Here is a 72,089-nt window from a genome sequence, read left to right as displayed (position 1 = left end):
GAACTTTATATATAAGTAATATATGTGTGTACATATGTATATGCTCTATATGTGTGCATATATAATACATAAGTGTGTGTGTATATATATACATATATCATTTAAATTTTTTTTTATTTTCCCCCAATTGCCCCTTTTCCAGGAGACTCAACATTACTACTAATGGTTTTGACAACCACAATTGTAGAAAGGGATATGTGATACAGAACCTCCACTGTATTTATTTTTGCAAGAAATATTCACTTAACACAAAGAATTTGAGAGCTGAGGTCTTAACAGAATAATCATCTACACAAATAACCAGTTTTTATTCAAAGTCTAAATAATTAAATGCAAAGAATTAAGTTTATTTACCAGAGTAAGTAAATGTGAAAGTTTCAGGCTTAGCTTATACTAATTTAATTATTAAATCTACAACATATAAGTTAAAGTTATTATGAGAAAAACATCTAATATAGAGAAATATATCTAACATACATTCCTAAGTAGTAATTATATTCTTGACAATTAAGACTTAATTAGTTTCCAACATTTTACAAACATACATCAGACATATATACATAAATATCCCTTAAGAATTATTCTGTAATTTTGATGAAACTTTCCTAATTTTAAATTAGGACTAATATTTATAATATAACTTATTTATATGACTACATATTAATTTATAAAATAAAAATAATCAAATTTCTCTACTTCAAAAGGCTAAAATTACTTCATATAGCTAAAATCCCTCAATATAACCCAAAAAATTCAAAAACCTTGTAGTTTGTCTAAATCAGTATCAGTGACAACCTTTCTGAAAGATGTCCTATGCCTATCTCCCAAAGATGTATCTGAACTTAAACAAAGGTTATTTACTAATCCTAGAATACTTCATTTCAAACCAAACCAAACTGAATTGCCAGATCACCATAGGATGCATTAACTTCTAGCTCCATCTGCTGGAGTCACAAAATATTCCAAAATCTGACATAAAATACTATGAAACAAATGATCTACAATTTTATCATATAGACCAAACACTTCATGAATTTAAAACAGAAAATTAATCAGAGTTCAGCCATATTCAATAATTTCTAAAATGACAAATCTAAGTTAAAATCAGTATTGCAGTGGAATTGAGGATCTAACGCTATTGTCAAAAAGTGAGTTATAGAATAAAAAAATTCTACCAAGAAAGCAGAAGCCTTAGAGAAAGACAAGTTTGCTTTTGAACAGTAAGTATTGTGTGAACCTCAGAATTAGAACAGCTTCCGTCTATTAGAAGAAAAACAAAAATTAAAAAACAACTTTAGCAATGAGTTGTGAAACTTTTTACCTTAATATAACTTTTTTCTTGTAACAAAAAAGCAATACATGTCCATTGCAGAAATATTATACAATACAAGCACCAAAAAAATGTTTATATCCTGTAATTAATCCTACCACCCAGGGAAAAACATGTTTTTCAACATCTTTCTCTATCAACAAATACTCTTCTACATCATCATCTATAATGGCCAAGAAAGCACTCCACTGTTAGGATTTACCAAAATTCAATTAAGCAAATTTCTTACTTTGACACTTAGATTGTTTCATTTTTAAAATTTTTATAAACAATGCCTCCATTAATATCCAGTAACTACGGTGATGCATACTATGACAAATGACTATTAAGACCAATTAATTAGAAACTACTAGTAACATTTAACTAATAACGGTATATTAAACTTTATGAAGGACTGACTTTGATTTAATATCTATACATAAGTAGATGTAATACTTATTTTTAAGTTTAATTGCTTATAATCTAGAAGTCTTTTTTTAATCTTCTGTGGGACTTGAAAATGGCTAAATTAAAGATGGATTTTGCATAGTTCCTTCATGATATCCACAATAGCATATTGTCTATTCCTGTTGAAAAATCAAAATAAAACACCCATACCTTGAAAAGACTAGTCAGGTTCATGGTGGTTATCTTTTAACAGACCTAAATGTCAACTAGGCAATCATGTTATAAACGTGTGTCTCTGTCTCTTTCATAAATAAGTATGAACGGCTTAGCAAAAATTGGCCCCCAGTGGGGGATACCTCAAAAAACTGAAGAATTATTTCCTGACTTTATTTAAGGCTACAACTTAACTCCATCATTCTCCTACCTTCCAAAGATTTATTCCTGTTTATTTTTTAACTTTAATCTCACATTACATAAAATTACCATTTAAATAAGGAAGTAATTCAATGCATTTAGTGCATTCACAAATCATGCTACCACTACCACCATCTCACCCCAAACATGTCTATCACCCCGAAAGGAAAACCCATTAAGCATTTGTATCAGTTTTTCAATTTATGGAACTGAAAAGTTTCGTATTTTTCTGCTAAGTTTTTAACAAGATACAAAGAAAGTGAATACAAATAGATGCTTTCTTTTTCTGTCCATTTTTTACCCTTTTTCAATTTTAACAATAAAAGTGACAATACAAATTTTAGCTACCATTTTGTCATCTCTGCTCTCTTTGTACCATCCTATAACTATAGTTGCCGGCATGTCATACCCACACTAAGTGAATGATGGGACACACCTCACAACATCCAGCTGACAAGCAAAAAAGACCCTGGGCTAAAACTGCCAATGACCAGATTACCACTCTGCCCCATTCTAGCTCCAATATCATTTTTGTATATCACATTTTCCAAGCTATTTTAATCATTTTCCCCTTGTAGACAGAGATACATCTTGCTACACGATACAGATTTAAAACTAAGGGTAATATTTTATTTATTTATGTTATTAAATTCTGGCCCACAGAAGTGAAGTGGCATTCTGACGTAATGTGGTTAACATGTAATATCTCAAACCCAAGTGGCCCAAATCCAGACACTATATTTAATTCAAACTAAATATTTTTATACATACTAAAGCATTATCAACACGTACAGTGGCCTAATCCATATGATTTACACATTAAAGGCACAAGTGATCAAAACCATCCATACTGACAATTTTACAGGATAAGCCATTACATTTGTTTTCAAATTAAGTTCCTTTTTACCAAGGTATTCCTAATGACACAATAAATAACTTTTATTCACTCAACGATGAATCTTTTTTGGACAATTTCAGTGTGGAAGTACTGGAGCAGTGATCCGTGGGAGATTAAGAGAATTTCAGACATATTCTGAGACCTCAAAGAATTTGGCATAAATTCACAAAAGCTTAACACAAAAAGACAAGTAACAACTTAAGAAAATCTCGTTAAGTGTTACAAGATGGTAAATGATTGACAAATGAATATGGATGATATAACTGCACTGGGGTAAAGGAAATCATCAGACTTTTCAGGGACTGCTTTTGGAGACCCAACACATCACTGCGGCCCACCAGTCAGAGCAAAGGCTTATGGAGGTCAGCTGGTCAACTGAGTGTTAGCTCAGGTCTCACATGTGTCACAGTGGGTCTGCAAACCAGGTCTGTGGTCATATCCCCAGTGCCAGAATGCATAAGGAATAGATATACTTCACAGCTAACAGAACCCCTACTCTGGTCCCCTGACCTGTGTAGTAAGGGCTATTACAATGGGAAACGCCAAGTGGAAGCCCCCAGAATTGCCTCTAACTAGGAAAACAGTAAACCAAAAGTCATGCCACATCCCCAAAGGAAATGCAGAGATTAATGCCACCATCAAGGGTTTGAAAGACGCAGAAGTAGTGACTCCCACATCCCCAAAACAGACAGACCTTAGGACAATGACAGTGGATTACTGTAAGCCTCACTAGGTGGTGGCTCCCACTGTAGCTGCTGTTCCAGATGTGGTTTCACTGCTTAAGTAAATTAACACATACCGTGGTACCTGGTGTATGACTCCTGATGTGACAGAGGCCTCTGTCTCCATCTCTGTCCATAAGACCCACCAGAGGAAGTTTACTTTCAGCTGCAAGGCCAGCAAAGCACCCTCACTGTCTTACCTCAGGGACACCCCAACTCCTCAGCCCTGTTACAATTTAATTTGCAGGAATTTTGATCGCCTTTCCCTTCCACCAAATGTCACAGTGGCCCATACTAATGATGACACTGTGCCGACTGGATGTAGTGAGCGAGAAGTAGCAAGTACTCTAGACTTATTGGTAAGACATTTTCATGTCAGAAGGTGGAGAATACATTCAAAAATAATTCAGGGGCCTTCTATGTCAGTGAAATTTCTAGGGGTCTAGTGGTGTGTGGACGTGGGGATCTCTGTTCTCAGGCGAAGGATGAGTTGTTGAATCTGGCTCTTCCTACAACCAAGAAAGGCACAAAGTCCATGGGCTTCTTGGGATTTTGAAGGTAATATATGCCCCCTATTCCTCCTCTGGGTGTGTTACTGCAACTCACTTACCAAGTGACGCCCAGAGCTGCCAGTTTACAGTGGGTTCCAGAACAAGAGAAGGTTCTGCAACAAGTATAGGCCGCTGTACAAGTTGCTCTGTTATGTAGGCCATCTGATCCGCAAACCCAGCGATGCCTGAAGTGTCCACGGCAGGCAGGAATGCTGCGTGGAGCCTTTGGCAGGCGCTATAGATGGATCACAGCATAGGCCCGTAGGACTTTAGAGCAAAGCCCTACAGCACTACAGCCCCTCTGGGATATACCTGAAGGACAGCCCTGCACAGATAACCATTCTCGTTTAAGTAACACTTCTAATTTAATTTAATTAACACAGTAAATCTTGGCCTGTTACTGGGCCTTAGAAGAGACTGAACACTTGACCATGAGCCACCAAGTTACCATGTGACTGGAGCTGCCCATGATGAACAGGGTGTTTGCTGTCTGACCCACCGACCTGTAACATCAGACATGCAACAGCAATACTCCATCATCAAACAGAAGCGGTATACATAAGATCAGGCCCAAGCAGGCCCTGAAGGTACAAGTAAGTTACGTGAACAAGTGGCCCAAATGCCCATGGTCTCCACTCCTGCTCTACTACTTCTCTTCCCCAACTAGCGCCTAGGGCCTCATAGGGAGTTCCCTACAATCAGCTGACAGAGGGAAGAAAAGACTCAGGCCTGGTTTACAGATGGTTCTGCACGACACCACCCAGAGTGGACAGCTGCAGCACCAGAGCCCTCTGAGACAGCAGTGAAGGGAAATCCTCCCGATGCCCCTGTTTGTTCACTTTGCTTGGGAGGAGAAATGACCAGACACGTAATTATAAATTCATGGGTTGTGTCCAGTGATCTGGCTAGAAGGTCAGCAAGAAACATGACTAGAAAACTGGTAACAAGGAAATTGAAATTTGGGGCAGAGGTAGTACAGACAGTGCTCTCTGAATGGGGAAAAAAACATGAAGATATTCATGTCCCATGTGACTGCTCATCAAAAGGGGACCCTGGCAAAGGAGGAGTTTAATAATCAAGTGGATGGGACTCCCTGTTCTGCAGATACCAGTCAGCCTCTTTCCCCGCCACCCGTCATGATCCAATGGGCTCAGAAGCAAAGTGGCCACGATGGCAGGGTAGAGATTAGGCACGGGCTCAGCAGTGTGCACGTCTACTCATCACACTCACCTGGCTATGGCTACCAACTGCATGCCTAATCACCAGCAGCAAAAACCAACACTGAGACCTCAATATGGCACCATACCCAGGGGAGATTAGCCAGCTACCAGGTGGTGGGTTCACTGAAATGGGCCACTCCCATCATGGAGAGGGCAGCAATTTGTCCTTATTGGAACAGACACTTACTCTGGGTACAGATATGCCTTGAACTTCGCGCAAAGCTGCTGCCAAAACTACTATCTGTGGACTTTCAGAATGCCTTGCCCACCATCATCACAGCAGTGCTTCTGATCTAGGAAATACTTCACAGCAGAAGAACAACAATGGGCCCATGCCCTCGGAATTCACTGGTCATGCATGTTTCCCACAATCCTGAAGCAGCTGGTTCGACAGAATGGTGGAATGTCCTTCTGAAGACTGTTACGGTGCCCGCTAGGTGGCCATACCTCGCAGGGCTGAAGAAAGGTACTCTAGGAGGTTGTATTCGCCCTGAATCTGTATTCAATATATGCTGGTACTTCTCCCATCGCCGGGGTTCACAGGTAGAATCGAGGAGTAGAATCGGAAGTGGTAGCACTCACCATTATCCATAATGACCCACTAGCAAACTTTCTGTCTCCTGTTCCTGTAACCTTAGGAACCAGTGCTGCTAGACTAGAGTTCTAGCTCCAAAGGGAGGAACGTTTCCACCAGGAGACACAACAATGATTCCACTGAAATGGAAGTTCAGACTACTGTCCAGCACTTTGCGGTCCTCATGCCTCTCAATCAACCAGCAAGGAAGGGAGTTCTGACCCCCAGGGGGAACCTGGACGCCTCCTCCACAATAGAAGTGAGGAAGAGCGTGTCTAGAACACAGAACATGCCTCAGGGCATGTCTTAGTATTACCATAATTTGGCCCCATTAATGATTTTTTAAAAGCCAAGAAGCAAGTATGTCTAAGGTTGACAAATCTTCAACCCCAAGACAATCTAAGGGACTAATAATAAGCACTCCCTTGAATGTCATCGACAAGGTTAAAGAAAGCTATGAATTTAGAAGAGAAAGATGAATTTAAAAGATTTACGAAATTCACTACATGCAGCAAAGGATACAGACCTACCAAAGATTTAGCAGAAACAAAGCCAGGGGTCATAAAACCCTCAAGGAAAATTTCCAGGGCTTACATCCCAGGCCTCCTGAAACCTATTCCTAAGGGTACATTTAGAAGCAGTGACATCATTTAGAAGGTTCTTCCTCTAGTTCCCCAACTTTCAGATGATGTGGTTTATTGGAGTTCAAAATTATTGTCTATCACATATTCATTCAATAGGTTTATTAGGCAATCACTATGTGGGAATTATTGTTCTAAGCCCTAATTTATAAACAAAATATTTGAGCTTACACACCTTACATTATAATGAGAAAGACTACCAATAAAACAAATACATTTACTTCCAGAGTTAAGGCCTCCAAATATATGGCATGTCATGTGTTAGTAGCTCTTACTTACAGTCCATAAACAGAATAAAAGAAATAGCCTTGATTTAGAGTATGTGAAGGTCACTAAGTATAGCATGCAATTTCTACTCAGTAAAACTGGAAACAAAGGCCAGTTCACCTGTCATACTGGTTAGCCCAGCTTGAGACCACCTGCACTGCTGGTAAGAACACATGGAGCCCAATCCTGAAAAATGTATGTGCTATAGTACCTATAGCTTTACAGAAAGCTAGGGCCAAGGGGAACCATGCCAAACAGTCTTCCTCAAACATTTTAGACAATACATATAAAAACCATTTTCTAAATTATATATTATCCAAGTATTTTTAATAACAAAAAACATGTCATCTAAAAAAAACTCACCAAAACATTCATAGCCATTACTTTCCAGGCTGCCTCCTGCCTTTCATAATAATAGCTGACTTTTCAGTAGAGGATTTATGTTTTGTATCAATTTCAGTTTGCTTATTCAGTTTTTTTCAATTGCTAAGCAAAAAAATGGAGTAATTTCTTTTTATTCAGTTAATAATTAGTCCTAATTTTACTGAATTCATTTGGTCTTCAGAGCACCATGACTCCATTTGTTTCTACTTTCAAGCATGACAGAAACCACAAAGGCCAGATTCAAATATATGATTAAACTAAAATGTTAAAATTTTTCATGTTAAAAAACAGTTTAAGCAGTATTAAAGGACAAATGGGAGGAAAATGTTTGCAATTAACCTCTGAGAGACAACTAATTACTTAAAAAAAAACTGCAAGTGTAAAAAGGAATGAAATCTTGCCATTTGCAACAACATGGATAGAGTGAGAGTATAATGCAGGAGAAATAAGTCAGTCAGAGAAAGACAAATACCCTATGATTTCACTCATATGGGGAATTTAAGAAACAAAACAAATGAGCAAACGGACAAAAGAGGGGGGGGCAAGCCAGGAAACAGACTCTTCACTATAGAGAACAAACCAATGGTTACCAGAGGGGAGGGAGTCGTTGGGGGATGAATGAAATAGGTGATAGCGATTAAGGAGAGCACTTGGGATGAGCACGGGGCAGTGTATGGAGTGCTGAAGGACTGCACTTACACCTGAAGCTAATATTACACTGTATGTTAACTAACAGGAATTAAAATTTTAATTAAAAAAAAAAGGAGGGGAAAACACTGTAAAAATGGGCAAAGGAAACATAGGTAGGCAATTTACTAAAAAATAACTATGAATGACCTCTGAGTATGTTTTGTAAATGTCTATCCTTACTAGTAATTAAAGAAATGTACATTTAAGAGGGGAAATGTTTCATACTTCTGACCTGGAACTTTTTTTTTTTTCAAGATTTATTGCAGGGGGTGGGGGGTGGGCAGAGAGAGAGAATTCAAGTAGACTGCACTGAGCATGGAACCTGATGCAGGACTCAATCTCATGACCCTGAGCAGAAACCATGAGTTGGACACTTAACCAACTGTGACACCCAAGCACTCCTTGAATTGGCAGGTTTTAAGTACCACCCACAGTTGATGAAGATACATTCTGGGAAGAGGAGCCCCTCAGTGAAAGTGAAACCACTAGTGGAATTCACACAGCTTTTCGGAATCAGGAAACATCTTCTCAAAACTTTTAAAGTGTGCTTACCTAGAAAGTGAATTGCAGAAATTTATCCTAAGGACAAATATTTGTAAAGATGTACACTGGAGCTCTTTTAGTTAAAAAAAATTGGGAACAATCCATGCTTATAACAGCTCCAGGCACTACTATAAATTGCACAGAAAAGTAGTTAATGGCATGGAAACCTCCCACTTACATGTTGATTTAGGAAAACATAAATCATCAGTGAGTCCGTGAAGGTTGCCATCTGGTTATGTATTCACAGGAAGACACCTTACTGAAGATTACAGACCACAGTATTCACAATAGCTCTGTGGGTTGTAGGATTGTGGGTAACATTAACTTTCTTCACCATATATTGTTTTCCAAATATTCTCCAGCAAACGAAGCATTTTTTTTAAACACAAAGGAGTGAGAGAAATGGTAGTTGTCTGTATAAATTCCAGACGAATTAGACAGTTATGCACAAAAAAAGTCACCTTTAGAAAATGAGGGGGAAAAAGAGAGTATTTGTCACACATCAGGAAGGGAAAGGATCTTCTAAACACAAAACAATTAGAGAAACCAAAGGAAGAAAAAAGACTGGACCCTGGACAATATACAAATGTTAAAAATTCTGTCAATAAAAAGCAAGTAAAGTTAAAAAGAAAAATAACTAGAACATATTTACAAAAATCTAATAAAAAGCTGATGTGCTTTCCATATAAAGATATCACAATTCAAAACAAATAAAAGGGGGAAGGACAATGAAACATATAAAAAAGATCTATGTATTAGATCTTGTAATATATTTTATAAATTAAAATTAAAATGTCATACACCTCACTAAAAATTTCCAGGAAATGGCAGAGTCAAGATTGGAATGCAGGTCTAATTGGCCTCCAAGCAATATACCATGTTGCCCACAGTAAGTAAGTCACTTTTTTAACCACATTAATTTTAAAGTTTGTACTTGACAAAAGAGTTTTTCCCCCTTCAATTATACATTCTTAAATAACAAAAGTAACAGAAAATAAATTAAGTAGAAAACTATGGCTAGTATTCTTAGGTCTTAAATGGAGGCTGAGTTCTTTTGACATATCCAGATAAACCAAAATTCTCTTGCTAAATATTTAAATGAGAACTTACCAAATCATTAAGTATAAAGACTGCTTCTTGATTAAGTAAAACAGAAAAGCCTTTCACAACTAAGAATAGGAATAGTAAGTAAAAATCTGGTTTTCTGATTTTATGAAGGACTCATGGTTTATTGGAGGAAGATGCAAATTATGAAGGAAATTAAGAAAAGGCAAATCTAAAAATACAGTGCAGTAAAAAATGAAAACATTCATTGTGATATTAAGCAATATATACTAACCATGAATCAGGGAGCCATTTAGCCATTGGATATAGTAGTTCTGAGGAAAAGAAAGCAGGATTTCATTGCTGATTATTGAAAAGGGTAAAAGCAAAACAGCCCCAGCTGAAACTGCCAGAGTGAACGTGCTCAAAAACAACCTGGAAGAGAAGAGATCATTGCCACCAGCAATTGAAAAAAGCAAGGAATACGGTAGGAATTTAAAAAGGATAAAAACTCTTAAATCTTTTAATCCAAAAAGTTACATAAGATTTTCATTAAATATGTGTAGTTGGGAGACAAATGATATATATATGATACTAGAAGTTCAATTAGGTATACTCTAAAACTACTCACTCTGTGAAAAGGGTCATTAACTTGTTGAACAAGCAGGCCCTAGAAGAATCACATACAGAAGACAGAGTACTTTGCACATTTTACAAAGAATAAGCCATAGTCTCTTTCCTCTTTTAAGTTTAAATATTTATTTCACAATTGCATTTAATTAACTACATTGGCAAATACATCCTAACAGCAATGCAAAAGCTGATTTCAGATGAAAAAATAACAAAAACTTGTGAAAACAGTATGAAAAACAAATCAATTCAAAATGGTTATTTCAAGAGAAAAAAACTTAACAAAGCCATTGGTCAGCTACCTCTTAAAATGGGTAAAGGCAAAATAAATTATACTAAGAAACCGTAGAGAACTATTAAACAATATTCTACTATTAAACAGTATTTAAAACACTATTTGTCATTTTTAAAAATAAGATATTGCTCATAAATACTGATACAGAGAAATGTCTAAGATAAATTAAGTTAAAAAAACTGAAAAGGCACGGACAATAAATAGAAAACATGCTCCCCCCCCAAAAAAATGCATTTATACACACAGGAAAATAGAGGTACACACACACACACACACACACACACACACACACACACAACCTAGCACAATATATAACAATCCCACAGGAGAGTGGAATTCTAAAGGGCTTTCACTTTCTCAGTTATATATATGTCTGAAATGTTTAAAATTTTTTATCTAATTTTTAAAAGATTTTTTTAAGACTTAAAAGGCAAAGGAAAAGAAAACCTCACCAACATTAGAGATGGAATCTTAATTTAATATCCATCCCATTAAAGTCAATATAGGAAGAACGTGAAAATAAATGTAACACATAAGAAAAAAAAACACGTAATAAACGCTTGAAATACACATCCACTAGAGTAACTTTGAGACCAATGCCATCTTGTGGCAACCAACAGAAGTGTTTTCCTACTTAAAAGCCAAAACAACCACGAAACCTCTGTTCAGTAAATCATCGATGATGTTTAAATGTAGACCATATCATACATACCAAAAATGCAGCTCAAATCAGACACAGAAGAAGGCTTAGAAGCTGTTTTGCTGAGTGGGCATGTTTCCTGGGAAACGCACTAGGAAAAATATCCACCCAGGTCTACTGCCAACTCTGGCAACTACCAGCCCGTGGCCTGAAGCGTGCTTCTCTGGTTTTGTCCTTGCAAGTCAAGGGAGGAAGTTATCCCAATCGCTACCATTGCTTCCTTCCAATGCCAAAAATAGGATCAAACCCACAAGTTCACCATTCCAGGTCCTGAACAGCTATTCCAGTATGTGTGCCAGGCTCCTCTTGCCACGACAGACTCCCACATACAGTGTGATGTACCCACCTGCTCACACACCAAACCTCAATGCGTCTCACGGTTCTGTGCTCTGGGGCACAGTCAGTTCTGCCCCTAGGGTCGCTTTATGTCATCTGCCCTGCGAAGCAGCCTCAGCACCACTTTCCACACTCCTCTCAACAGTCAATGCTTCTCCTCTCAGCTCACACGACACTGACCACATAACCAGCAAGACCAACCAGAGTTTCCAAATCAAAAACCGGGACCAGTAATCTGACAAAAAACTAAGCTTATGAGGGCAAATAGGTAAAGTATTTGAAATCATAAACGATCCAGAAAAGCCTAACTATAAACAAACACTTGCAGAATCTACTGCATCTCAGGTACTGTGCCTGGGCTCTGGATACAGAGCGCCGCCGCCACCCTCTCACCCTGCCTGTGAGCACCTAGCATGAAAGCTACTCAGAAAAGGCCGATGCAGGTCAGGTCAATGCTGGCAAGGGGTCCCCAAGGGAAGGCCAGATCGAAAAAGAGCAGTAGTGGTCATAGCTTGCAGACCTCCTGAAGTGCCCTTCAGATTAAAGTGCCGTTTCTCAAAAGTCACCTTCCGAAGCGGAGCAGATTCTGAGGACAGCACCCACAGGACTTCCTGGGGTCGGGGCAGCCAGGGCTCAAGGCTGACGCTGAGCCTTCAGCCTGAGAATGGGAAGGGTAGAGCTGGTATCGCCCGTGACGGAGAAGGCCCCAGCTGGAGCGGGCCGGCGGGGAAACACGGGACTCAGCTTTGGCCCCGCCTCGTCTGTCATGTCCACAAGGCAGGAGCACCACGGAGGCCACGCTTCACACCTCTCCGCAGGCTACCAGGTGGCCTAGAACTTCTGTCTGCCCCATTGCTGGCTACGTTCTGACTGACCACTGGGCAGGACGGTGTCTGCCAGGGCTCTCTGACTCTAACATCACTCTTCCACTTTTAATTAGTAAGTATTTTGTGGGAAGCTAAGTTTGAAACTAGGAAAAATACCCTGTTCCTTGCCAAAAAGTTTATTCATTTACTGATGCCTATCAGGATGGACTCAAGATTGTTCTATTTTATTCTGTGCAGGATCCATTACAATCGTTCTCCGGACACTCAGATTGTCCCTGATTGATGTGAAAGCCCTTCAAGGCTCTTGGGTCTTTTAGACATGCACCCCATCGTTCTTGGAGCACTTCCTTGCATTCTGGCAGTACCATACGTACAAAATGAGCCTGGAACTTCCCCTCTCTTACCCCTGCAGTCAGCTTCTTCCCCAAGGAGCCCTGGTTCCTATCAGTGGAAAGTTGTATTTAGAAGCACAGATCTAGGGCTAAGTATATTCACTGCTCCTGGGGTGTCATGCTCCCAATGGACAGGCAAGGAATGCAAGAATGCACTACGCCTACATGTACATATACACACTAACATGCACCCACCTTCACATCTAGATCTGGTGCAACAACTCTGTATTGAAAACCGTGAGTCCACACTGATAGTTCACTTGCAAGTCCAACTGCAATGCAACAACCCTGTTCATTTTCATTTTTCTCCCTTTCCCTTAACTACAGAATGGTTCCCCTCACCTTTAATGGACCAACCCCCTGGAAATGATCTGACACCCCGCCCCCTGCAGAGGTGCCCTCCTGCTCAGGTGACGCCCCATTCTGGACCGTCCCACCTCCCTCCCCACGGACCTCTGATGCCTAGGCCAGGCCATCCCTCTGGGGACACCCTCCTCAGCCTGCTTGGGCTCTGTCATCCTGCCTGGATGCCCTCCCCAACCTCTGACTCCCTGTAACAGAGCACCCCTGAACACACGCGAGTGCCCCTCATCACCGCTCAAGCTGACACTCCACCAAGGATTTCCCTCTGCAGGGAAAATTCCCTCCCGGCTCCTGGACCCTGAGAGCCCACACCAGGTCACCCCCGGGCTCTGATACCTCATGCCAGGCCTACTTCCTGCAATGGAGACTCTCCTCTCACCTGCAAGGACTCCCAAAAGTTTCACCAGTTAGGCATTCCATTTTTATATCAATAACTTAAATCCAAATCAAATCAACTAACTAGCCAACAGTAGCTCTCATAAAATGTAGTTTTTGGTTGCAAAGTTAATATGGGGGCACAAGTAGATACAGAGAACAGAACAAAGGAGCAAAGGAGAAAGCAAACATGGGTCTAACGGGAGGTGAGAACGGCCAAGGGACAGGCTTTCCCTTTTGACATGGGTGCTGAACCAGCTGCAGAGATCCCTGTTTCAAGTGGCCAGGTAGTGCTGCCAATCATTACACTTAAAAACTTGTCTGAGGGCGCCTGGGTGGCTCAGTGTGTTGGGCGGCTGCCTTCGGCTCGGGTCATGATCCTGGAGTCCTGGGATCGAGTCCCGCATCAGGCTCCCTGCTCAGTGGGGAGTCTGCTTCTCCCTCTGACCCTCTTCCCTCTCGTGCTCTCTATCTCTCATTCTCTCTCTCAAATGGATAAATAAAATCTTAAAAAAAAAAAAAACTTGTCGGAGCTCTTCCCCTTTTTTCTCTTTGTTCAGCAGGACTCTCCTTCCATTTCCTCCTTTTTGGTGGAGGGGGCAAGGCAAGGAAAGACGGTGGAGAGAAGGGAGGCAACCCCAAATTCCCACAGACTGTACACGAGCACCAACCCTGGATTGTTTTGCAGATGTGATTGAATCCACACAACAGCATGACAGAGTAAGTGGCAGCTCTCCTTCACACACAGAGAAAACAAATCTTTCTCAATCTCTTCTGATCTTAAGTTAATCTTGAGTTCGGAATTTGAACCCAGATCTACCTTCCTCTTCCATTCTCACTCATTCCATCACACAAGGGGGAAAACAGGCGGTGAAAGCCAAAAGGATTACTGGGCAAGGTGGGGGGGAACGGACCAGCCCTGATTCTCTCAGGTGCCCCCCCCCCCCGCCGCCCCGCGCCCTCTCCTGTCTTTATTGTAAGTACACCCGTCGGTCTGCAGGAAAGGGATGCCAGCTCCAGGCACGTGATGCAGGAGCCACCTGCCAGGAGAACCCTCAGACCCGCCACAACAGCGATGGCAGCAGAACTGATGAAAGCAGAAGGGGAGGTCAGGGCTCCTGAGCCTCCTCACAAGGAAACGAGGCACAGCCACCGTTTCACAGAATACACTGCAAGGTAATGTCTAAGTGATGTGTTCTGGTCTGTTGTGCAAACACCACCACTTTCTAGTTCCAGAACATTCCATCACCCCAAAATAAAACCTTGTATTCATTAAGCAGCTGCTCCCCATTTTGCCCTCCCCTCAGTCCCTGGTAACCATCAATATGACACTGATGGGTTTACCTATTCTGGATATTTCTCATAAATGGAATCCTACACTACATGGCCTTTCATGTCTGGCTTCTTTCACTTAGCATGATGTTTTCAAGGTTCCTACATGCTGTAGTATGTGTCAGTACCTTATTCCTTTTTATGGCTGAATAATATCCCCGGGGACACGAGAGTATCCGTGAATGTGTGCGTAAGTGCGGGCAGCCTTTCTCCCTTTCCCTCACCTCCTCCCCACCCCAGGCAAAAGATGAATAATCTGATACTAATCGCAAAGAAACAAATCCAAATAACTGGCCTGTCATCTTCAGAAGTATCAAGGTAAGGGAAGTCAAGAAAATACTGAAGGGTTTCAGTCTGAAGGCAACTAAAGGGACATGACAACTACAAGCAGTGTGTGATTCTGAGTGGGATCTTTTTGCAACAAAGGACATGAACGGGACAACTGGTAAATCTGAATGGGGCAGGAGTGGTACAGCATCAGTTTCATTATCTTGATGTTTGTATGGTAGCTACACAGGAGAATGCACTGTTTACAGGCATTATATAAAAAAGTATCCTGAGGAAATGGAGAACCAGGTCAGCAACTTCTCAAACAGTTCTGGGGCAAAAAGGCTCTTTTTTGTTATATTTCTAACTTTTGTCTAAATTCAGGACTACGCCAAAAATTTTTCAAGAATCCAAAGAATCCTGGAATAATAATCTCTCCAATGTAGTTACATCTGTGTGATTTCAAATTTTAGTCAAGCAAAATATGATAGAAAGAAACTCACTGCTTCCCATCTGGTTTGATACCTCAAAAAAAAAATTAAAGGGTACATCAATCATATATCAGCATATATAAGCAGAAAAAGAGCTATCGGGAACCTAAAGAACCATCTGAGTCCGTCTCCCTGCTCACAGCAGGTAGATGTTCGATTAACTAGAAGAGAGGTCTGTTCCCTATTCCAAGACTGTCACAGCCTTCTCAGCGGACCATTAAACAGCCAAGAGTTTTCTTTCTTATGGCCCAGCAACTTCCCCAACCATAAGCCCACTTCCTGGTTAAAACCTCTGAAGGTAAAATTGTCAGCTCCTCAAACAAGCAAATTTTAACAGGAGACAATCAATCCTCATTTTTCCATGTACAGTTGATCCTTGAACAATATGGCTTAGAAATGCACAGGCCCACTTACAAGTGAATTTTTTTAATAAATATAGTACAGTAATATAAATGTATTTTCTCTCCCTTATGATTTTCTTAATAGTTTTCTTTTCTCTAGCTACTTTATTGGGAGAATACAGTATATAATACATATAACATATAAAATATGTGTTAATCAGCTGTTTATATCATCAGTAAGACTTCCAGTCAATAGTAAGCTATTAGTAGTTAAGTTCTGGATAAGTCAAAAATTATACACAATTTCCAACTGCACAGGGCCAGCGTCCCTCACCCCCACGGTGTTCAAGAGTCAACTGGGTATCTGTCTCTATGTGTTTCTAAGGATAGGGTTAATATCGATAAAAGCATTGTAATACTTCAGGTGAATTTTTTCCACATTTATGCCCAAAGGTGTGAATTAAATTTGAAGAATTTATGACATCAAAATTTGAAACAGAACAAATGAATTTTAAAATACATACGAAATCTTGTTGACTATGGCATCTTCGTCTTCTTGTTCATCTGTAAAAATGGTTAAGGTATTAATTTTTTTATCTTCAATAAAATGTTTCATTAATTTATTAGGAAATTAAACAAAAATAGAAACTTAATTATTTTGAAAAGAACTGATTTTCAAAATGCACTGTATTTATTTCAACATGGATCCAAATTTAAATCTCATTAAATCACGTAAGATAGAATGTAGTTAGGTAAGAGTGTTGTGATTAACCAAAATCCTGATTAACAAAACTACCATATGTAAATTGAAATTTTCCAAATATTTATTGCTCAAGAAAATAAAACTCAGTAGAACCTTAGGACCACTATCAAGTTTACTGTCATACAATATAAGTAAAATTATAATTGCTAATGAATGAAATGTTTTCGTTGATCGTATCCAACAAAAATCTTTACTATAAAATTAGAAGTCAGAATCTTAAAACTCATGTAGTTTTCTATGATTTGAGTTTGTCATTATTAATGGTAATAAGGAAGATTCTCTTCGACCAGTCTAAACCATTTAGATACCACTGCCTCAATACTTCATAATTATTGTGCAAGTTATAGAGTGGAAAGTATCAAGTTCTGTATCTCTTACAAGTAGCAGATACCCTCTGCCCCAATGCTCGCTCACCTCCTCTACCTCTCCCTCATGGCTGCTCGCCTTCTCTCTGTCCTCCCACATAAATTTACCAGCTAAAGAAAGTCTGATCCAATTACAAGAATATTGCACAGCACCCCCTGGCCCCTCCTTCTCCTCAATACCTAACTGGGGTTGTCCTCAAAGGCTCTCTCTCTAAGTCTCTGTAATTATGAGTGTCCACCTGCTTCCGTGTCAATGGTTTATTTGAGCCATTCTCTTACTCCAATCTCCATTCTTAATTATGGGCTGCCCAAAATAGCTTTACAACCAAAAGGACCATAAAATAACAGTCACAATTTTTATACTGTTGTACACACCCCCAATTAACCATCCACTACTGAAGAACGTTTTAATAGCTTCATATAAATTTCAATTCTTCTCCCTACACTCTACTAAAGTCCAGGGTATTCATCACCTCTCCCTGCCATTACTTTAAAAATCATCTGATAAGGGTGCCCAGGTGGCTCAGTCAGTTGAGTATCCAGGTCTTGATTTCCACTGGGGTCATGTCTCAGGATCATGGATCAGGCCCTGCGTCAGGCTCCGGGCTGACTGAAGGGGTCAGGGGAGTCTGCTTGGGGCTCTCTCTCCTCCTCTGTCTCTGCCCCCCACCCCTGCTCACTCTCTCTCAAAATAAATAAATACTTAAAAATCATCTAAATCATCTAATAAATCTCCAATTTTCCTGCTCATCATCCCCTAATTTCCCCTAAAATGATGCATTTATATTCGTTAATTCTCCCCCCACCTTCTATGTCCATAATCATTAAAACCTGATGCCAAAACAACTTTAAAAATAGCTAAGATACTGTGTTGAATCTGCAGGTCTTCAAATTTTTGAGAGATTATAGATTCTAGGAAGTATTTCAGTGTAATCATAGAGCCAAACTAAAACACTAGAGAGCAAGCATTTACTGACTGCTTTCAAAAGTCTAACAAGTTTAATATTATGACATAAAGAGTCCCTATTATATGGAATCCTTAAGTATTCATATGGTACCTACTATTAGCCCAGCATCACAGGTAGAAAATCCTGTGATTTATAGAAAATAGCTGAGATTTAACAGAGGGCAGTAAGGCAACTCTTTAGGTCCTTACAAAACCCTGGCACAAAAATCTGTGAATGAATTAGCACAAAGTTCATTTTTAAAAAAAGAATAGGGGATGGGATGCATGGGTGGCTCAGTCAGTTAAGAATGTGCCTTCAGCTCAGATCACGATCCCAGGGTCCTGGGATCAAGTCTCACATCAGGCTCCCTGCTCAGTGGGGAGCCTGCTTCTCCCTCTGCCTGCCGCTCCCCCTGCTTGGACTCACTCTCTCTCCCTCTCTCTACAAATAAATAAAATCTTAAAAAAAAAAAAAGAACAGGTGCCTGGGTGGCTCAGTCAGTTAAGTGTCTGCCTTCAGCTCAGGTCATGATCTCAGGGTCCTGGGGTCAAGCCCCACACCAGGCTCCCTGCTCAGCAGGAAGTCTGCTTGTCCCCCTCCCTGTCCCTCTGCTCCTCCCCCTGCTCGTGCACATGCACATTCGCTCCCTCTCTCTCTCAAAAATATAAAATCTTTAAAAATAATAACAATGCTGGAGTGGTGGGGGGTGGGAGGGAGGGGGTGGCTGGGTGAAAGACATCGGGGAGGGTATGTGCTATGGTGAGCGCTGTGAATTGTGCAAGACTGTTGAATCACAGACCTGTACCTCTGAAACAAATAATGCAATATATGTTAAAAAAAAAAAAAAAGATCATAGGAAGGGAAAAATGAAGGGGGGGATTCAGAGGGGGAGACGAACCATGAGAGACCATGGACTCTGAGAAACAAACTGAGGTTCTAGAGGGGAGGGGGTGGGGGGACGGGTGAGCCTGGTGATGGGTATTAAAGAGGGCACGTTCTGCATGGAGCACTCGGTGTTAAACGCACACAATGAATCATGGAACACTACATCAAAAACTGATGATGTAATGGATGGTGATTAACATAACATAAGAATAAAAAATATGAATAAAAAATAAAAATAATTTTTTAAATTAAAAAAGAACAAAGATTTAGTGGTCCCTCTGGTAGACACGATATATATGAAATAATAAAAAGAATAATATACGATTGAATCCTAAATTGATACTAAATGGTATCATGGAGACTCTACATTCTGTATTACTTTAGAGAAAGAAAAGATAGTCTAGTAGTCAGAGAAAAGATGGGATAGGGTATGCATGTTCAAACTCAGAGCCAGTCACAAGAACTCATATATCCTTATAAACTCTAGAATTTCCCAGATACTGAGCAGCCCCACACTGTTCTTGGTTGGACATAAGAACGGTAGTAAACGAGGGCTCAGGTCTGAGAATGACGACCCTGCAAGCAGTCAGATTCCCTGAAGGTTACTGTTTACTCTTAGTACCAGGCTATCGTGTCCTTCAATCATGGCCATACTGAATATATATACTACCACACTGACAGGCACAGTATACAGCCCAAATACCACAGACCAGCGGACATGATGATCTAAGTTTTAACTACAATGTTTCTACTTGCCTGATTTTCTCTTGTATCTTGTGATGATGAAGTAGGAAACAATGTAGAGAATGGCAAAAAGAAGGAAACATATCTGGGAAAAAAAAGATTAACAGTTCATTTACATTTGTGGCATATTTTTTTAATAAATTATAGAAGATACATCTTTGGTATTTATATGCAAGAAGGATTTGATCTATTAAAAAAGTAAAAATTTTTAGATATTTTGCTAATATAAAGTTTTGATAAAATACTAACTTATATGAACTAATAACTCAAATAGCCCAGTGTTTAATATCATTGCAGAAGAAAAAGCCCAAGGAAGATCTTTCTTTTCATAACTTAACCGAATTGTTTTCAAAATCATATGAAGTGTAAAGAGCAAGACCAACACCAACAATTCTGAAAACCAAAGTCAATGAGACGCTACTATCCCTTCCAAATATCAAACACACTATAAAGCTTCAGTAACATTTAAAGAGTGTGATGGCACCAAAACTTGACAGACAAATGAAACATCTACTACACAAAATTTATATAATTTGGTTCTACATATAGAAAGCATCACAAATCAATGTGGGGGGAATAATCATTCAATAAATAATCCACATATCAAAATAAACAGCAGTTGAATGAGAAACTTCTTAAATATTAAATTCAAATTAAATTCCATTTAATTTCATGGGAACGATAGGTAAAAGAGGGTGGGTCAAAGAACGGGAGACCTCGTCCCTGTCAAAGACCAAGTGTGCAGAAATACAGTCTCACTAGAGCTATGAACCAGGGTAAAAATAATGTGAAGACTCTCAAATGAAACAATTCAAAGTGACGATAGTCTAGGGAGCACCCCTATGCATAGATTTCTGAAGGACTGTTGGCCACATGACTAAAAAGGACCTTAGATCTAGGTGTGAACAGCCACTGTGAAATGTCATCTAGGAAATGACAAACTAAGAGTGGACAGGAAGACCACGAGCCTCATGTTCTTCCAATACCAGTGGAGTGGGAAAGTGACAATGGACCATAATGACAGTGACCAAAAAGGAGCCAAGAGTCAAAAGCATCAAACTGGCCTACTGCTGGGAGCCCACTAAGAACTCCAGATGGATAAGAGAATGTTAGCACCATCACTACTTCCTCCCAAAATCCTATGAGTAGGGGAAATGGGTCAAAAAAGGAAACCAGTTATTGGTGAAGAAATGTAAACGGAGGGGGTCTCCTAAGAAGATGTTGAGGGCGCCTGGGTGGCTCAGTCGGTTAAGTGACTGCCTTCGGCTCAGGTCATGATCCTGGAGTCCCGGGATCGAGTCCCACATTGGGCTCCCTGCTCAGCGAGGAGCCTGCTTCTCCCTCTAACCCTCCCCCATTTCATGTACTCTCTCTCTCTCTCTCATTCTCACTCTCTCAAAATAAATAAATAAATCTTTAAAAAAAAAAAAAAGAAGATGTTGAGTGTCGGGGGAGACTGTTTATAATGGAATAGTGAAGTCTGAGTAGGGCTGCAAGAGCACTAGAAACAGGGTAACTGGGCAGAAACTCCGTGACTTACAAGGTTAAAGTCAGAGGGATCGAATGACCAAGGCAATTAATATTTATTACAGAAGCTAAATGAAATTCAATTCATTCAACAATTACTTGTCATGAGCTTACTGTACACCAGGCATTCTTTTCAGAACTGAGAACACAGCAGTGAACAAAACAAAACTCCCACCCTCACTGAGCTTACACTCCACTAAGAAAACAGCCCATCAATAAACAGGCAACGGGGCAAATGACAATTGGTGCAGGATTACGGGAACAGGGAGTGCGAGCTCAGGTGAGGGGGCACACTTCACTAATAAGGTGACATCTGAGGAAGGACTTATGGGAGAAGAGAGAGCAAGACATGCAGAAATCTGGAGGGAGGGTACTCAAGGGACAGAGAACAGTCACACCAAGGGTCTGAGACAGGAAAAGCTCTGGTGTGTTCAAACAGCAAGAGAGAAGTAAGAGATGAGGTCATACAGGAGTTCGTACTAAGCGTCAGTTCTCACAAACAGTGAAGAGTTGGTTTTTACCCTGAGTGAGACAGGAATCCGTGCGACGAGACTCTGAGCAGAAGGGTGACAGGATCTGACAGAGGGCAAAAGGCTCACTCTAGGTACAATGTGGAAAGTAACTTAGAAGGGACAGGTCAGAAGCAGAGAGACCAGTTAGGAGTGCCCTGCAATCATCCAGAAGACAGGTCACTTGGACCTGTGTAGTAGAAATATCAAAAATTATTAAGTTCTAAGGTATGTTTTGAAAACAGACTTGAGAGGGCTTGCAGGCATTAAGGCTTGGTCGAAGAAACTGGAAAGAGAGAGTGGCCATTTCCTGAGTCAGGAAAGATTATGAGTAAAGTTATTTTGTGCTGGAAATAAAAAGTACAGTTTACACTGATGAATGTGAAATACTTATTATTCACTCAGGTGGAGAGGGTGGATGAGCTGTTGGATATACAAATCTGTACAGTCCAAGGAAAGGAGCCTGGCTAGAATTTTTTTTTAAGCTGAGGAGCAGGGGGGACATAAGCAGATAGATAGCTAAAGCCCTGAGACCAGATGAGATTTCCACCCCAGGGAGTGAGTACAACCAGAGAAGTCGGAGAACCAAGCCCCGGAGCTCTCAAATATTTAGAAGTCAACTTGACAGAAGGAACCAAGAAGAGCTAACTGAGAAGCAGCAGTCAGCAGGTAGGAGGCAAACAACAGACTGTGATGTCCCAAAAGTCAAATGAAGAAAGTTCATGTAGGAAAAGGGAATTATCAGCTGTGTCAAATGCTGCTGACAGGCCAAGTTAGATGAGCACTGAGAATTGACAACTGGATTTAGCAACATGGAGGTCATCGGTGACCTTGACCAGAGCTGTTTTTCTGAAGCAGTGAACGTAAAACCCTGACTGAAGTAAATTAAGACAGAAGAAGCACTGAAAATAAAATGTACATAGACAGTTCTTTCCAGGAATTTTAAGGAAAGGGAAGCAAAAGAAATGGGATGGGAACTATGAAGAGGGCTTTTCTTTTTTTAAGATGAGAAAAGTTACACATTGCAATAATAATCAGGTAGAGAGAAAAATTATTGATGCAAGAAAGAAAAAGGAGAAGTGCTAAAGCAATGCATTCAAGGTGAGGAGCTAGAAATAAATGTATCCCTAGTCAGAAGGAGGAGGAGCAGAGGACAGAACATTTGAGTTCCACTGCAGCTAGGTCAACAGATGCGGGGTAAAAGCACAAAAACATTCCCTTTAGATGGTTTCTATTTTCTTAGTAAAATAGAAGCCAAGTTCCTCAAATAAGAGTTACACATGGAGACAGAATGCACACAGGAGGAGGACACCGTAAATGGAGTAGAGAATATGAGGGAATCCTGAGAGCCACGGCAAGATGAAATGGACTTCACAGCTCCAGGCAAGCCCAAGCTGAACCTCCGAGCCAGGCAGGAGGCCTACTGCTGCTCTACAACATGACGGCCTAGCTCTTAGGTGCTGGGGAAGCTGCAGGTACACCAAGCAGAGCTTTGAGGATTCTAACAACTACCCTATTCTCTCCTCCCCTGTACAGCCTACACTGGCAGACTTGTGCTAGGTACCGCTCACTCACTCCTCCAATCACAGATCTGACTTCATGTCCACTGACCAACTCCAAGTGCTCTGGCAGTGGTCAGTCAAGACCCAGCATCCGAATTCCACTCTCACAATTTCACCTGATCTCTGAGCAGCCCCTCCTATTTCAGCAATCATCCTCCTTCTCTGATTATTCACCCATTTTCCATCACTAGCTTCCCTTTTCCTGCCAGTCTTTAAACATTATTCTTCTAAAACAAACAAAACAAAACACAGCACACTATTTTTCTTCTCCATGATTTCAGGGCTGAGCCAGAAATCTGTTCTCAATCCACAAACTCTTCACAGGTAACCTAATCTGCTCCCAGGGTTTTAACCATCAACCCCAGAAATCCCTGGACAACAGTGTGAAAACCACTGGATTAGGCTATTAGCAAAAGTAAGTAAAGGGCACCAGGGTGGCTCAGTCGGTTGGGTGTTTCCCTTAGGCTTAGGTTGCAATACGCTGGGATTGATCCCTGCGTCAGGCTCCCTGTTCATAAGGGAGTCTGCTTCTCCCTCTCCCTCTGCCCCTCCCCCACACAGCTTGTGCTCGCTCTCTCGCACGCTCTCTCTAAAACATAAATAAAATCTTAAAAAAAAAAGAGAGTGAAATGAACGGCCATAAATCCTAAGTAGATTGGGGAGGAAAAAAAGAAACCAAGTACAGAGTGATGGATAAGTGGAGATGTCTATCAACTGAGGCTCCCAGTAGAACTGCAGGAGACCAAGGAACGTGGAAGAAGAAAAGGTTATGATTAAAGAATGTTTATAGATTTTTAAACTTAGTATTTGAATTTAGAGAACAAAAGTGTCAGGAATTCCAGAAAGTTCATGCAGAAGCAGAAGATGAGAAGGCATGAGAGGTAATGAACAAAATGAAATTAAGAAACCAAAATGCATGGCATAAAATGAAAAGACTAATGGGAAGCGATTCATTTAAGAACGGAAATAAGGCTAACAATTATAAAAACAAATATAAGTATTACTAATTTAAATATAAAAGCCACGCATTAGGAAAATAAAAATACAACTATAACGGATTAGAAAACTCACAGAATGGGTTAGACTATTTTTCTAGTTCCAAAAGTGAGACTAGGAGCAAATACCTCCCCTAAATGAGTGCATCTTCAACAGAAAGCAACCCAGAGATGAGTGAAATGAAAGCAAGCTGTTGTGATGCCTTTTATTGTCCCTATATCTGGTGGGAACAAAAGGAAATTCCTAACCAAAAAAGGAGAAAGGCGGGGCACCCTGGGTGGCTTAGCTGGTTCCGCACCTGCCTTTGGCTCAGGTCATGATCCCAGGGTCCTGGGATCTAGCCCCGCATGGGGCTCCCTGCTCAGTGGGGAGTCAGCTTCTCCCTCTCCCTCTGCCACTCCCCCTGCTTATGCTCTCTCTCTCTCTAATAAATAAATAAAATCTTAAAAAAAAAGAAGAAGAAGAAAGTCATTACAGCTCCTCGCCATTAACAGTGAGTAAGACACAGCTGATAAAAAGGGAGAGGAACAGGCTCTCATGGTTCTCTAAGAAGACTGAGCTCTTCCCTCCTGGTCAGGGAGGAAGAGCAAGGTTACTGAAACTCAAGCAGAAACAATACCAGTTGCATGTCTTCTATGCCAGCTAAACTAGACAGCAGAAAATTCAGCCCTCTCGGGGGCCACATGGCTTTAGTCCTGATGATGATCAAGGATGGCTATCCTAGAAACATACACTCTTCCAAAACTGAAACAAGAAGAAATAGAAAATTTGAACAGACCGATTTCTAGTAATAAAATTGAATGGGTAATGAAAAACCACCAACAAACAAAAGTCCAGGACCTGATGGCTTCACAGGTGAATCTACCAAACATTTAAAGAATGGTTAATACCTATTCTTCTCAAACTATTCCAAAAAGATAGAAGATGGAGAAAAACTTCCAAATTCATCTTATAAGACCAGCATTACCCTGATACCAAAACCAGACAAAAACCTGAGGGGAAAAAAAAACAAGCTGATATCTCTGCTGAACACACAGGCAAAAACTCTTCAACAAAATACTAGCAAACCCAATCCAACAATACATGAAAAAAATCATTCACCACAATCAAGTGGGATTTATTCCAGGGATTCAAACATGGTTCAATAGTCACAAACCAATCAATGTGATACATCATACTAACAAGAGGCAGGATAAAAACCATATGATCATTTCGTAGATGCAGAAAAAGCAACTGACAACATCCATTCATGATAAAAACACTCAACAAAGTGAGTTTAGAGGGAGTAATACCTCAACATAATAAAGGTCATATATGAAAAATCTACAGTTAACATCATACTCAATGATGTAAAACTGAAAGCTTTTTCTCTATGATCAGGAACAAGGCAAGGATGTTCACTCTCACCACTTTTATTCAACAAAGTACTAGAAGTCCTAGCTGCAGCAATCAGGCAAGAAAAAGAAATAAAAGACATATATTGCTGAGGAAGTGGGGTGCCTGGGTGGCTCACTCGATAAGTGTCCAGCTCTTGATCTCAGATCAGGTCTTGATCTCAGGGTCGTGAGTTCAAGCCCCACATTGGACTCCATGCTAGGCATGGAGCCTACATTTAAAAAAAAAAAAAAATTGCTAAGGAAGAAGTAAAACTACTACTGTTTGCAGATGACATGACACAATATATAGAAAACACTAGAGACTCCACCAAAAAACTATTAGAACTGATACTGAATTCAGTAAAGTTGCAGGCCACAAAATTAATATTCAGAAAACTTGCATTTCTATACACTGATAACAAAGTAGCAGAAAGAGAAATGAAAGTATCAATTCCATTTACGATTGTACCAAAAATAATAAAATACCTAGGAATAAACTCATCAAAAAGGTAAAACACCCATATTCTGAAAACTATAAGACATTCATGAAATAAAGATGACACAAACAAACAGAAAGATACACCATGCTCATGGACATGGAAGAATATTATTAAAATGTCCATACTAAAGCTATCTACAGATGCACTGCAATCCCTACCAAAATACCAATAGCATTTTTCCCAGACCTAGAACAAATAATCCTAAAATTTGTAGAGAACCACAAAAGACCTTGAATAACCAAAGCAATCTTGAGAAAGAAGAACAAAACTGGAGGTATCACAATCCCAGATTTAAAAATATACTACAAAGCTAAAGTAATCAAAATAGTACAGTACTGGCACAAAAACAAGAAACACGGGTCAACAGAACAGGACAGAGAGACCAGAAACAAACCCATATCTATATGGTTAATTAATCTACAACAAAGGAGGCAAGAATATACAATGGGGAAAAGACAGTCTTCTCAATAAATGGTGCTGGGAAAACTGGACAGCTACATGCACAAGAATGAAACTGGACCATTTTCTTACAACATACCCCAAAATAAATTCAAAACAGATCAAAGACCTAAATATGAGACCTGAAATCATAAAACTCCAGAAGCAAACAGAGCTAGTAACCTCTTGGAAATCACCTTAGCAACATAGTTGTGGATATGTCTCCTGAAGCAAGAGATACAAAAGTAAAAATAAACCATTGGGACTACACCGAAACAAAAAGCTTTTTGCACAGCAAAGAAAACCATCCACAAAACAAACAGTCAACTTAATGACTGGGAGAAGATATTTGGAGCAAATATCCAAAATACATAAAGAACTTACACAACTCAATACCAAAAAAACAAACACTCCAATTTAAAAATGGGCAGAGGACCTGAATAGACATTTTTCCAAAAAACACATACAGATAAGCCTATGTGAAAAGATGCGCAACATCAGGGAAATGCAAATCAGAACCACCTTACACCAAAAACAAACAAACAAATAAATACGACCTCACACCAGTCAGAATGGTTAGTATCAAAAAGACAAAAAATAACAAGTGTTGGTGAAGATGTGGAGAAAGAGGACCCCTCGTGCACTGTTAGTGGGAATGCAAATCAGTGCAGCCACTCTGTGAAACAGTATAGACGATCCTCAAAACATTAAAAAAAGAAATACCATATGATCCAATATTTGCACTACGGGGTATTTACCCAAAGAAAAGAAAAACATTAATTTGAAAAGATGTATATACTCATGTGTATTGCAGCATTTTCTACAACAGCCAAGATACAGAGACAACCCAAGTGTCTACCAATAGATGAATGAGTAAAGAATATGTGGCACATATATATAAATAAAATAGAGTATTACTCAGCCATAAAAGAGAACGATATCTTGCCATTTGCAACAACATGGATGGACCTAAGGGTATTATGCGGAGTGAAATAAGTCAGACAAAGAAAGACAAAATACCGTATGATTTCACTTACATGTGGAATCTAAAAAAAATGAAAAGCAAACAACCAAACAAAATGGACTCTTAAATACAGAAAATAAACTGGTGGTTGCCAGAGGGAAGGTGGGTAGGAGGATGGGTGAAACAGATAAAGGGCATTAAGAGGTACAAACTTCCAGTTATACAGTAAGTCAGTCACTGAGATGAAAAGTACAGCATAGGAAATATAGTCAATAATATTGTAAAAATGTTATATGGTGACAAATGGTGACTACATTTATTGTCGTGAGCACTGGGTAATGTACAAAATTGTTGAATCAATAGGTTGTACACCTAAAACTAATATAACATTGTATGTTAACTATACTTAAATTATAATTTTTTAATTAAAAAAAGGGCTAGGCATTTGGGAACTGAATCACCCGGTCACAAATAATCTAATAATGCTTTCAAAATACAATGTTAAAAGCTAAAATTCTTAAATTCCAGGTATAAGATTTGAACCTAAATTCAAACTGGTACATTATAATCAAATGGTACTACCTAGTAGCTTTTCATTCAAGGCCGATAGGCTTCAACTATTTTAGGGTAACCAGAAGGAATGAGTATCATAAAAGAGTCATGGGTGCAAAGACGCTCAAGGACTGTTACCGTGAACACATTTCTGACAAAATCTTGGCAGAGAAATGAGGAAACTATAATTGAGCCAATAATCTCATACCACAGCTGAGAGCCAATAGACACTGCTTTATTTTAAGGTCACTAAATCAAAAATAGAGATGTTAAGTATCCTTTAACATTACAAGCTAACCACTAAAATAAAATTAAAATTCTTCAAGTTACCCTAAGAGCCAGGAAAACAACAATAAAACAAAGAAAAATCCAGACTATGTAGTAAAAGACAGGAAGACACCAACATTATGAAAATAATAATACAACAGATTAAAGATGAAACACTAAAACCAAAATTGTAAATGAGACAAATGATTAAAAGAAAACGCTCACAGATACAGACATATCTAAAATAAAGTGACTCATGCGCTTGGGTGGCTCAGCTGGTTGAGCGCCTGCCTTCAGCTCAGGTCCCTGACCCCAGACTTCTGGGGTGGAGCCCCGCACCGGGCTCCCTGCTCCGCGGGAAGCCTGCTTCTCCCTCTCTTCCTTGCTCTCGCTCTCACTCTTCCTCTCAAAAAATCTTTTAAAAAAATGAAATAAAATAAAGTGACTCAAAAAGATTGAAAACAAAAGGATAAACAGAGACAAACCAGGCAGATGCTAACAAAGAAGCTGTCGTTTTTTTTTTAATAAGGTGTGAAGACAAAATAGGGTACTTTATGAACAACAGTATCGCCCACAATGAAGAAAGAATCCTCATGTACCAAAAACACCAAGATAATTTTTCAAAACTGAGTATGAAAGGGAAAATGTAAACCACTACTTTAGTTGGGAGTCTTCAACTCACCATCAAAGAAAAAGCAAATGCAAACCAAATACATAATAATAAAAATGAATTTTTTAAAGTAATAATATTGCTCCAGTAAATAAATGGCTTTATCATACTCAATGCTATATACCTATAAATCCATGTCCTGCCACCCCAATATCCTAGCCCCTCACAACTACTGTTTTCTGTTTCTATGGATTTGCCTATTCCGGATATTTCATATAAATGAAAACATAATATGCGCCTTTTTGTGTCTGTCTTCTTTCCCTTAGCATAATGTTTTCAAGGTTCATCCATACTATAGCATGTACCAATACATCGTTCTTCCAGACTTTTTACAAGAAAAATAAAACACTATGTAATTAAAAACACAGTGAATATTTTGTTGCTAGCAGCTGCAAGCATTCCTTTCAGATACATTTGCATATGTTCATTGTTTATAACTGCAACAAACCACCTTTTAAAGAGATAAGAAAACAAAATTAGCAATATTCTATCTCCCAAACAATTAACATGACTTTGAAACACAAGCTGATATCCACTTTTCTGTTATCGGCACCATCATAATAAATTGCCCTGTGTCCATCAACTTGTGCTTCAATAAAGGTAAAACAGTATTTCCTCATAAACATCTAACAGAGACCTTTAACAAGGAGTAAATATTCTGTTTTTCAAGATTATCACAGTAAATGTCAAATTCAGTAATGTCATCTACAATATTACACTTTATTACTTATTGAGATTTTTCAGATTCTGTCTAATCTTACATTGTATGTCACCAGCCAAAAGTTCTCTAAAAGAACTTTTAGAGACCCAGAGCATTTGACAAAATCCAATACCCATTTATGATAAAAGCTTCTGAGACCCAGACTCCAGCAAAACGTAAACGAAAGACAGCTTTACCTGAGAGAGGCTGCCACCAGAGCCAGCTGTCACTCACTTTGTCCTTCGTGTTCTACATCCCAAGCACAGCTATTCTACCCACAAAGCCCCCACCTTCCGAACCCTCACAATACTCCTAGTTCACAGTATTTCAGCACAACCACTGATTTCCATTAAATGTTTCATGTAAATAAAATGTGTCTCCTAAAATTCTTATTATATATAGTTTAGGCACATTAAAGGTACTAATACAAACAGGAACTACCTTATACATCTCTTGAATCTTCCTGAGTGCCTAGATAAATAATTTTAAAATAAACAGAGTAAATTACAATCCTTCCCACTTCTGGTTCCTTAACCTCCATGAGGCCCAGTCACGGCAAAGGGGAGACACTTTGAATAGGATGAAAGACAGAAGTTTAAAATCGACTGGACTTGATTTTTCAGTATGTGAGAGTGACCATAAAACTATTAGATGAGCCAAAGTTGTCACCAAAGGAAGGGAACAGAGATCCAACAAAGGATCCTTGCAAGCAGCAGTGGGAGAAAATGAAACTGCTTTACAACTATTTCCTACCAAGTTTACCCACACAATAACCAGTTAAGTACGACCTCTGAACGATACTAAGTCTTCCTTCCAGGAGAGGAACAGCTCTCCACTAATTATCTTCTTTGATTTTTTTAAATCAGAGTAGTTTTCCTCATATAGATCAGGTACATGTTTTGTTAGCTTTATACCTAAGCACTTTTTTCTTCATGCTAATGTTAATGGTGTATTTTTAATTTCAAATTCCAATTTTTCATCCCGGTATACAGGACAGCAACAGACTTTTGTGTATTAACGTTGTATCTTAATGTCTTGCTATAATCTATTAGTCCCAGGAGTTCTATTGTTGTTATTAACTTCCTGGGATTGTCTACCTAGACTATCATGTCATCTCTGAATGAAGACAGTTTGCTTTTTCTCTCCCCAATTTGTAAACCTATCAGTTCCTTTCCTTTTCTCACTGCATTAGCTAGGACTTCCACAAAAAAGCAGTGATAAAAGGGGACATCCTTGCCTTGTTTCGGATCTTAGTTGGAAAGCTTTTGGTTTCTTCATTAGTGTGATATTAGCTGTAGATATTTTGTGGATGTTCTTTATCAAGTTGAGGAAGTTCCCCTCTATTCTTGGTTTATTGAGAGCTTTTATCATAAATGGGTATTGGATTTTGTCAAATGCTCTCTCCGATAGGATATTAATAGGATTATATGCTATTTCTTCTTGAGTCTGTTGATGTGATGGATTACACCAAGTGATTTCTGAATGTAGAACCAGCCTTGCATACTTGGAATAAATCCCACTTGGTCGTGGTGTATAATAATTCTTTTGATACGCTACTGGATTTAGTTTGCTAAAATTTTCTTCCAGAACTGTGCATTTATGCTCACAACAGATACTGGTCTGTAGTTTTCCTTTATTGCAATGTTTTTGTCCAATTTTAGTATTAAGGTAATGCTGGCATCCTAGAATGAGCTAGAAGTGTTCGCTCTGCTTCTATTTTCTGTTCGAGATTACAGAGAATTGGTATCACATCTTCCTTAACCATTTGGTAGAATTCACTGGTGAAACCATCTAGGACTGTTTGGAAGGTCAATTGCTGATTCAATTTCTTTAAAAGATACAGGCCTACTCAGATTATCTGTTTCTCATTCTATTACACTTTATTTGATTTCTACCATTCCTTCGTTCTTAAAGTTTCCATCTCTTTGCTTACATTATCCATCTGTTCTTGCATATTGTACACTATTTCCATTACCACCCTTGGCATATTAATTAGTTATTTCAAATTCGGGCTTTATAAACCCCAAGTCTCTGTCATATCTAAATCTGCTTCTGATGCTTGCTTTGTATCTTTCAACTGTATATTTTGCCTTTTGGTTTTTAAATTTTTTCATTAAAAGTCAAGGCATTATAGGGGCACCTGGGTGACTCAGTCAGTTAAGCATGTGCCTTTGGCTCAGGGAAGATCCCAGGGTTCTGGGATCGAGCCCCACATCGGGCTACCAGCTCAGCGGGGAGCCTGCTTCTCCCTCTCCCTCTGGTGCTCCCCCTGCTTGTACTTTCTCTAACTGCCAAATAAATAAATAAACTCTTTTTTAAAAAAGACATTATACTAGAGGAGCTAGGGAAAAAACAGCAAATAAAGCCAAACCCAGCAGGAGAAGAGAAATAATAAAGATCAGAGCAGAAATCAATGAAATAGAAACCAAAAGAACAGTAGAACACATCAACGAAACTAGGAGCTGGTTCTTTGAAAGAATTAACAAGATTGATAAACCCCAGGCCAGACTTATCAAAAAGAAAAGAGAAATGACCCAAATCAACAAAATCATGAATGAAAGAGGAGAGATCACAACCAACACCAAAGAAATACAAACAATTATAAGAACATATTATGAGCAACTATACGACAGCAAATTAGATAACCTGGAAGAAATGGATGCATTCCTAGAGATGTATCAACTACCAAAACTGAACCAGGAAGAAATAGAAAACCTGAACAGACCTATAACCACTACAGAAATTGAAGTAGTCATCAAATATCTCCCAACAAACAAAAGCCCAGGGCCAGATGGCTTCCCAGGGGAATTTACCAAACATTTAAAGAAGAATTAATACCTATTCTCCTGAAACTGTTCCAAAAAATAGAAATGGAAGGAAAACTTCCAAACCCATTTTATGTGACCACCATTACCTTGATCCCAAAACCAAAGACCCCATCAAAAAGGAGAATTACAGACCAATATCCTTGATGAACACAGATGCAAAAATTCTCACCAAAATACTAGCCAATAGGATCCAACAGTACATTAAAAGGATTATTCACCATGACCAAGGGGGATTTCTCCCTGGGCTGCAAGGCTGGTTCAACATCCACAAACCAATCAATGTGATATAACATATTAACAAAAGAAAGAACAAGAATCATTTGATCCTCTCAATAGATGCAGAGAAAGTATTTCACAAAGTACAGCATCCCTTCTCGATCAAAACTCTTCAGAGTATAGGGATAAAGGGTACATACCTCAATATCATAAAAGCCATCTATGAAAAACCTACAGCGAATATCATTCTCAATGGGGAAAAACTGAGAGCTTCCCCCTAAGGTCAGGAACGTGGCAGGGATGTCCACTATCACCACTGCTTTTCAACATATTACTAGAAGTCCTAAACACGGCAATCAGACAACAAAATCAAAGGCATCCAAAACAGCAAAGAGGAAGTCAAACTCTCACTCTTTGCAGATGATATGATACTGTATGTGGAAAACCCAAAAGACTCCACCCCAACACTGCTAGAACTCATAAAGGAATTCAGTAAAGTGGCAGGATATAAAATCAATGCACAGAAATCAGTGGCATTCCTATACACCAACAAGACAGAAGAGAGACAAATCAAGGAGTCGATCCCATTTACAATTGCACCCAAAACCATAAGATACCCAGGAATAAATTTAACCAAAGAGGCAAAGGATCTGTACTCAGAAAACTATAAAATACTCATGAAAGAAATTGAAGAAGACACAAAGAAATGGAAAAACGTTCCATGCTCATGGATTGGAAGAACAAATGTTGTGAAGATGTCAATGGTACCTAGAGCAATCTACACATTCAATGCAATCCCCATCAAAATACCATCCACTTTTTTCAAAGAAATGGAACAAATAATCCTAAAATTTGTATGGAACCAGAAGAGACCCCGAACAGCCAGAGGAATATTGAAAAAGAAAAGCAAAGCTGGCGGCATCACAATTCCGGACTTCCAGCTCTATTACAAAGCTGTCATCATCAAGACAGTATGGTCCTGGCACAAAAACAGACACATAGATCAATGGAACAGAATCGAGAGCCCAGAAATGGACCCTCAACTCTATGGTCAACTCATCTTGGACAAAGCAGGAAAGAATGTCCAATGGAAAAAAGACAGTCTCTTCAACAAATGGTGTTGGGAAAATTGGACAGCTGCATGCAGAAGAATGAAACTGGACCATTTCCTTACACCACACACAAAAATAGACTCCAAATGGTTGAAAGACCTAACTGTGAGACAGGAGTCCATCAATATCCTAAAGGAGAACACAGGTACCAACCTCTTCGACCTCAGCTTCTTCCTAGCAACATCGCCAAAGGCAAGGGAAGTAAGGGCAAAAATGAACTATTGGGATTTCATCAAGATAAAAAGCTTTTGCACAGCAAAAGAAACAGTCCACAAAACCAAAAGACAACCGACAGAATGGGAGAAAATATTTGCAAATGACATATCAGATAAAGGGCTAGTATCCAAAATCTATAAAGAACTCATCAAACTCAACACCCAAAGAACAAATAATCCAATCAAGAAATGGGCAGAAGACATGAACAGACATTTTTCCAAAGAAGACATCCAAATGGCCAACAGACACATGAAAAAGTGCTCAACATCGCTCAGCATCAGGGAAATCCAAATCAAAACCTCCATGAGATACCACCTCACACCAGTCAGAATGGCTAAAATTAACAAGTCAGGAAACGACAGATGTTGGAGGGGATGCGGAGAAAGGGGAACACTCCTACACTGTTGGTGGGAATGCAAGCTGGTGCAACCACCCTGGAAAACAGTGTGGAGGTTCCTAAAAATGTTGAAAATGGAGCTACCATACGATCCAGCAATTGCACTACTGGGTATTTACCCCAAGGCTACAAATGGAGGGATCCGAAGGGGTACGTGCACCCCGATGTGTATAGCAGCAATGTCCACAATAGCCAAACTGTGGAAAGAGCCAAGATGTCCATCGACAGATGAATGGATAAAGAAGATGTGGTATATATACACGATGGAATATTATGCAGCCATCAAAAGGAATGAGATCTTGCCATTTGCAACGACGTGGATGGAACCGGAGGTTGTTATGCTGAGTGAAATAAGTCAATCAGAGAAAGACATGTATCATATGACCTCACTGATATGAGGAATTCTTAATCTCAGGAAACAAACTGAGGGTTGCTGGAGTGGTGGGGGGTGGGAGGGGTGGGGTGGCTGGGTGATAGGCATTGGGGAGGGTACGTTCTATGGTGAGCGCTGTGAATTGTGCAAGACTGTTGAATCACAGATCTGTACCTCTGAAACAAATAATGCAATATATGTTAAGAAAAAAAAAAGAAGATAGCAGGAGGGGAAGAATGAAGGGGAGTAAATCGGGGGAGACGAACCATGAGAGATGATGGACTCTGAAAAACAAATTGGGGGTTCTAGAGGGGAGGGAGGTGGGGGAATGGGTTAGCCTGGTGATGGGTATTAAAGAGGGCACATTCTGTGTGGAGCACTGGGTGTTATATGCAAACAATGAATCATGGAACACTACATCAAAAACTAATGATGTAATATATGGTGATTAACATAACAAAACTAATGAGGTAATGTATGGTGATTAACATAACAAAATTTAAAGAAAAAAAAGACATTATATAGAGGGTAAGAGGAACTAGGGTAAATAGGTCTTCAGTGAGGTTTATGTTTATCTGGCTGTGAGCTGGGCTGTTTACTGTTTGATGAAGCTGTAGGAGCCAGAGGCTAGAATGTCCTCTAGGGTGCTTGGTTTTGTCTCCCCTGTTGCCTCTGGTTTTCTATAGACTTCCTCTTAAAGAGAGTCTGAGCCTTGCAGTTCTTTTAGCTGTAATCCCCTGTTATTATACAGAAGCCTGACTGATATGGTAGAAAGGGGTGGTTCCGGTAAAAACAATTTCCCTCGAGAGCAGGCCTTTTGTCAAGGTGAACAAAATGTTCTGGTTATTTTCCAGAATGGTTACTTTCCCTCCCCCCTGCCAGAAGCACTAGGGGACTTTTTTTTTTTTTTTTTACCTGAGAACCCAATAGAGCTCTTAGAAGTAAAACTCATTAAAGTGTAGAAGCACCCCCTATGAAGACTAGACCTCTGGAGGTTCAAACTCTGGTTAGTCCACACTAAACCTCCATCAATTAATTAATTACAGCTTAAGTGTTCCTACCAGTATTAGCTACTTAGCAGGCTTCTGCTATATAGGCTTTTGTTCTGGGTAAGCTATGATTCTAGGTACCCACCTCTCTTTCCAGTTTTCAAGGCAGCAATGTGCCCTATGATCTCAATTCTCTGACGAATCTAAGAAGAGCTGCTGATTTTCCAGTTCTTCAGCTTTTCTCACTATTGGGAGTTTGGGAATGATGACTCCAAGCTCTTTTCAAATTCGACTGGAAACCAGAAGTCACCTATATGTTTTATTGTTTTAGCTCTTAGCTTTAGGTCTTTGATTTACTTGGAAATTATTTTTTGTGTATGGTGTATATGATGTAAAATACTGTTTTAAAAATACTTATTCTCTTGGAGAACTCTCTTGGATTCATCATTTGGCAGCTGCTTGGGATCTTCCTCTGATATGCAGTCTCTGCATAGACTTAATCCAGATGAGTTATGCCAGGGCTTCTTTCTAACTTATTCTGTTTTACTTTTAATTTTAAATATAAGTTTCTGGTTGGCAGAGTAAACATTATTTTAATCATTTTTTAAAAAAACACAAGGTGTAAGATCATAATGGAAAGTGCTTTCTCCCCCATTTTAATACTAAGTAGTTTGGAATGATCTATCCTTTAATCTCTTAATGTGCCTATTTTTTTTTAAAGAGAAAGGAATTCAGTTATTACAATGTTCCAATTAAATTAATATAAGCATTTGCTACTAAGGCAACTTATAATAGAAAACAAGCATTACTTGTAAGAGGCTATTCAAATTGTGTTGATTATGTAATTATTTCTGTGCTTATGTATTTTTTGGCAGTTAGTCTAAAAGAGAGTTCCTCCACCCTGGCACTCTTAACATTTTAGGCCAAATAATTCCTTGTTGCTGTGAGGGTCCTTGCAATGTAGGAGTTTAGTATCATCTTGGTCCTCTACCCACTAGATGCCAACACATAATCCACCCCTCAAGTTGTTACACTACTACATGTTTTCTGGGGGGGTGGGGAGGGGACCCAGTTGAGAACCAGTGGTCTAAGAAATGAATGCTAAATGTGGAAAAAAGAAATAATGTAAAAATTATATTACTTGGTTTTAATTTTTTCAAATAATGTAAATTTTCAAGTGAAGGAATGGAAGCTAAATCTCTAAGGAATGACTTAAAAATTGTTGTGTCATTGTGCAAGACTGTTGAATCACAGATCTGTACTTCTGAAACAAATAATGCAAGATATGTTAAGAAAAAAGAAAAAGAAGAAGATAGCAGGAGGGGAAGAATGAAGGGGAGTAAGTCGGAGGGGGAGACGAACCATGAGAGACGATGGACTCTGAAAAACAAACCGAGGGTTCTAGAGGGGAGGGGGGTGGGGGGATGGGTTAGCCTGGTGATGGGTATTAAGGAGGGCACGTTCTGCATGGAGCACTGGGTGTTATGCACAAACAATGAATCATGGAACCCTACATCAAGAACTAATGATGTAATGTATGGTGATTAACATAACAATAACATATATATATACATATATATATATATGTATATATAAATATATATATAAATTGTTGTGTCAGAGATATACATGCATGTGATATACAGACCTCAAGGAAAGACTGCCAGGGGCGCCTCGGTGCCTCGGTTGGTTAAGTGGCCGACTCTTCGTTTCTGCTCAGGTCATGATCTTGGGGTTGTGAGATCAAGCCCCACATCAGACTCCGCATTCAGCGTGGAGTCTACTTGAGATCCTCTCTCTCACTCTCCCTCTGCCCCTCCCCCTGCTCACACAAACTCTCTCTCAGGAAAAAAAGTATTAAAAAAAAAAACTTCCATTCAACTCTCCTCCATAGGCAATCTGTTGTTTTCCTAAGCCATTTCCGTAATACTAGGAAATGTTTCAGTTTACTGACATTAACAATATATACTGACTACCCAATACAGAAGTTCAGAATTTACCGATTAGCTTTCTGATACTGAGGATTTACGCCAATCAATGACTATTACCACTACTACCTGTCTTCCACTTCCTCCTCTGGCATTTATTATATTATTACTCTTTGTTATTCTCTTGGGTAACCCGCTAAGGATTTAAATCTTTACTTCTTGTCTTACCAGTTTATTCCCAAAGGTGTAGCTGACAGATGTCTTCCTGCTCCTAAATTCTCTAGTAGCTGCTATTACATTATTGTGATTATTAACATCATCATCATTAGTAAAAAAAAAAAAAAACTAATTATCTAACAATAGATGAATGGTTCTCTTTAGTTTTTCATGGTTTAAGATAATGAGACAAAGAAAATTTTAATGCATACAAGTCACATTTTTACATAAATGCAATATAAATTCCCAGGAATAAGGTTATTGAATCATAGTGTATAAATACTCCATCATATTGCTTTCCAGCATGGTTATTAGAATCCATTTTATTTTGTTCATATTGAAAATAGTGTTATTTTTTTCCCAATTACATAAATAAAAATCCTTATTAAAAATTCAATCAATTCAGGGGCACTTGGCTGGCTCAGTGGGTAGAACACGCAACTCTTCATCTCAGGGTTGTAAGTTCAAGCCCCACAGTGGGTATGGAGATTACCTAAAAATAAAATTTTTTTAAAAAATCTAATGTATTCAAAGAAGTATAAGGAAGAAAGTAAAAATATGAAATTCCACATTTAGTATAATCCTTCCTGTTTTTTTTTTTAAGATTTTATTTATTTGAGAGAGAGAGAACGAGAGATAGAAAGCACGAGAGGGAAGAGGGTCAGAGGGAGAAGCAGACTCCCCGCTGAGCTGGGAGCCCGATGTGGGACTCGATCCCGGGACTCCAGGATCATGACCTGAGCCGAAGGCAGTTGCTCAACCAACTGAGCCACCCAGGTGCCCCTTCCTGTTCTTTTTAAAAAATATTTAAGTAATGGGCGCCTGGGTGGCTCAGTTGGTTAGGCGACTGCCTTCGGCTCAGATATTCATAATACTAAAGACAAAAAAGGATTATTACATGAGTAATACTCCAAATGGCTGAAAGACCCAAATGTGAGACAGGATTCCATCAAAATCCTAAAGGAGAACACAGGCAGCAACCTCTTCGACCTCAGCTGCAGCAACTTCTTCCTAGAAACATCGCCAAAGGCAAGGGAAGCAAGGGCAAAAATGAACTATTGGGACTTCATCAAGATAAAAAGCTTCTGCACGGCAAAAGAAAGAGTCAACAAAACCAAAAGACAACCGACAGAATGGGAGAAGATATTTGCAAATGACATATCAGATAAAGGGCTAGTATCCAAAATCTATAAACAACTTACCAAACTCAACACACAAAGAACAATGATTCAATCAAGAAATGGGCAGAAGACATGAACAGACATTTTTCCAAAGAAGACATCCAAATGACCAACAGACACAAGAAAAAGTGCTCAACATCGCTCGGCATCAGGGAAATCCAAATCAAAACCTCAATGAGATACCACCTCACACCTCATAGAATGGCTAAAATTAACAATTCAGGAAACAACTGATGTTGGCAGGATGTGGAGAAAGGAGAACCCTCCTACACTGTTGGTGGGAATGCAAGCTGGTGCAACCACTCTGGAAAACAGTATAGAGGTTCCTCAAAAAGTTGAAAATAGAGCTACCCTACGACCCAGCAATTGCACTACTGGGTATTTACCCCAAAGATACAAATGGAGGGATCCGAAGGTGTATGTGCACCCCGATATTTATAGCAGCAATGTCCACAATAGCCAAACTATGGAAAGAGCCAAGATGTCCACTGACAGATGAATGGATAAAGAAGATATGGTGTATATACACAATGGAATATTATACAGCCATCAAAAGGAATGAAATCTTGCCATTTGCAACAACGTGGATGGAACTGGAGAGTATTATGTTGAGCGAAATAAGTCAATCAGAGAAAGACATGTATCATATGACCTCACTGATATGAGGAATTCTTAATCTCAGGAAACAAACTGAGTGTTGCTGGAGTGGTGGGGGGTGGGAGGGATGGGGTGGCTGGGTGAAAGACAGTGGGGGAGGGTATGTGCTATGGTGAATGCTGTGAATTGTCTAAGACTGTTGAATCACAGACCTGTACCTCTGAAACAAATAATACATTATATTATACATATAATACATTATATGTTAAAAAAAAGAAGATAGCAGGAAGGGAAAAATGAAGGGGGGGAATTGGAGGGGGAGACAAACCATGAGAAACTATGGACTCTGAGAAAGAAACTGAGGATTCTAGAGGGGAGGGGGGTGGGGGGATGGTTAGCCTGGTGATGGGTATTAAAGAGGGCACGTTCTGCGTGGAGCACTGGGTGTTATGCACAAACAATGAGTCATGGAACACTACATCAAAAGCTAATGATGTGATGTATGGTGATTAACATGATAAAAAAAAAGAGTATATGAGGATTCACCGTGCTATTTTTGCAATGTTTCTATCACTCTGAATTAATTTTAAAAAATCAAAAAAAAGATTTTATTTATTTGTCAGAAAGAGAGAGAGCACACAAGCAGGGGGAGCAGCAGGCTCCCCGCTGAGCAGGAGCCCAATGCAGGACTCGATCCCAGGACCCTGGGATCATGATCTGAGCCAACAGCAGATGCTTAACCAACTGAGCCACCCAGGCATCCCTAAGGTAGGTGTTATAATTCCTATTTTCACAGACAAGAAAAGAAACATTAAGGTTCCAAGAGATTAAGGAACTCACCCAGTAGCACACAGCTAGTAAATAGCAAATATATGACTGGAACCTACACTGCCCCAATCCAAACCCAACAAATCTACCTCCTTGTTCAGCTTTCAGCACTGTTGTGCAATAAAGAGAAGCTCAGGCTCTCAATAAGTTAAAATTTGGAGTTTTGAAAGAAAGTATTACACTATGAATAACAACGGTATAGGCCTCAATAATATATCTGATATTCAAATATACAACATCAATAAACTCATCCATGAATCCCATAGAATCACTATAGAATCATGAATTAGCATGCTAGTGAAACAATCCTGCTTGCAGTCCTGGATGGCCAGCTTTTTGTCAAATTCCATATTTAGTTATGGTGCTCTTTGAAAAATACACAGATTTGAGAAAAATTAAAATACTGTTAGATGAATGACTTCTAAAGGCCAAAAACTGTACTTTAAAGACTATGTGGGGCAGGTGGCACCTAGGTGGCTCAATCGGTTAAGCATCTGACTCTTGGTTTCGGGTAAGGTCATGATATCAGGGTCATGAGATCAAGCCCTGTATCAGGCTCTGTGCTGGGAGCCTGCTTAAGATTCTTTCCCTCTGCCTCTGCCCCTCCCCCCCCACTCTCTCCTTCTCTCTCTAAAAAAAATTAATTTATTAAAGGATATGTGGAATGTTCCTGAAGCCTAAGCCCCGAAGACATGTGAAAAACTGATATTAAGTATCAGAATACTTTAACAATTCTATCTAGAGAATCTATGGCCTACGCAACTGAAACACAAGTTTTATTATGAGTACTGCCACAAAAAGACCCACAAAGAAAAGAAAATGATATTTTATTCCCTCTCCAACTTCAAGTTCCCCTCACACAATTTGAAGTCCATGCAAATTTAATTATACAAAGCTTTTAAAAAAAAAAAAAATTTCTGGCACCACCAAATTTCAAGTCACTCCTGGTGGCGATGGGTCAGCAAGGGAAAGACAAGTAAAGTGGGATGACAGAGAAGTAGTTTTTACAATGTCACCTCGGGAAGGCAAATCCGAGCTGCAGAGGGACCGCACTACCATCTGTGGGGGCAGGAGAAAAACAGGAACATAAAAGATAACAAGTGCTCTGACACAGAGCTAGGGTTCTCCACGCAGCAATCGGGAAAAGTCACCCAAAGCATCCCCCACCTCCAGCACACAAGTTCTTCTGTGCCAGTGGAATGATAGTGAGGAGTTGGGTCCCAGGAGTCAACAACTCTGAGCCAAAAATCAGAAAGACATCTGGATGAAAGAACAGACATAAGGAAATACTTCTCATAATGCATATTATTCAAAACAATCCAAAATGCATCACAAGGATCCCACTGAAATTCTAGGGAAGGGGATTCTGAAAATTCTAACATACAACAGATAACAGATATTAACTGTAAAATTAGAATTTATTGTCTTTATTGTGTACCCTTTTTGAACTGTTTCATCTTAAGTGTTAAAACATTTACAAGGGCTTTCAAAGATAAATTCTGAACTTTATCACCTCATGTGTGTTTTTTCTTATGATGTCTTAAGTTCTTTGAATTATCTTACCACCAAGGTTTTCAGAAAATTAACCTATATTACTATATTTGTATATAACCTTCAAAACCATATCATGAGTAAATATCTACAATTACCTTCTACAAATACAGTGCAGAATAAAACAAAAGCATACAGCTCTCAGAGTATATTCTATCCTACTGTATAAAATTAGCTTGGAAACAAAAGGAAAACTAACACTAGAAATTGTCCTGAAATGATACGGCATTCTTTGGATGCCTATACCTCTCAGGAAATGTACTTCCAACTATCACTTAAGATGGAAAGAATAAAAAGAAAAAAAAAATCTTACATGCAATCAGAAATGCCTCAGTCTCCTTCAACCCCAAGTAAAAAACTAGAGAGAAGTGAAGTATACTCACAAGGAGAGCGGTGAAGGTCAAAGCCTCCTGATAAAGGATTCTGAGTGGCTGCTGTAACCAACTACCGCAACTGAGCACCTAACGTAAATTTATTACCTCATAGTTCTAAAGGTCACAAATCCAACATGGGTATCACTGGCTAAAATCAAGATGTCAGCAAGGCTAGTTCCTTCCGTGATGTGGACTCTAGGGAGAATCCATTTTCTTGACTTTTCCAGCTTCTAGAGGCTATTCAATTTCCTTACCTGCAGAGTGCTTCACTCCACCCTCCGCTTGTTGTCACATCTCCTTCTCTGACTCTGACTCTCCCACCTCCCTCTTAAAGGACCCTTGCGATTACACTGCATTCACCCAGATAACCTAGGACCATCTCTCCCTTAACACAATCACAGCTGCAAAGCCCTTCTGCCATTTATGATAACATACAGGTTCCAGAGATTCCCACACGAACATCTTCATGGGCTACTGTGCCACCTCCCAGAAGTTCATTTACTCCAGTTTAGCAAAATCAAATACAAAGAATCCTCTATACCTCTATCCCGTTCCTTTTTGCTCACCTATGTTATAAAGTCAATATATGTCAGCTATTGGATTTGTATCTACTATGCCGTTCAACTGTAAGACTTTACGGAACACACTGAGAAAGAGAAAAGCAGCCCCTGACATCTGGAAGCCCTGCTACTATCAGCTAGGCCTTGTTGCTACAAACTGGCTAGCAGCTCAGAGTGAGGCACTCACAGCTAGGTCTTGATGATTCTCCTCTTGAAAATAAACAACTTCAGAGAACATCAACATCAGAGAAGGGCACTCTGTGACCATAATGGACAAAGAATAAACATCACTCTGTAATCATGCCTGAACAAAGCCAAAAACATGAATACCATCCAAATCATAAAAATGACTAAATATCTCCCCACCATGGCTTACATGAAGGACTTGCTTCTTATTAACAATAAGTTTTAAGTTCAACCCACCCAGTCTTCTTTCCTTCTATATAAGATTAAGATACTCAATCATAGAATTATCTCTGCTTCCTAACAGCATCCAATACAAATCAAAGCCCCATTTCTTTGAACTCTTTCCAAATCACCCCACACAAGCCCAAATCCTATTTTTAAAAGTTCCTTTCAAATGCTCTCTTATTGAAACACCCCACAATTCCCAGTGGTGTGCATTTTCCCTTACTGCAACATGCAATCAACCCAACTTGTCCAACTACAGGTATATTCCTGGTGGTCTTTGGCTGGAGAGCAGTGACAAAGCTCAGAAAAAACTTACAGAACTCCAGACACCTGCATTTCAAATTTAGATACAAGACTGATGATTGGCTCCCATCTTCTGCCCGACCTCTATTCTCAAGAGGGAAGGGCTAAAGTTTTTATCTGCAGTACATGGAGTGAGCCATGGAGATGAAGGCAAGACCCTGGTAGAAAAAGGCAGGTAAACTGACCTAGGGAAGCAGTAGAGAGAGCATGATTCCTGGCATCTCCATTATATACCCACTCTATGTGGCCAAAAGGAAGCCAAGAAAATTAGAGGGTCCTAAAATCTCCCCTGTTGTAAAAGTCCTAGTGAACCCCAGAACTGCACCAAAAATACCACACCAAGTTAGGGAGCTTAAACCATGGCCAGAATAAGGAAGAATTTAAATTGTGCAGCTAGACCCCAAAATTCCCTGCCAGCTAGTTTCACCAGTTCTCCTTGGTCCTTTCATTAGCCTTACAACAAGCATTTTATGTAACCAATCTAGCTGGATCCGACATAACCCTGTTATGGTGGAGATTTAAACTTTATAAGACTGTAAATATAGTACAGGCTATGAAATCAGCCTGCCTGGATTCAAACTCTCATTCCATCACACACTGACTATGCCGCCTTGGCTACATGCTGCGAAATACCTACTTCATATGCTTGTTGTGAAACTCAAATGAGATACCTAGTAAGCACTCAATAAATGTTATTTATTATTAATTTAATGAAGGGATTATGAGGCTATTTTGGTACTGTTATGTATTACTCTGTGACCATTTTAAAGTAACAGCTATATCAGTGAAAGTGGCAACATAAGAAAACCATTTGGAACGTACCATCTAAGTAAATGCACTTGAAGAATAGAGTACTGGGGTGCCTGGGAGGCTCAGTCAGTTAAGCGACCAGCTCTTGATCTCAGCTCAGGTTTTGATCGCAGGGTTGTGAGTTCAAGCCCCATGCTGGGCTCCATGCTAGGTGTGGAGCCTACTTAAAGAAGAGATGGACCAAAAGACAAGTGATGCTGTGCAACTACGGCAGGTATAAAGAACAGGAACATATAAATTACTGTCCATATTTCAGTTCTCCTGCTGGATACTTAACAAGCTCGAGTCAGTGGTTTAGTATCCTGGGTAACAGTTCATGTGTGCATACTATTTAAAAATAGGTTAATCAAAAGCAGGTCACACATGAACCAATGAAAAATTTGTGTATGAACCAAGGATTATAATTAATCCAATTCTGTGCACCTGAAGTTCAAAATAAAAAGGAAAAAAAAAAGCCAGCAACAGGAAGAAAGAAAATAGATCATTGCCACCTGGTTAATAGATTTTAGCTACGTAATCATTGAAGTAATTGACAAGAGAACTCAGATATTCATAATACTAAAGACAAAAAAGGATTATTACATGAGTATTTATAAGTTAAACACTACACAATATACAAAAATTAACTCAAAATGGATCAAAGACCCCAAATGTAAGAGTTAAAACTCTTAAGAAGAAAACATAGATAGAAATCTTTATGACATTAGATTTGGTGATGATTTCTTTAATATAACACCAAAAACACAGGCAAAAAAAGAAAAAAAAGATGTATAAAATGAACTTCATCAAAATTAACAACTGCGGTGCATCAAAGAACATCATCAATAGAGTAAAAGGCAACCCACAGAATGGGAGAAAATATTTGCAAATTGATATTTAATAAGGGATTAATATCCAGAATATATAAAGAACTCCTGAAAGTCAACAACAAAACAACCCAATTCAAAACGGGCAAAGGATTCAAAGAGATATTTCTCCAAAGAAGATATACAAATGGCCAGGAAGAACATAAAACAGTGCTCAACATCACTAACCATCAGGGAAATGCAAATAAAAGCCACAATGAGATACCACTGCACACCCGTTAGGATAACAATTATATTTTAAAACAACACGTGTTAGTGGAGAAACTGGAATCCTGGAGCGCTGCTGGTGGGACTGTGAAATGGTACAGCCACTGCAGCAATTTTTCCCAAAAAAATTAAACGTAGAATTTTTTTATATGATGCCACAATTCCACTTCTCGGTATACACATACCTAAAAGAACTGAAAGCAAGATTTCCAAGAGGTATTTGTATTTGTACACCTGTGTTCATAGCAGCACTATTTACAAAGGCCAGGAAACAACCCCAATGTCCAGTGATGAATGAATGGGTAAACAAAATAGGGTTATGTCCATACAAGTGAATATCATCCAATGTCAAAAAGGAAAAAAATTCGGACACATGCTACGAGATGCATGAAACCTGAAAACCTTATGCTGATTGAAATAAGCCAGACATGAGAGGACAAATACTGTACGAGTCCACTTATATGATAACTGGAATAGTCAGATTCATAGAGACATAAGTAGAATCGTGGTTACCAAAAGCCGGAAGAAGAAAGGAATGGTAAGTTAATGACTCATGGGGACAGTTTCAGCTTGGAATAACAGCAAAGTTCTAGAGATGTGCAGTGGTGACGGTTGCACAAGATGTGACTGTACTTAATGCCACTGAATTGTACACTTAAAAATGTTAACCACATGCGATGTATACTGTATCAGAAAGGTAAAACTTACAGCATTACATGGCAAAACCAAAAAAGAGTTAACTAAGAATTGGCAGCATGTCCTAGAAAAAACTCAAGTATCTATGTTCACTCTAAATATGAATAATTTGAGAAAAGAATGCCAAAGACGGGAAACCCAGTGAACGTGCTCACTTCTGCACAGCTTCTGTAGAGGGTGGAGTACGTTCACCACCCAGAGGTGCTGGCTCAGAGGAAGCTGGGGTGACAAGGGGCAGAACTAAGGAACTTTAAAATCAGTGCCAAAACTAAGTCGTTTTCAGAGTGGCAAAGGTAATAAAGCTCCTGGCTACTATGAGTCTTTTTCTCAATCCAAATGACAGAATATCCAATTAATTAAAAAGTAAAGCCGAAAACAAATAGCTCGATGGAACAGCATGGATTACAAAATTAAACCCCACGATTATAGTTACCTAAGTCATGACAAAGGTCCTAAATGGTGCTAAAGCGACTGGACATCCAGGTGGGGGGAAAAAAAAAGACTCCTACCTCAAAACATACACAAAAAATAAATTCCAGATGAACTGCAGATCTAAATGGGTGGAGAGGATCAATAAAGCATTTAAAGAAAACACAGAGAATACCTTCATAATTTTGGAATAGGCAAAGATTTCTTAAACAAGACACAGAAAGAACTGACCAGAAAACAATTTCTGTTAAAGTGAACTATATGAAAATTAAGAATTTCTCATCAGAAGATATATCACTGAGTGTTAAAGCATCCACAAAATGGAAAAAAAATTGCAATACCTATATTCGACCAAACTATCCTATTCGGAAAACATAAAGTTGCAAATCAATATTTAAGAGATTAAAGGACTAATTTAAAAATGGGGACAAGACTTGAAGATGCTTCTTCACAAGAGTGGCAAATGACCGTAAGTATATGAAAAGGTACTCAAATTCATGAATCGTCAGGGAAGTGCGAACACAGTTTTTGTGCAATAAATACGAGACGCTTACTGCAATGGCTTACATTAGAAGAACGTGCTGAGCGTCGGTAAAGAGCAGCCAGCGGGCCCGGCGCGGAGCTGCCGGAGGGCACCGCGGCCGCGCACCCGGGAACCGGCAGGCAGGGGTCCCTCTCCGAGGCACAGCCCCGACCAGAGGCGCACACGGCCGGGCACCAGAAAACACGACGCGCTGCAGCCCAGGCCGGGGACTGCCGGAGCGCCCGTCGCGAGGGCGGAGAGCGGCTACAGCCACACGGCCACTCGCTCAGAGCGCTCTCTACCGCAAGCTACGACTGCGGCGGTCCCCCGGCTGCAGGGTCCAGAAGGGCCCGAAGGAGGCAACGCCACGGCAGAGCTTTCCCAGCCGCGGCCCTCGGGGCGGACGGGCGAGCGCGGGGCTGACGGGCGGGCCGGCCGCTGGGCGAGGGGACGCGAACACGTACAACGGGCCCCGGGCCGGTACGAGACACAGAGCCGAGCACACTCCGCGCCGCGCGGCGGAAGGCAACCACAGCGGACGTCCCGGCGGCGCCGCAGCGACGGAACAGGGAGCCCCCGCGCCGCCGCCCGCGCCGCCGGGCTCCCCACGCAAACCCGCAGGGCTGAGCCAACGGCGCTCGGCAGTCCGCACAGCCCGCGCCGCGGCCGGGCCGGGCCCGCCCCCGGGTCCCGACGCGCGCTCCGAGAAGGGCGCCGAGGGGACCACGCAGGTGCTCCCCGCCGGGAGGTCCGCCCGCCCGACGGCACGGCGCTGCGCCCCCCGGAGCTCCGGCGCGGGGGGCCCGTGGAGGAGGCGGGGGCTCAGGGGCAGGGGGCACCCCGCACCGAGGGCGCGGGGCGCCGGGCGCGGCGGGGGCGCGGGGGCTCAGTGGCAGGAGGCACCCCGCACCGAGGGCGGGGGGCGCCGGGCGCGGCGGGGGGAGGGGCGGGAGGGGCGGGGGGCCCGGGCCGACTCACCGTGGTCTCCCGCACTTGGCTCTGGAAGTGCTGTTCCCGCGCCGACACCAAGTCCTGCCCCTCCATCCTCCCTCATGCCTGCCGCCGCGCCGCCCGCATCCGCGCGCTCCGCCGCACCATCGCCCGCCGGTCCGGGACGGGAGCGGACTGACAGCGGGCCGCCGTCCGCAGGGTCGGCTACCGCGACCCCCGCCGCCGCCGCCTCGGCCCCCTCGACCGCCTCAGCCGCCTCAGCCGCCTCAGCTGCCGCCCCAGCCGCCGCCTCAGGCGAAGCCGCTCTAGCTGCGGAGGGCGGGCGCGGGGCGGGGCTGGGGCGGGACCTGACGTCAGAGGAAGGCGCTTTGGCGTCAGAGAAGCGCGCCGTGACGTCTGCGAACGGGAGCCGCCGAGGGGCGTGGCCTACTGGGGAGAGGAGGCGGGGCCACGCCCCCAGGAAGTGGAGGCCGGAGCCAGGCTGTCAGGACCAGTACCCGGCCCGGTGGGGACGGGGCGCGGGTCGGTTTGCTGGAACGGGTTCTTCCCTCTGTCGCAGTGGCAGGTGGGCGGCCGGCCACAGTCTCGGTGCAGTTGTTCCCGGCAGAAGGGAATCATCGTGGCCCGGCGCCCGGCCCCGCCGGCAGAGCACTGCGCAGGGTCAAGCCGGTCTCCCACGAAAACCTGGGCTCGGCCAAAGCAGGTCAAAGGCCAGGAAGGACTGGCTTCGGACACGTTTTGGGCGGACCCCTGGAACCCTGGCTTCTGTGGCTCTGCTAACGGGTTTGCCCGCTCGGGAAGCGTAGATAGCCCTGAATGTGAGGCCCTTGCCAACTCGGTAGAGTCGCCTCCCTGCCCCCCGGGGTGTTTTACGACCCCCCGGAGACCCTCAGCAGACGTTGATATTAGGGACCTCCAGACCTACCGAACACAGTCGTTCATCCCCATGGTACGTTCAGTATCTTTTTTGGATTTTTTGGATTCTTGCCATGAAAAAAGTTTGAAGGAATATTTATCATTTCACTTTTGGATTTATTTGACTATAAAGAAGTCATTTAAATTGCTATTGGCTGTGTGATTTTGGGGGCCATCTCTAATCGAAAATTCTAAGGAAGTAAAAATACCTAGAAATTGCCTTCAAATTATTTTAATGATATATGTGCATTTAGATTTTTCAGTATCTTTTGCAATTTTGAATTAAAAATGTTTTCATGACTCAAAAAAAAATGTTTTTAAGGTCTCCAAAAATCGTGTCAACCCCATATACTGTGCTTATGATGCAGTAGGCTGTAAACTGTTGGTAGTGGGAGGACTCAGAACATGAGGTTTGTTCTGAGGGAGTGCCCCTGCAGCCATAGGCTGATTAGAAACCAGGAATGCTTCCAACTGCTTAAATGCAGTGTTCACTATTATTTTGAAAATGTCTCAGAATCCAAAAGAACCAGGGAAAGACAAATTATCTGAGTCTGTTTTTCGAGACACCCGGATTCTGAGAGCTGGGTTAAATACTTGTCCAAAATGCTCTGCATGACTTCTGGGTTAATCTCTCCAGATCAGAGGGTAAGCAGATCAGATTTTAAGATGTAAGGTATTTAGGCGCATTCCACAAAGTGGGTGCATGTATTTCTGCTCTTTCTAACCCAACCTCCAAGCATGTAGAACTTTATGTTTTCTTCATCCCTTAGCCCAGGGTAGGAGGCTTCAAAAATGGCCAGAACCTCACCCCTCCCTATACGCCTCCTGTTTGCCTTGCCGTGTTGCCCCTCCTTCCATCAAGAAGTGGTGTTGGGGTGCCTGGGTGGCTCAGTCATTGAGCATCTGCGTTCGGCTCAGGTCATGATCCCAGGGTCCTGAGATAGAGCCCTGCATCAGCAGAAAGCCTGCTTCTCCCTCTTCCATTCCCCCCGCTTGTGTTCCCTCTCTAGCTGTCTCTCTCTGTCCAATAAATAAAATCTTTTTAAAAGGAAGGGAGGGAGGAAGGAAGGAAGGAAGGAAAGAAAGAAAGAAAAAAGAAAGAAAGAAAGGGAAGGAAATGGAAGGGAAGAAGGGAAGGGAGAGGAGAAATGGTGTTTATTTTCCACCCCCTTGAATCTGGGCCTGAACAGGTGACTTGCTTTGGCCAGAAGGACAGCAGAAGCTATGAAGCTACTTTGAAAAGTGCTTGTGCATCAGGGCTGGTCCCTTCTTACCACCCCTGGGCATCCTCCAACCACTACTGTGCAAATAAGCCCCAACCAAGCTAGAGATAGGGATCCCAGTTTTCTCTGGCACCTATCTAACACACTCTTTTTTGCATCCCTCTAAAACATAAATCTTCCCGAAACAGTTTTTCTCCCCTGCTAAATGTACTGCAATGCAGTTATTCTCACTAACTGTAGAATTAAATTAAACTCCTTAACTTGGCATTCAGGAGCTGGACTTTGGGGCCCCACCCCACCCTTCCAGACATCCCCCCACTTCATTCCCTGAAGAGCTCTTGGCTACAGCCTGGGTTTCCTCCCCTCTCCAATCCCCAATTCCAAGGGCCAGCCCCTTTACTTACTCCATATCCTCTTTCCTACTATTCAGAGTCAGTGCTTCCCTTCAGCGTTCCCACCAAGACCTTCCTTCTCCAAAAAGGGAACCCTCTTACACTGCTGGTGGGAATGCAAGCTGGTATAGCCACTCTGGAAAACTGTATGGAGTTTCCTCAAAAACTGAAAATAGATCTACCCTACGACCCAGCAATTGCACTACTAGGTATTTACCCAAAGGATACAAACGTTCTTTCATCTCCAATCTCCTGTTAAGTTCGTCCAATAAGTTTACTTCAGATATTGTATTTTTTTAACGCTAGAATTTCCATTTGGTTCTTTTCCTTAAATATATATTTTTTTCTGTACTGTGGTTTCCCATTGCTTTAGGAGAAGATTTTCCTTTAATTCTTTGAGATGTTGAAATTGCTTTGAAAATCTCATCTCTTAATTCTGATATCTGCTCATCTCAGAATTCGTCTTTATTGATGGAATTCTTTCCTGAATATGGATCTTGTGTTCTTATGTCTTCATACGTCTAGAAGTTTGTTTGGATGGTGTCTTCAGCATTTCTAATGATACATTATAGACACTCTGGATTGCCTTATGGTCTTCTAAAGGGTACTGTTTTTTGAATTTGGTTTTGTTCTACTTGGTAGTTCACTGGGCTGAAGTCGAACTCTGAGCTCTAGCTTCCCTGCAATTGGGGGTCTTTGTTCACTTCTTTCAGCTGGACTGCTGGAAAGCCGCCCCGCATGTGGGTCATGTGGGGTCGGGGTGAGAGGATGCCAGAGTTAGGGCCCCTCCGAGGCACTCTCCCACCTCAGGTCTCCACGTCCCCCGTCGCTCCTCAGCCGCTGTGGTTACCCCCATCTTTGGCCTCTGAGTCTTCATGCCTTCAAGTCTGTGATTTTTCTAAGTGCGGAAGCCACGCTAAAACATTTATTCTGAGGCAAACCCAAAATATAACAAATAACAAAAAATGAAAATGAGAACTATAAAAATGGTCAACTCTCTGTTTTGGGGGACCTTCAAGACCACCCCCAGTTTTAATGATTACCTGGGAGAATCCCCCAGGACTCAGCACATAGTCCTCCTCATGACCATGATTGATTTTAGCAACGGGACCCAGGGCACAGACAGCTGAGTGAAAGGCCCTGGGGTGAATCTGGAGGAAGCATGGTGCACGGTTCCGGAGCGCCTCCCAGTGGACCCTCACAGGACGCGCTGCACACCCCCAGCAGCTCGTTACGAGAACACAAGTGAGATGGTGCCTACCAAGGAAACACAGGAGAGACTCATGGAGGCATTCCTCTGTCTGGCACTTGTCAAGGTGCCAGACTCCCAGAAGGAAGCCTATGTTCGGTATAAACCACGCTGCTTGAATAAATCATTCAGGCACAGGGAGTCTTTCTTATCTGGGAATGGTGGGAATGCTCCTGAAATCCACATCTCTAGACCTTACCCAAGGGCCAGCCTTGCTTGTAAGCAGGCCTTTCTCAAGTCTGCGTTCCTTTTTCTGCACAGCCTACTGCCTCAGCCAAGGTGTCTTCACAGGAGAAGTGCTAGCAGTATTGTTCTGGGACCTCACGCAGCCGGGTGAGACCAGTCTGCATGCCTGCTGCCAGGTCTGCCTCGTATAGGCCCTGGCCAGAGCCCGTTAAAACAGTACCGTTCACCTTTTACCACCATGTGCAAGTGAGAAATCCCAGCTGCCAGACGTGCTGTAGGCCTGGCAGCCCCTTTGAATCTCAGATGCCAATCACTGGCAGCAGGAGGGTTTCCTGCTGGACTGGAGAGCCTGCCGACAGTTGTGAGAAGCAAAAGTGCCCTCTTTCCTCTGCTCCTCCCCAGTGTTGTGCCACCAGGGGTCTTCATGTTGTCTTCCCAGACTTTCAGCTGAAAGGGTTTTATGCAAGAAGCACAAAACATTTGGGGAGCCTGGGTGGCTCATTTTGTTGACTGTCTGACTCTTGGTTTTGGCTCACGTCATGAGATTGAGGGATCGAGGGACCTCAGGGTCATGAGATTGAGCTCCGTGCTTGGCGGTGAGTCCACTTGAGATTCTTTCTCTGCCTCTCCCCCCACCCCCGCTCGCTCTTTCTCCTGCTCTCTCTCAAATAAATCTTAAAAAACAAAAAGAAGAAGAAGCACAAAGCATTTTTTACATGAAATTATTTTTTTCTTTAGAGAAAGAGAGATAGTGTGGGGGGGGTGGAGGCAGAGGGGCAGAGGGAGAAGGAGAGAGAATCTTAAGCAGGCTCATGACCCTGAGATCATGACCTGAGCCAAAATCAAGAGTCAGACTCTTAAGAGACTGAGCCACCCAGGTTCCCCATACAGGAAAATACTTTCATACAACTTAATCCTGAAGACACATCATGTTTAGGAATTGGTCAAGAGGAAATCTGAATCTTCAGACCATTTCAAAAGGGCTTTACATACCCCACCACCGCTTTTGTCCCCATCATTTATCTGGGGAATGGCCCACAGACATCATGTACTTTCTGGGGCAGCGGCACTTACTAATCAAACTACCTTACTCTCAGGTGCATACAGGGGGAGGTGAGGGAAGTGGGTTCAGGCTCGTGGTCCACTGTTGCAAACTGCAGCTGATCTGGAATGCCAAGCACAAGTTAACAGCAGCCAGACACTCCCGAGACAGATGGGGCTGTGGAGGGTCACCAGCATGGGATGGACCTCCCTCTTGCAGCTTTGGGCAGGGGTCACAAGTTGGTGCCCCTAGCATCTTGATTTCAGATGGCCCATCAGAGCATGGGCCCTTGATCGTGGGCAGCTCAGGGAAACCAGATGGCCCAGCTAGCATCCGGCTTGTTTTAATGGTTAATTTCCCTTCAGGGCTTGTGAATTCTTACACCTGTTGCAGGTCCCAGCTCTGATTGCGAGCCTGTTCCTCGATTCAGCTTGGCGCTGATCGTGCCATGCTTGAAACGGCCCTGGCAGACCACGTAGGGTCCAGCTTAGAGTCAAGTGCAGGCATTTGGGGTCTGTTGAGTCCAGGGTTCCAGATGATGGGACTTCCAGGCCATGCTGGGAGAGCTGTGCTAAGACGCAGCATCAGCCCTGCTCCAAGGAGGGCTTGAGGGGACGGTGGAGATGGGGGAGGGGGGTGCCTCGTTCTCAGGACACATTGGGAAGCCCACCCTGTTCAGACACCAGCTCGGCCCTCCATCCACAGCTTTTACCTTGCTGTGCAGTGAGCTTGAGTCTGACGAGTTCTTGTGTGAGTGGCTCGTTTTCTCTTTTTCCATTAGTTTTTTCAGTAGTCGCTAGATTGTTGTATCAAACCTACATTTGTATTACAGAATTTACCTTAAACTTAGAAGTCTCTTTTCATTTTCCAGTTGAGTACCTTCAGGTATCTTGAAGCCCTCCTTGGAGCAGGGCTGATGCTGCGTCTTAGCACAGCTCTCACAGCATGGCCTGGAAGTCCCATCATCTGGAACCCTGGACTCAACAGACCCCAAATGCCTTCAGGTATCTTCAGGTGTACGTGATGCCCGTTGTTAACGCGTAGATTATTAACGAAACGGAAAAGGAATCCTAGTCTTCCTTCAGAGGGCAGCAGGGAGACTGGAAATGCGGGCAGCGAATGGGCCAGGGCACTGTGGCTTCAGGGTCCTGAGGGCGGGCAGGCAGCAGCCGTGGCGAGGAGCATGGGGACACAGCGGGCTGGGGTTCTTTCCCTCCTAGCTGATGTGGGTCTTGTTTAAATTTCAGGCCTGTAATAAGGACAGATTTCTGAAACTTCCGTATAGCATTGTACTTGTCCAGCTTTCTGATAGCCAATTAAGAATAGATATATATATTTTAAAACAACTGAAATCCCAAGAACTCAAAGACTTCTGATAGTTTACTCTGAAAGGCTCCAGTATCATCTCCATTGGTGGATGTAACTCACCCACTAAGAATATTACTTGTGTCCACATGAATCAGTTTGAAAAATACAGGAGCATATTTAGATTATAACAAATTCAGTAGGTCACTCTACATCCACATGATCATTTGCATCCTCCCTCTGTGAACTCAGGTATGCTTCCTACCTGTGTGCTTTGGAGTTTTGTCTCCTAATGTCAGTTACACGCCGGTCACGTTAGGATGTGTGGGATCACCACACAGAAGAAATGGGAAGTCACTCGCCCTTGGGCTGTCTAGTAGGCAGTACAGTCAGAATCCTGTGTGGGTGTTGGTGGTTAAAGTCCATACAGGCAAGGAACTTTTTGGTACTATAAATTCTTTGTGATCTCCTGGTAAACATAATCATGCACCATTAAAAAAGTAAAATTTGTTATCAATACATTTTCACCTATTATAACATTATTTTAATAAAATTATATAGAGTTTTAAAAACTAAAATTTATAAATCAACAGATGTACTTTTATAAATTGCCTTAAAATAAGGTGCTTCAGTGTCATGTCCAGAGACTTACTGTTTAAGCATTTACCTGTTGCCTGTGAGTCGGGTAATCTAAACGACTTTTTTCTACTTCAGAGCTAGTTCTGGGAAAGTTGCTGTGATGTGTGAATAGTTAAAGCCTTCCCATACAATTTTATAAATATAGATCGTGGGGATGTGCTTCAGGCACATGGGAGAAATGCAGTATGTTCATAGCTTCAAGGAAGTCACCTGTTTATGGCAAATGCAGTAGCTGTTAGAAAAACATGCAAGTAAATTTAGGAATTTGCTAAATTGTTTTATAGAACTTATGCAGAATTGTGAGGATTATTTAAATCCCACTAAATTCTTGGGTACCCATGTAACTCCTGAGTACTCATACACAGTATGACAGAACTCCACGAAGTATATTTCCACCTTTAAACTTGGAATCTGGGACAGCCCCAGGCAACATGGAGCTTTTGAGCAACTCCCAAGTGCTCGACATACACCTATCATTAAGTAGTAGTCTTTTAGAACCAAGAGAAATTGCCACACCTCTGTTGAGCTTAAAAATTATTTCCCTTAGTTATCCTCCATCCTAACCTAGTGTTGGCACACAAAGTATAGGAAAACCGACCATCACTTTTGGTACATAACATATGAAAAATATTAGTTGGTGAATGAAAAATTTCCAAGTAATTTTGTCTAATTATAATGTAATGAATTCAGATATTCTGTATTCCAGGACCTTTTTTCAGTCAGTGCTTATGTGTATGCCCAGAAGCCACAACTGGATATTCATAGTTTTGAAGGCACATTTACCAGGGTAAGTTAAATCTTGTGTTAAATACAAATATATTCATTGTGTATATAAGTTAAAAACAGCAAACCTTAAATTTGAATAAATGAGAACAGAAGCTTTGAACTGAAAAGGGAAAGCCTAGAGAATGTTTCAAGTTCTTAAATTTTCCCACATCCAGTCTCTGTGGGATATACTCAGTCCAGTGTTTTTGTTTAGCATATTTACTCTGGAGAAAGTCCTTCTCCCTGAAAATATTACGAGCCAGTAAGATGAAGTACTTTCACTAGTTCAGTGTGAGTTTGGATAGGATTTAATAGACTGTGATACCCACATTGTTTCCTGGTTTGTATTGACTGGATGGCTGTGCATCTGCTCATGTACACGTGTGTGCTTCATTGGATTCTTTGCACGATCATGGTGTTTTGCTATAGCTTGAAGTCCCTTCTCCCCAGTGACTCCCCAATCAGATTTGGAGGACTCAGTAACTTTTGATTTTAACAGCTGATATTATAAATGCTTCATAATACTTAAGGGGTTTGTGGGGGCACCTGGATGGCTCAGTCGTTAAGCGTCTGCCTTCGGCTCAGGTCACGGTCCCAGGGTCCTGGGATCGAGCCCCACATCGGGCTCCCCGCTCAGCAGGAGGCCTGCTTCTCCCTCTCCCACTCCCCCTGCTTATGTTCCCTCTCTCGCTGTGTCTCTCTCTGTCAAATAAATAAATAAAATCTTTTAAAAATATATATATAATCCTTAAGGGGTTTTAGTATATGTCTATAGTTTACTTTTAATTGCTGCAGATTTCTGTTGGTATAGTCTGCTTCGTTTCCCTCTTGTTCACGTACCAGGATTAGTGAGCAGTTGTCATCATTTGAGAAAGCACTTGCTAATGCCAGATAATGAGGAAATTATGGGGATGTAAAAATGAGGATGCCTGTGGAGGAGATAGTCATTGGCCATTGCTTTGTAACTTTATTTTTACGAGTGCTTCGGTAACAGTATGTTCAAGGTGTTCATGGAAACAGATGAGGGAGACGAGGCAGTGCATAATGAGGTCTGGAGAGAATACCGAGATCTTTATGTGTTTTTGTAAAAATATTTATGAAGAAAGCATCTTCTAATTAAAGACAATTTAGCATTATTTGAGAAAAAGCCTTTCCAAAGGGCTTCCTTAGTACGATAAGAGTTATTAACTTAGGGGGCGCCTGGGTGGCTCAGTCAATTGAGTGTCTGCTTTTGGCTCAGGCCATGATCCCAGGGTCCTGGGATTGAGCCTCACATCAGGCTCCCTGCTCAGCTTCTCCTTCTGCCTCTGCCACTCCCCCTGCTTGTGCGCTCTCAAATCTTTCTTCTGTCAAAAAAATGGATAAAATTAAAAAAAAAGTTATTAACTTAGCCACTATTAATATTTTGGAATAATATTTGCTTACTTCCTTTCTGTTTCACAGATTTATATTGCTTATCACTTGGTAAGAGTTGGAAATGTCTGCTAGACAATGTGTGGAATCCCCCTGAAATCAGTGCGAGGGAGCGAGAGTTTGGCTGAACACAACCAGGCTGCAAAGCGCAGTTCACACAGTGTGTGACTGAGCATGGGACAGTGCGTGACCTGTGTGCATGGCCGAGCGTGTGAGACTGTATGTGAGTGAGCGTGCAGATGTGGGGGAAGGGTAGCCAGGCTCCTTCCTGAAGGTCTTGTCAGAAGAAGGAAGAAGCCATTTAAGGATTTTCAGCTTAGAAGAGAGATTGTAATATTGGTGTATGTAAAAGAGTCCTCTAGACTTCCGGTTTCCTTGGGATGAAGGCAGTCACCTGAATTTGCTCCCGTCCCACTGTGTCCCCAAACCGTACGGGTCAGGTGCAGGGAGCTCGGGCTGCCTGTAGCTCGTGCACGCAGCACACAGGGGAGAAAGAAAACACTGTGAGCTCCAGTTTCTGTAGTGAGGAAAAGTACCCCACATGGCACAGTCACCTCCAGAGCCAGGAGAGGGCACAAGGATTTTCTCTCAGGATTTGGATCTGATGGCAGCTTTGTAGTTCTCTGTAGAGTTTTTTTTTTAAATTTTTTATTGTTATGTTAATCACCATACATTACATCATTAGTTTTTGATGTAGTGTTCCATGATTCATTGTTTGTGCATAACACCCAGTGCTCCACGCAGAACGTGCCCTCTTTAGTACCCACCACCAGGCTAACCCATCCCCGCACCCCCCTCCCCTCTAGAACCCTCAGTTTGTTTTTCAGAGTCCATCGTCTCTCATGGTTTGTCTCCCCCTCCAACTTACTCCCCTTCATTCTTCCCCTCCTGCTATCTTCTTCTTTTTTTTTTCTTAACATATATTGCATTATTTATTTCAGAAGTACAGATCTGTGATTCAACAGTCTTGCACAATTCACAGCGCTCACCGTAGCACATACCCTCCCCAATTATCACCCAGCCACCCCATCCCTCCCACCCCCCACCACTCCAGCAACCCTCAGTTTGTTTCCTGAGATTAAGAATTCCTCATGTCAGTGAGATCATATGATACATGTCTTTCTCTGATTAACTTATAAGTTTCTTTTCTTTTTTTTTTTTGAAGATTTTATTTATTTATTTGAGAGAGAGAGAATGAGAGATAGAGAGCACAAGAGGGAAGAGGGTCCGAGGGAGAAGCAGACTCCCTGCTGAGCAGGGAGCCCGACGCGGGACTTGATCCCAGGCCTCCAGGATCATGACCTGAGCCGAAGGCAGTCGCTTAACCAACTGAGCCACCCAGGCACCCTCTCTGATTGCCTTAGTTCACTCAGCATAACACCCTCCAGTTCCATCCACGTCATTGCAAATGGCAAGATCTCATTCCTTTTGATGGCTGCATAATATTCCATTGTGTATATATACCACATCTTCTTTATCCATTCATCTGTCGATGGACGTCTTGGCTCTTTCCACAGTTTGGCTATTGTGGACATTGCTGCTATAAACATTGGGGTGCACGTACCCCTTCGGATCCCTACATTTGTATCTTTGTGGTAAATACCCAGTAGTTCTCTGTAGAGTTTTGTACACCTTTTGTTTGATTTATTTTTAGGTAGTTAGATTTTGTTGATGCTGTTTCATTTGTTACCTTCTTAAAATTTCATTTTCTATTTATTGCCATATAAAAATATAGTTGCAGTGAAGCCTTTTATTCCCAAATTGGTTTCCCATTAAAAATATTAAATGCATACTTTGCATTTTAATTACAGATCCCAGTCAGATGTTGAGCACTGTCATCTCAAGAATTTACCCTGTCTTGGGGCGCCTGGGGGGCTCAGTCAGTCAAGCGACCGCCTCTTGATTTTGGCTCAGGTCATGATCTCAGGTTGTCCCGTTTAACACTCTCTCTCTCTGCCCCACCCCTCTAAGAAAAATTATTTACCCTGTTTGGCCAGCTGATAGTTTTTTAAATGAGAAACTTGGTGACTTGTAGCACAAGACTTCACTGCTGTTGGTCAGGTGCTGAGGCCGCCTCAGGGCCCTGGGGAAGCTATTTCCTGTCTGTGTGAGGGAGGCAGATGGTGGGTCCCTGATGTGTAGGTGCAGAGGCTCACAGAAACACTGGAAAAGAAAGCACAGTGACTTGTCAGTTTGGGCTGCTGATGTGCAAGACCATAGTGCAGGATGACCCTGAACACGTCGGCCCCGCCCTTTTTATTCCAACTCCATACACTCCCATGTGTGTTCGGAGTGATGGGGTGTCGCTTTGAAGATGCTTGCCAAAGTCCAGATCTTACTCTTCACTCATGGAATCGGCCAGGCCAGAGCCAGCTCCGTAGTAGTTGTGGGCGCAGCCTGCCCCTGACCGTCCTGACCGGTCCTGAGTCACTCTTCTGCCCCTACCCCACTCACGAGCTCCGTGTGGACAGGCTGTGAAATTCACTTCTGTCTTCTTCCTCCGCTGTTGAGATGGTGATCTGTGTGACCAGTGGCTGAGGGGCCAGGAGCCGACATGACCTCCTGTTGGAGAAAGCTGTTCCAATGATTGGATTTCAAAAGGGGGAAAGATCTGCAGCCTCCAAGTCAGCTATTCTGTAACAGTGTTTTTGCTTGGATTTGAAAGAAATGAGACCAAATGAGAAGTAGATGCTTCATCATGACATGAGAACAAGAATGATGGTGGTTGGCTGCCGTGAGCGGTTCTCCTGTTCCAGCTGTGGGCCAGACTGCAGAGGTTCCAGGGCCGCACCCCAGGCCGGCAGCCTGAGTCGTTCATGCAGAGGGCTCACCGTGGAGAGGGTGCCTTTCAGCCAGAGACCCCAGCGGGCCCAGATGTATCTCGCCTTGAAAGAGCTTCCAAGGGCCACACTGGGCGGTGCGTGGGGCCAGCTGCCTGGCGGTGCTGAGTTGGCCTGGCTGAGAGGCGAGGCTCTGCCCGCGTGCCCGCCAGTACTCCGTGTGTCTCTCCTGCCCACAGTCTGTCACTAGTTGTGCATCTAGAGAGGAAACAAAGATGGCGAATTTGCACACAGGCCAGATGACATCGTGGCACTTCACGCAGACGTTGTGCACGCAGCCCTGTGCACGTGGACCATTCTCGTGGAGTGGGGCCCCAGGATGAAGCGTGAGCCCCTGAGCTCTGGGAAGACACGTGAGCTAAAGCCTGCCTGAGGCCTGTTGTCGTTGTGACAGGCAGGTGGGAAGATGGGCTGTGCCGCCGTGGATTATAGGTACTTAACAATAGTCTGGGAAGAATTAATTCATTTAAATTCTAGTCATTATGGTGCCATTTCCTACCATCATGTCATACTTATTTTGAAAGGAAATTGAAGAAAAATTAGCTTACCTGCGGTGGATCATTGTTTAAGGGAAATCTGATGACCAACACTCACTTCAGGCAATTCACAGCAGCTTCTTCTATAGTTTAAAATGCTCTTCATGTAAGTTATAGGATTATCCTTTGGGAGGAATATGTGTCTCACCTTGCTGTTTTCTTGAGAGCATTGTTTTGTAAGGACAGTTAATCATCAGTCAAGTATCAAGGCTCTGAGAGATGCTGAAGGACACAGAGGAGTGTAGAGTGCATCTCTGGGAGTCCTTCAGGACTGCATTTCCACGTGCCCCCACCCTGGCTCTTTGAGGACACCTTCCTGCCCGACCCAGAACCTCAGGGCTCCACACACACCGCCCCGTCCCTGCTTGGAACTCAGTAGAACCCACTTAGAGTGTGGGAAGGAAGGCTTGAGGTAGAACAGGCAGGTACCGTGGGGTTATTTGTCCTTTGATGACTTTGCTGGATAAAAGACTTGCCTTTGTTGACTGTTTACTTTCTTGGTCGTTGGTTTTGGTCAGTCGTTTGATTTAGTCTGTTCTGCTTTCCCCAAAGTAGTTGGTGCCATGTCAGCAAGTTTTACCACATTTAGATAAAAACAGTGGAGAAAAACATTTTGATAAGCAAAATTTGACCAGTCTTTATTTTATAGACCTTGTGGAAGTATGTGTAGTTAAAGGGAAGTGCTACCAGAGATCTGATTATGGGGATGAGTAGTCCCAGGGAGCATCCACAGCTGGGCTGTGTCTGGCCCAGGAGGCCAGACTGGAGGAGGAGACCGAAGCTCCCGGGAGGTCAGCCACAAGTGCTGACCTCTGATGGAGTTAGGAAGATCCACCAACGGGAATCACGCAGCAGCACTTGGGGAAGGCCGTTGGGTGGGAAATGGCTAAGGTCATAAGAGGTCTGAAAATAATCAGACCAGAAATGAAAACTCTTTTATGTTAATTATTAGTGTGGAATTACTCTTGTCAAAGTAAATCAGTTACTTATGCATTTATGTTTTGTTTGCCTGGAGCACTTTTGCCTGCGTCTTTTTTCATGTAGAATGTAGCCTGATGGACTCCAGTATTGAACTAGCTCACGGTGGGTCCATCCCCCAGTCAAAATGCACAGCCTCTCGGAAATCATACTGCCCCTTGTCTCCTCACATCTGGCCTGGGTGTTCTGTCATATTTTTCAGCACCAAGGCTTGATAGACGACGATCTCTGAGATTCTGAGACTCTTCTCAGATCGCCAAGGAGCCGCAACCCCGTACCCTCTTTGTGATCCATGGTGTGTGTTCTCCAGGAGCAGCCGAGGTGCCGAGGAGCTTTCAGTGCAGATCCACTCGGCCATGGCTGTTCCCGGCTTCAGCCATAAACAGCCCTCATCCAGAGTGAGAACCTGTTGAGTGAACCTGATTTCTTACGTAGGATACCAAAAGCACAAACAATAAAAGAAAAACTAATGTAGCTCCCCATTCATATCTCTCAGGTCACCTCCTCACCTGGTGTCCACCCAGCACCAGGCCTCCTGGTACTTATCAAATCTTTAAAAATATCGGTGGAATGAATAAATAAACAGATGAAGGGATGTAGGGAATCTGAGAATGGGGACTGTTTGCCAGGTTTCTCAAAAGCCCTGAACTCTATGTTCAGGTCTGCATGGGGTCAGTCATGGGCTAGATGTTGCTGGAAGCACAGTGTATGGAGACCAACGACAGAGCCCCTGCTCCCCAAGAGTCCCAGAGCAGGTAGAGCACTGGTCCCCGTAGCCTGAGGTCAACCTAGACAGCAGAGTACGCTGGGAAATGGGGTCCGGGAGAAAACGATCAAGAAAGAATTCTTGAGATGTGTTTAGCTCAAAAAGGGTAGTTTTATTAAAGCACGGGGGTAGGACCCGAGGGTAGAAAGAGCTGCACTGGGGTCATGAGGAGACACTGATCCTATACTTTCAAGTTAGGGGGTGTAATGGATACTGCTAAGTCTCCAAGGAATTTGGAAGCAAGGTTTCCAGGACCCCGAGGGGCTAGCTGCGGTTAGGAAAACGTCACTTACTCCCGCCCAGTAAAACCTCAGTCGTGAGACTCTCCAGAGGTATATCAACGGTCATATGCTTGGGGGATGATGGCTAACACATATTGTGGGGGCGCAGAGATAAAGGAAGTTTCCAAGGGGATTTTTACAGGATCCTGGAGGTCAGGCTAATGTCAAACTAAGGCTGTCTTCTGCCTCCAGCAAGTGTGAACATTGGGGCAGTTAAACTCCCAGGGGAAGGTCACGATGCCTGTCTCAAGGACGTGTCGATGGGCTGTGAACTGTAAGGAAGTTTGATTTTTCTTTTCTCTATTTCTTTTGCCTTTGTGTTCCACAGCAAGTACCAGAGGCCTGAGGGACAGCCCGTGGGGGGACACGTGCGTTGTTGCCTTGACAGGAGCGCCGGATCCGCAGGTGTCTACATGGGTCACAACTTACTAAGCTGCACGCTTCGTGTGTGGTTTATTGTATCAATGCTGTGAAAGAATCTTTCAAGGAAAAAAGGAACAAACTATGATAAAGGAGGCTGAGAGCAGAACCAGGAAGGACGGGCTGCTGCTGAAGAGACCTGGATCCCAGGCTCCGGTCTGGCCCTTCCTGCCTTATGATCCGGGAGGGCGACCCTGATCTCCCTAAGCCAGTTTTGCACCAGTGAAACGAGAAGCACACTCACCACCCGGCTTTCCTGAAGGTCAGTGACAGGAGCAGAGCCCGGGCTGACAGTAAGCAGGGACGACTCGGGAGTGATTTGGGGGACAGCGAGCCTGAGCACACATCCCACAACAGCTCTTTCCAGAGACTCCAGGCCGCGGCCTCCTCCCCCAACCTCGGTGACGCCTCTGTTCTACCTTAACCCCCCAAACACTTGCCTGCCCTAGGACGCAGGTGCACGCAGTCTGGAAGTTAGCGCACCGCGAGCCCCGGGGCCCCTGCGCCTGGGCCACAGGAGGGCTGTCCCCACCTGAGCCCGCGTTCTCCCGTGTTCTGCGCCCAGGGTTGAGTCCTGGGGGCGGCCCCCACTGCGCCCGCTCGCCGGCTCCCCACCCCAGCCCAGGCCGCACAGCCCTTCGCCCAGCCCCGAGCACCCCAGTGCAGAGAGAGCCCGAAGCGGGTGCACAGGGGGCGTTGGCAGGACCGGGGAACTCCGCGGGACCAGGACCGCAGACCCCAGGGGCGCCCGCGGCTTCCCGGTCTCCCGGCTCCCAGCACACCGGTCCCAGGAAGCTCCGGACCTCCCGTTGCACCCTGCGGATGGGGGCGCCCCCTGCAGGCCCTCGGGCGCGCTGCTCGTCGTCCCTGCCGCGGCCCCTCCTGCCAGGGGACCCGGGGACCTCCCGTCAGCGGCCTGACTCTGGGGCAGTTCAGCCATGGCCCCGGGTCCCGCGGAGACCTCCTCCCGTACCCTTGGCGCTGCCTGCACCCCAGCCCCTCCGCGACCTTGCGACCTTGCGACCTTGCGCCCCGGCTTCCCGGGGTCGGACTGGGACGGCTCCGGGGGACCCGACTCCCCAACGCCCGACTGAGCGAGGGGAGCGAGAACCAGGGTCCGGAGAGGAAATCTCTGGGGGCCTGAGGACCCCGCCGGGTGGAGAGATGGGGTTTCCGGGACCTGCCCGTGAGCACCAGCCTGGGTCCCCAGTCCTGCTCCCCAAGCCGGGTCCCCTGCTCGGCCAGCCCAACGTCCGGACGGAACCCGGGCCCGGACAGAGCCACGGCCCCGCCCGGAGCAGCAGGAGGCCCTGGCAGCCTGGCCACCCCGCCCAAGGTGGAGCACCTCATTCACCGCCTTGGCCCCGGGGCCCCTTCGCCCCCTGCTGGAAGCTGGCTGAGCGCTCCTTGGTGCCACCAGGGCTGTGCCCTAGGATGGCTGGGCCGCCACACTGTGTCCCCGCCAGGGGGGCTGGAAGGGACATTCTGAGGGCCGGCGGGATGCCCGCGATAGCCCCCTCCTCTCCAGCTAGTACATGGCCGGCCACGTTGCAGAGGTTTCTTTCTAGTCAGCAGGGCACCTGCCATAGGTGCTAGGGTGCTCCTCCTTCCACGGGTGAGGAAGCTGAGACTCAGGGAGGGAAGCACCCCTGAGGGTGGACTCACCTGCCCTCCTGCCTCGCTCAGTCCTGGAATTCCTATTCCTTACTCCCCCCCCCCCCCACCACTCAGTTCACCCAGGTTCTTTCCGCTTAGAATGTCACCTCCCCTCCACTCCATCAGGGAGCAGTGTCCCCCAGAAGCCCAGTATCCTCGGCTCGATGCTCCTCTTGCTCACTCTTAGGGTCCTCCATCAGCCCCTCACCCCTTCCCGTCTCCAGGCAGATGATGACATTTCCCCTGGCTTTGGCCCCGCTGACCTCAGGGTGGCACATCACTAAAGCGCTCAGATTCTGTAGAGACACCTGCACACAGCCTCAGCTGATCTGCGCTGTGTCCTCAACCCCACCCCACCTTCCCAGGCTCCGAGGTTAGAAGGGGAAATACAAATGCAGCCCTCCAGCGCTGGCTCACGAGGGAAGCTGGGACACCAACATGACTCAGACACAGTGGGACAGGGTCGCTGGTCATCTGGAGGGTGTGGTGGCAAGCAGAAGCTGAGGACACTGTGCTCCAAGACGGATGGCCGCCTTGCACACACCAGCCCAGGCTCGAGAAGACTGCTGAAGAGCTCGCTCAGCGTGGACACCTCAGAGGGAATTAAAGGACATTCCGCACCCGTGTCTCCGACGAGGATTTAAGAAGAGTCCACTACAATGAGGGCTCCTAGACGAGACGCTAAAATATCTGGACGACACCCAAGAGTGATCCCAGACCTGGAAACAAAGACCGCAAAGTCTCATTGCATGAGGAATAAACAATGGAGTTTTCATCAGAATTGTGCTGAGCTGAACAGCGGTGCCCAGTGGCAGCCGGAGGTGGCCACAGGAGTGCCGCTCCCGTCCACCCGAAGGCTCACGAGCCAGGGCTGGTTCTTCTGAGGCTGGGATGGAGACTGCCGCTTCCTCTGCCCCAGCACCTGGGGGTTTGCTGGTGGCCATGGGTGCTCCTCGAGGGCTGGTGCGTCCCCCAAAACTGCCCCCATCTCTGCAGGCCATCCTCCCTGTGTGCCCGTCTGGCCCTTCCTGAGCAGGTGAGAGATCCCAGAACACAACACACAAGATCGGGGAAGAGTGTCTGGAGAGAGTGCAAAACAACGGCAGGTCTGACTCACGCCGGGTGGAGCAGGAGGGGTCAGGGAGGGCTTCTCGGAGGAAGGGACATTCGGAAGAGAGCTGAAGCACAGAGGTAGTTAGGGAAGTTGGGTGGGCTTCCGCGGAAGAGGAGACCACTTGTGAAAAACCCCAGAGTGGTGGAAGCGGAAGGAAGGGTGAGGGGGCGAGAGCACAGGCCGTGGAGGGAGGTTCAGTCCGAGGACAGGGAGCCCCAGGCAGGCTCGGGGCCTGAGCTTGGAGCCCAGGACCCCCAAACGGAGATGCCACGTGAGGGGCTGGAGTTCAGAGGATAGAGAGATGTGGGAGCCGGACACGTGGAGTCACCAGTATGTAGTTGGCGATGCAATTCGCTGGTGCGGTTAGGGCCACCCGAGGAGAACACAGTAGAACGGCATCAGTCAGCTACTGCCACGTAAGGACCACCCACAGGATCTCTGTGCTATGAACCGACACGAATGGACTTAGCTTTCCCGTCTGGGCAGCGTGGGGTCAGGTGGCTCAGGCCGGCCCTGCTGGGCGGCGGGGGTCTCCGCAACTTGCGCCCGCCTTGGGGGGTGACTGTCCGTGACTGGTTCGCGCCGGCTCTGCTGCCATTGTCCCCCTCCCACCGAGGGCGGCCACGTCCTGCTCGTCTCACGGCCACGCCGAGGCCACAGCAGGCGAGGCCACAGCAGGCTGGGAGGAAGGGCTCAGCACAGGACTGCATTTCTGCCTCAGCGGCTAAGTGAAGCATGTCGAGGGGCCAAAGCCCAAGTGCAGAAGGGCCTGCACAGGGTCTGTCGAGGGTCACAGCCCTGGTCACGCGCAGGAGCCCAGGCTGAACCCAGCTCTGTGTCCTCACACAAGGGCTGCACCCAGGCCTTGTGTGGGCTGTGGGTGGGGTGGGGTGTGAGGGTGTCACTGTATAGATGGGGCATGGGGGGGGTCAGCATTGAACAGCTGGGGGAGGGGCCCTCGCGGCTGGGGCTCTTGTCTGAGGAGGAAGTTGGGTGAGGGGACCCCGGCCATGGTGACCTCACTTCCCTGACAACAGAGCCCATCAGAATTTGGAACCCAGGTAACCAGGAACCCACATTCCAGAGACAGCCCCCGGCCCAGCTCATTACTTTAGAGATAGTCAAACCAACATGTTCGCATGCTGTGTTCCAAGATCCGGAGGTTGCCGACGGAAGAAAGCGCGCCCAGCAAATGCTGTCTCAAGATGTCCGTTCAGGGCTCCCCACCGCCTCTGGCCGTTTGGTCGGAAAGACCACAAGGTGACACCAGGAGCCCCAGAGCCGGCCACCCAGCCCCACAGGGTCTAATCCACCTGTGCAGCCCCAGGTCCCCACCCATGTGTGTGTGTGTGTGTGTGTGTGTTTGTGTGTGTGTGTGTGTGTGTGTGAAGAGGGGTCATGTAGGGTGGGCCAACCCCATTCAAGAGCAGGCTGATGAGGGGTCAGATACCCAGTGGGCAGGTCTTGTTCAAGGTCAAGGGTGGCTGGGTGGGACGGGGTGTGTGTGGATGCGAGCTTCTGCCCTGGGTTTATCCCAATTGCCCTGGAGCGGGGGTCACTGTACCGCGTGCAGGGCTGGGCACGCACAGGTGTGTCTGATCTGGGAGCAGGAGGGGGACAGGGCAGGGGGACAGGGAGGCTGGCTGGGCAGGGCTGTGATGCCTCTGGGCCGGCTACCCGTCCCTGTCTTTGCAGACCACGGATGAAATCGGGAGGAGGCTGGCGGACAGCCGTGACGTTTCCGCGACCTGGGGCGTGACCCCACAGGGGTCCCCAGGAGCAGGTGCTGGGGATTGCGGGGGAAGGCCTCCGACACCACCCAGACCACTGTCCCTGGTGGTCATTGACTGGATTGTGCTCCAGGAATGGAGCCCACGGAGACCGAGCTCGAGGCTGAGAAGCCTGGGGCGGGGTGCCTGTGGGTGTGTGGGCACGGGTCGGGGCCGGCCCCACAGGGAGGAGCCCCGAGAGGCTGGTGTGGGGCCAGGAGAAAGACTCTGTGCAGAGCACCCAGCGGGTGGACTGCAGTCGGGGAGACGTCCCGGGAAGGGCTCTTTCCTGGCTGCGGCTTCTCTGGGAGGCTCTGGGCTGGGCTCTGTCTTGCAAATACCCACGGAGAGCAGGCACGGGGGTGAGCTTTTCTCCTCTCACAGATGTTCCACGACCTAAGGAGCTAGAGCCGGCTCCAACTCCATCAGCAGCTCTACAGGGAGGGGTGGTGCCTGCAGAGACTTCAGCAGGAGCCCAGGAGCCGGCAGTTGACCCGGCACCTGCCCACGGAGAGCCTGACGCCGACCAGGAAGGGCCTGCTCGAGAACCTGTGCCCAGAGAGCCTGCCCCTGTTCCTGCCACTGTTCCTGCCGGAGCCAGTGCCCCTGGGCCTGCCCCGAACTGTGGCCCTGCTCCTTGCCCAGACCCCGCTCCTGCCCTGGATCCTGACCCGTCCCTACCCCTGCCAGTGCCCCTGCCCCTTCCGCGACGTGTGCACCTGTTCTTTTCCCTGACCCAGCTCCTGTGCTGGATCCTGCCCCTTCCCCTGCCCCTGCCTGTATTCCTGTTCTTGCCCCTGTCCCGGCTTCTGCCCCTGCAACTGTCCATTCCCCTGCCCCTCCCTGTGCTCCAGTGCTTGCCTCTGACCCAGCTCCTTCCCCTTTCCCTACCCGTTTCCCTGCCCCTGCATGTGCACCCATTCCTGCCCATGACCCACCTCCTGCCCCTGCACCTGTCCGTTCCTCTACCTGTGTCCCTGTCCGTGCCCCTGCCAGAGCCAATGCCCTTTCCCCTGCCTGGGTCCCTGTTCCTGCCCCTTCCCCTGCTTTCCAGGGCCGCGGGCCCTTCCCTTGGCCCTGCCTGTGCTCCTATACTTGCCCATGACCCAGCTCCTACCGTGGATCCGGCCCCTGTCCCTGCTCTTGCATCTGGCCCTGCTCTTGCATCTGGCCCTGCTCTTGCATCTGGCCCTGCCCATCCTCCTGTTCCTGCAGGGCTCCCAGAACCACAGCCAGAGCCCACATCCTCGTGGGGAGAGCCCCTTGTACCATTACCCTTATTTCCATCACCCGACCCTGATGCCCCGCCAGATTGTTTCATCCCCTCCCCCTGTGTTCTTTCTCTCTGGTACATATTAACTGTTATATTATCTTTCCTTATCCTCTACGCTGTTTATTATTTATTTTAAATAAAATTAATTGTTTTCTGTTGGACAAGTCTGGAGCATTAATTTTATTCCCAATGCTGTGCCACCGCACCACAGAACATTGCTGCACAATATCTGCTTCCGCAAAGGACACCCTGAGCCAGAAGGCCTCCCTGCCCATTTCTCCCCGAGCCCAGCCCCTGGCGACCCCTAAGCTGCTTTCTCTCTCTGTTCCTTTCCTGGGTGTTTCCTGTACGTGGAATCACGCAATTGGGGCCTTTGTGTCTGCCCCCCTATTTTCAAAGGGAACTCGTTTCCTTCTGTGTTTATTGGACACAGAATTTCCCTTATTCGATATTGAAATGCCTGGGGCTTACAGATCAGACGTAATCAGAGAGGCCACTTTAGGAATTATGGGCACAATCTTGGGGCCGAGACCCCTGTTCCTGCTGGGACACCTCAGCCTGACCCCAGACAGGACAGGGCTGGTTCCTCCTGTGGCCCACACAGAAACCAGGGAAATGCAGAAAGCTGGAAGACACACCCCAAAGGGCAATGCATTGCTCACAACCCCAGGCCAGAGAAAGGTTTCAGCGGACTCTGGTCCAAACCACGCTCCAAGTCACTGGGTTCCACAGGGAGAGACCACACGCATGCAAGTCCAAGTGGGGACAGGCACGGGGGGAGTCAGAGAAGCGGAGCTACCAGGGAAGGACTCTGGCAAAACAAAAAACTCTATGGAGGCAGCGCTGGTCACCCTCAGACCGGCAGGTGTCTGGTCTGGGGACCAGCAGCCCTGGGGAGAACGTGAGGAAGCGGAGGTCCCCTGGAGGAAAGGGTGACGGCACCCCTGTCTGGGAGGACAGTGCGCAGCACCCATCCCAGCCTGCAGGTGCACCCATCACCTACTGTGGGCAGCTCAATCCCAGCTTGTTGAAGGGAAGACCCGTGTCCATAATCCCCTATTTGCAACAGAATCCATAAAGGGGAGTTTGTGGGTCAACACGTATACAGTGTTTAAGGTACAAGTCTCGAATTCCAACATCCATGGTCTGCTTGTCCACCTTGAGCCTTGTTTGGGAAGCAGGGGTGGGGACGCCCGGGGCTGTGACCTCTGGGAGGGGTGGGGAGGGGGAGCTCTGAATGGAGTGACCAAAGCACACGGGGTGACCTGCCCAGGAGGGACCCTCTCGGTCCCCAGCCCCTCTCCTGACCTCGTGCACGATGGCGAGGGTGCGATGATGAAGGTGTTGGCCCTTGGCTGGCAAGATCCGTAGCTGGTGTCGGAGCTGCTCAGGATCCACACCGGGCTCTGATCCCAGAGCTGGCGCGAGAGCTGAAGCTGCAGCTGCCCCAGTCTCGGGAGCTGTGGCTCGCATCGCTGTTGGACCTGCCTCGAGCTCTGGGGCAGCTGCTAGAGCTGAATCCCCCTCCAGAGATGATCTAGATCCGGTTCCGCACTTGGATAAGGCTCTTGAACCCACAAAGGGCTTTCCTCCCCTGCCCATTTCATGGATGACAAAACTCGGGGCGGTGACGGGACCGGCTACCTGGGGGTAATGGCTACGGGGGGATTCAGCCCAAGGATCCTGCATGACCTTCACCTCGTGCCTCATACAGGTTGGTCCTGAGCTGCCCGACAGGGGCAAGGGCCTGAACCGCTGCTCCCGGCACCTGATCCCACCTGATTAGAGACACTCCCCTGGGTCGTGAAGTCCTCGTTTGACCTCTACTCCGGCCAGCCCCACGCGAGCAGGGACCGTGCTTCCTCACCGCTGGGTCCCCAACCCCAGAACAGTGCCTGGTAGTGGTATCAGTTCACATTGTAGTGAATCACAGGGATCCCCCAGCAGCCCCTTGATGTGGGGGATGTTGCTTACAGAAGAGAGATCTGGGCCACAGACTTGTGTTCACTCTCATCCACTCGTGCAGCATCCCCACCTGTGTCTGTTTGCTGGAATGCAGAGGGGACCCCCAGACACCCTCCCTGCCCTCGGAGCTCCCAGCCCAACCAGTAGGTCAGCATCTCACCTACAGTCCGCAAGGGGGTGATACAGAGCTAGAGCATCTCTAGCACCAGACCTTGCAGGAGGCATGGGGCCGGGCACGCCCTGGTGGCAGGTAAGATCTAGAACCATCTGACGCACTAGAACCTGTCCCAGTGCTGACTCGAGCCAGCCGTGGAAGGAGCTCGAGAGCCTGAGCCAGTGCCCCCACAGACTAGAGCCCGTCCAGCTCCGACCCGTGGACCCCGTCCACAGGTAAAACCCGCTCCGGCATGAGGTCCAGAGCAAAGCCATCTCCACACCAGTTCTCCCACCCGATCCGGCACCATTCCCAGAGTGAGAGCCAGCCCGAGATCGAGAGCCACTTCTCGAGACAGCTCAGCGCTGCTGTGGGAGGCTGTGGGGGGTTTCCTGTGAGATGGCACAGGGACAGGCTGTGGGGATCAGCAGAGGGTGACCACACTGGCAGGGTGGTGATCTGCTCTCCTCCTGCTGCTTGGGCACCATCTCCAGATGGCGGACTGGCCACTGCAGCGGGGTTGGTCACCACTATACCGTCGACGTGGATGCAGGAGCAGCTACAGGCCCAAAGCCCGCTCCGCAGCTCGAGGCATTTGATCTTCTGTTGCGGTGCCACTGCTGGGATCTTGGGAGCCCGGGAGCTGGAGCCAAGTGCGCCCCAGTGTGAGTAAGCCCGCTGGGACTACGGCTCCATCACCAACTCCAGAGCTAGAGCCAATGCAAAATCCGAGCTGGCCCAGCTCCACAGTCAGCTGCGGGTGTTCCCCGGACACGGAGCAGGCGCTCGCTCCCCCTGCAGAGCTAGAGCCAGTGGGCTCCGCGCAGCAAGCCCCAACCCAGGACCCGCTGGGTTCCCTCTTCCCTC

At 44.3% G+C, this 72,089-nt stretch overlaps 1 long non-coding RNA gene across 1 annotated transcript; it reads left to right on the top strand.

The window, feature by feature from the left end:
* Positions 1 to 49,201: 49,201 nt before the first annotated feature.
* Positions 49,202 to 63,444, top strand: LOC148161547 (uncharacterized). Its single transcript, XR_015767528.1, has 4 exons — positions 49,202 to 49,290; positions 54,220 to 54,352; positions 55,999 to 56,079; positions 63,200 to 63,444. It is a non-coding gene; the product is annotated as an uncharacterized LOC148161547 (long non-coding RNA).
* The last annotated feature ends 8,645 nt before the right edge of the window (positions 63,445 to 72,089 follow it).

The sequence above is a fragment of the Eumetopias jubatus genome, unplaced genomic scaffold (genome assembly GCF_037043125.1).
Source record: "Eumetopias jubatus isolate StellerSeaLion01/CBP00866 unplaced genomic scaffold, mEumJub1_p1.0 scaffold_164, whole genome shotgun sequence".
Lineage (NCBI taxonomy): Eukaryota > Metazoa > Chordata > Mammalia > Carnivora > Otariidae > Eumetopias > Eumetopias jubatus.
This window is presented reverse-complemented; position numbering and strand designations above follow the sequence as displayed.